The 72,089-nt window shown below is 29.6% G+C and overlaps 1 protein-coding gene across 1 annotated transcript; it reads left to right on the top strand.

Annotated features, from left to right (window-relative positions):
* The first annotated feature begins 60,779 nt into the window (after positions 1-60,779).
* Positions 60,780-71,080, top strand: LOC107443349 (forkhead box protein B1-like). The gene has a single exon (XM_087168461.1). The coding sequence runs from the start codon at positions 61,215-61,217 to the stop codon at positions 62,229-62,231; it is 1,017 nt and encodes a 338-aa protein (XP_087024587.1). The 5' UTR covers positions 60,780-61,214; the 3' UTR covers positions 62,232-71,080.
* Positions 71,081-72,089: the final 1,009 nt, after the last annotated feature.

Below are 72,089 nucleotides of genomic sequence, written 5' to 3'. Positions count from 1 at the left end.
TGGAATGAAGTTCTCAAAGAACAAATGATGGCTGAATTGATGATGTCTAAGATGACTCCCAGGGATGATACTCTTGATGATGAGCTTGTTGCAGAAAATAAGGAGATAAAGAACGCTCATAAGAGTGAGCTGGATGATATTGATACAATGGAACAGTTGCTACACTGGCTGATACGCTGGTAAAGATTCGAAAAAGACTTTCAGAGACGATAGACTTTCAAAGAGCAGCTGATGAGCGGTATACTATAGAAAAGCTAGTATTAATTTGAAAAAAGACTTTCAAAGAGCAGTTGATGAAATGTATGCAATACAAACACTAGTAAAAATTCGAAAAAGACATCAAAAACATAGTCAATGAGGTGGATATAATTGACACGCAAGTAAAAATTAAAAAAAAAACCTCTCAAAGGACAGTTAATGAGTCACTCAATGGCGCAAAATGATGTAAAATATTGATAAATGCGTAAAAAAAAAGTCTAAAAATGATTGAGATAACATTTAAATTGAAATTGTTGCATTTGTAATAGAAATAGCTCATATAACTGTTTAAATAAATTATTTATTAAGCGCTATTTCTCATATCCTTTTTTTTCTAATTTCATTTTCAATAAGTACAATATATATATATATATATATATATATATATATATATATATATATATATATATATATATATATATATATATATATATATATATATATATATATATATATATATATATATATATATATATATATATATATATATATATATATATATATATATATATATATATATATATACAGAAATCGCAATGAAAAGTTGTTCACACGATATAGCATCCTTTTCAATTCAAAGGTTCATGTTTCTAAAATTGGTGAATATGTCATTTACTTCTTTTATTTTGATTTGGACAATTGAAAGCTTAGATTGCTGTCAAATTCAAAACAAGTTTGATTTTAGTTATCAATATTTTTTTTAAGCAGAGAATTTATTTCTTACTTTTATTTCGCTTAATACCTTTATTTTATTCACCTCATTTAAACGAATAACTTGAAACGTTTTGTATGAATTAATTTTTTGTAAGTTTATTATTCTTACTGATTCTGATTGATTATTATTCTAACTGACCAGTTGATTATTCTAACTAACTGAACTTGGTGATAAATTGAATATTGTTGGAACCAGCTTTATTTTGTTTCTATGCCACAAGGATAAATTGCTGAATTTCACGCTGTGTCTATGCAAATTATAAAATATTAAGTAGCTTGCAAATCATATTTCAATACACAACTCATCATTTCTAACTCAACGGGTGTGGGTTAATTCTTAGCGATCTTTGACAACAGCGAGTAAAGAAACTTTCGACAATATTCTTATTTAATTTCAACCCAATTATAAAGTGAAAAAGAAAACTATATTTGTTTTCGTTCTCCTTTTCCTTGAAACTTTTTCAAAAGAATAATTGCCTTGATGCAGTTGACAGTTAATATGATGGATCTTCCTAACCGCGGAAAAGAAAAAAGAGTTGTTGGCGTTAAAACCCTCATCATCCGGCCATGTTTGTTCGCCAATTGTGATATAAATAACAAAAGAATAACCACTTTAAAAAGAATCTCGTACTTCTTAACAGTCTGGTATTAAAGTCTATCAACAGGGCTTTTCCATAATCTTCTTTGTAGAGAATCTCTTCATTTCAGAAGTGTGAATGGCATAAAATGGTTAATTGGTAACAGGTAGTGGGTTTATAATAGGCACTTAAGTGATCGCATCAGATTTGGATGATCGATTCCATAGAGGAAGTAGCGTTTTTCTTTTGTGTGTTGCCTTACCATATCAAATCTTTGCTTTAGACGCGAAAGACAATAAGAAAAATATTTGCATGCTTTTGTATTGAGCCTATAATAACACTTTTCTAGAATTTTTAGATTTAGAACCCCTTGGGATTTTGTATCAGTTTATTTTAAAAGACGTTCTTTTTTGTTGTTGTAGCATCAGCTTTGAATGTATTGGGTTACCCATTAAAATCCAGCCGTTATTTATATGTTACCGTCCGGAATCAAGAGAATATTGACTTTCTCCAGTGAATGTAAACAATCACATAGTCGCTTTGGTGAATGTCCGAAATATTTGTTATTTCTGATTTGATATTAATTTATTCGTTGATATAATTATATTTATTCGATATTTGAATATCTGGTCAGTATAGATTGGGAGAAACATCAGAGTTCGGTTAAATACATATTGGGCAGTGGCACTTGACCTTAAAAAACATAGATGTAGGGCATACCGGGCAGGGGCACTTAACTAGATCTAGTATACATTTCGGACATTAACCAAAGCGACCATGTGATTGTCAACATTCACCGGTGGAAGTCAACAACCACCGATTTCGGTCATTCACAGTAACATATATATTCAATTTGTAAAAAAATGGTTCATATCTTCAGTTTCTAAAAAGAGGAAAAATACATATTTGCTTTCTAAAACGTAGTCAATGTAGATTCATTTTCTAAAAAGTAGAATTCGGTCTCTGAAAAATGATTCAATATAGATTTATATCAGTTTAATAGTAAAATTTAGTTCCTAATGACAAAATAAATATACACTCAGACTCTAAAAACAGATTCGTAAATTCTAAAAAGTGATTCAATTTCTGAAAAGTGTGTTGCAATGCAAACATTGCATTGTTGCAAACGTTAGTGTTCGGAGTACCGGTTAAATGCATACTGTGCCTGTGTGTAAAGTTAAGTGCCAGTGGCACTTAACTTTAAAAAAACATCAGTGTATACCGGGGGCTTGTGGATTGGGTTCAAGATTACAAGGCTACAGAGTTGAAAATTAGTAGTCGTAAACCCAAAATTGGATCTGCTGTTCAACGACGGTTATAAAATATGCAATAATATTAATAAACTCAGGCCAAAATGAATTTGGTCAAGATTTAGCTATCATAATTGAGCGAACTAAATCGACAAGAGTTCTGCGCGTTCTTTCTGCCGTTCCATTCTGTTGCGGCGTATAAGGGGTACAGCAGCGAAAGTTTGTTGCCATTTTTTTTCTTCAAAGTGTTCTTAAAATCTTTGTTTACATATTCCAGTCCACCATCGCTTAAAACTGCTTTGATGGTATTCTCTGTTTGGATTGAAATTCTTAAGCAACAGTTTCTTGCTTAAATAAACTTTTTTCTACTTGAAGAAATCATCTATAATAGAGAGAACCCCCTATGAATATTTTTTTCCATGGACCCACAAAGATCGTTATGAATAATCTCAGCAACATCTTTCACACGCTGTTGATGATACTGGAGTGGCAACCTGTACTTTTTTTTCTCTTTATATACAAGGAAGGCTCCACACACACAAAAAACAAAACAAATATTATTGATTTTTACATCAATGCCACGAGATTGTAGTGCATTTTTAACATGCAGCATATTTAATTGTCCAACCCTCTGATGCTGAAGAAATAGAATAGAAATAGTTCAAATATTCTTTCCTACCTGGATCTTATCTATTTACCAGACTTCGCTACTGATCTGCTTCGCTTGTGTTCAAAAGAAAACGAATTCTAACAATATAACAAATTTAATGAGAGGACGGACATTACAGAAAAACGATCTTCTTTCATCGAAGCTATGGAAATCAAACTAAAACAAAATAAAAACATTAATATTCATAATATGCATTCAGTCTGAGCGCCATCTGTTGGCATTAAAGTTAATCTGTTTCAGATGCCACAGTTAAAGAGAACTTCAAATAAGCTTCAGAACGAAATACGCCATTGTATACTCAATAGAAAGCAAAATATTGCATAATTTAAATAAATTTCCACTGCGAATTCTAACAGCATTTTTGGATATTAAAAATTCGTACTTATCATTCGTTACCTGCATCCATGATCTTGGTTTATTTATTTATTTATAACTGTCGATGAACAGTCGACCCAATTTCTGGGTTTACTACCACTACTAATTTTCAACTCCGTAGCCTTGCAATCTTGAACCTAATCCAGAAGGCAAGGGAACTCCTGGATCGAGTATCGGGAGAAATTTGCCTGCGTGGAGGACTTTTTGATAGAACAATTGCGTTACTTGGCGAGGAAAACAACGAAAACTCCCATGGTTAGCCTGGTGGCATGGGGACTCTAACCCATAATCCGTCTACCACTGAGGATGTTTCACGCCAGCTCTGTGGTGGTTGCAAGCCGGATGGGGAATTCGTATCGACCAGCCATCGCTGTGATTCAAATCCGGTTCACCTCATTGGAAAGCGAACGCTCTATCACCGGAGCCATCGCGGCTCTGGCAACTATTTTGATAAGAGGAAAAGAAAAGAGAAACGTATGTAGAATCAAAAAATAAATTTGGTTCACGATAATTTTCTTTCGTTTGGCTTTTATTTTGAGAAGGCCCTTGCTTAAAAAAACGACACTCGTATTTCTATTGTTTGCCCTTTTTTCAATCTTTTGTAGTTAGACTTGGTGACAAAATTCTCATAACGTAAGTAAAGTCGTTCTGGAAGACATAACCTGATAAGTCTTTGTTCATCAAGGAAAATGCAGACTTAATTCTAGATTTTAATAAATCAGCAAAGTTTAAAATGTTTTCAAACGGAAGAAACGGTTTAAAACGAAAAAAAAAAGATTAATTGCAATGAGAAAAAAAAAGTTTTCATGCAATGAAACAAAAATATTCATTTCTTAAAACTCCTCATTCTCTAGGTTGAAAGACGGTCATAAAAAAGTTAATGCTTTTATGAGATATAAACATTTTGCCAATATTTTCTCACATTTTTGTCATTACCGCCTTGGCGAAACATCTTAATCTGTCAGAAATAACCATCATCAAAACCATTATTCAATTTTTGGGTCTTGGAGACATTAATTTAGCTTCAAAAGGGATATAACTCGTTCGTAAATATAGAAGGTTGCGACGTAACTCAAAACCATTAAGTGTAGAAGATTTTAATAGTCTGTGGAATACTTTTTATGACTCAAATAAAGCCAAATAGATCGTTTTGTCATACAATCAAGCGTAGAATCAAGAAATGTTAATTGCTCTGGCAGCAACTTAAGGCTTCTTAATGCTTAGGTAGAAGCCTAAATTTTTATTTTCTGTAAGTTGCATGAAAAATAAGAATTTGACATTTTCCTTACTAAGCTGTAGAACTGTTTGTAACTACGTCTTAAGTATTTTGTTGTAAATTATTTAATAAAAACTTTATTAAATATGTAAAATAAAAAAGATTTTAAACAAAAAGTTTTCCAAACAAACGAAGGCAGGAAGACTTAATTTCTTTTTTTATATTTTGTTTCCAAAATTTTGATTTTTTTCTCTTTTTTTTCGTAAACATAGTTGATGTTACGCTGGTTGCAAATATGCCACAATTTTTTATTAATCAGATAATGATTAACTTCAAAAATAGAATAGATGAGTTTTCATCTTTTGGAAACTATATAACCGATTTTGATCATTTCAGGATTCGGTCACTTAAATTTTCATCAGTTTAACTAAGTTAAAAACTCCTGATAAATTTTTCTAGCAATCCGTTGCAAATTTTCCCTTCTAGTAAGAAAAATTTTCAAGCAATAGGTATTAAATATTTTTTTTTTACATACAATTAGCTTAGGATTACCACGTTTTCTAAATCCAAATTTTTTTTCTGTTAATTTTTTAAGACTATTTTTCGAAGGTTACGTCGTCACAAGAAATAATACTTTTTTGCAAATAATTTGTTATTTTCATAACTGCTACAAGTTTGTAACTGTTACTCATGGCTGTTAGGTCAAGTTTTTCTTATTTAAGGCCAACGTTGTCTAGGCTTATTCTGAAAATGGCACAAAATATCAATATGGAGAAAAGTCACAGTTTTGTGAAAATGAAAAGCATTTATGGTCGAATTTTTTAACATTTAACCCAATGCTTCATTATCTGGGCTTACAAAAATTTGAAAATTATGAGAATAAAGAGGTAATTTCGATAATTTTCATCTAGGTAAATATTTTGCCAAACTGGCAATTTTTAAAAAAGTTCAATAACTTCTAAAATATTTAAGTTATTTAGCCATTCTAAGACCAAGATAATTCTTCATGGCAAGATGATATATATAGTTTAAAATCATCGCTTTACTTCGAGTGTAAGTCACTTAAACTGTGGTTTTTTTTATATTTTGCTTGGCGACACATCTTCGAAAAATCATGTTAATTCTCGCTTACAGTTTCAGAGATAATGGGAAAAAATTTACTTTCCATGATTTAGTTTTTTAAAATTTTTTCATGATTTAACTTTTTCGGACTAATTTTACAAATTTCGTATGTTCTGTCTCTCCTATATTAGCAAACAAAAACCCGAATAGTTACAAGAAAAAGTAAACAAATATTTAAAGAAATCAGAGAAAATACGTTTAGGGAACTGATTTTGCAGCATAAGACATCCTTTTATTAAACAGTGTATTTAATTAACAGTGTATTATCCTTAAAACATTAACATCGTATCTGAAATAAAAAAAATCTGATTATTAGATGAAAAGTTATAAAGAATAGATTTATTTTTTTAATACTTCGTTTTGTTTATTTTGAGAATATTTACTTTAATTATCAATTTTAAAATTTATTGCAATGAAACTGGCTGATACGTTATCAGTGACAAATTATTCTACACCAATAGTCTAGAAATAAAACCTTATAAAAACTGCTTGTGGTGGTCAGGAAACAATTGAAACTTGTATTATAGTTAGCTCATTAGAAATTTGAGCTAGCTCTTAAGCTAGTTGGAAAATGGTCGAAACTTTGATTGACACTAAAACCTATTTGGAAATAACACTACCATAAATTCTGATTGTAGTGGTTAGAGAACGATTGGAACTTGCATTGTCGTCAAGCACGAAGCTCCGGAAGAAATTTGAAAGCTCTAGCAAGTCAAAAAGTGATCTTTCACCTATTGTATGGAATTAGCTATAGGCGTGAACATCTGTATTTATAAATAACAGAATTTATAAATTCTGTGTTTATAAATGCAAATAAACTCCTTGAGAAATGATTATATGAATGAGTGCATGATTAGCTCACCAAATAGCTCTCTCTTCTTGACCCCACGCAAACCTTTACCGCAGTTTACTGTTACCGCTATTTATAACGCTTCATTTTATTTCTGAAGTGAACAGTAGATGGCGGAACAAATCAGCGATGAAAAATAACTTCTCATTGACCTTTAAAAAATAACGAAGTTGTTGGTTATTATATACTTTATGAAGGGTTAATAAAAGTATAGATGCACGTCTTGCCCGATTAGCGAACTTTTACAAATTTTATGTACCCAAAACCATTGCTACTTGAAAATCATTTCAAGTTTATCGTCAAAAATTCGATCTATTTTATTTTTGATGCCGAAGAAAGAAAAATCTGGTAAAGCTTGTATTCTTCCTATTTTAAACTTGAAAAGAAAAACGAAAAGAAGAAAAAAAAAAGTTATATTATTCCCGAATCGTCTCCACGATTTTGAATAGAGTTTCCGTTTCGTTCTGACACAAATGCATCAAATTACCGAAATAAAAATTTGCATGAAGGCGGCAGCAATCTTCCTTCTATTTCTCCCCCCATCGAATGTATCGTATGTTATATAAATTGCCCTTTTATGTTCTTCCCTAGAGAAGAAAATCCATATATACAATACCCCCCTCCGATATATTTAGTGTCGTTATAGAGGGATGCATACGTCAATTTTTCACTTGAGTGAAAATATTACATCAACTTTATACTGCGAGGCTGTTGTGCATCTCATAATGTCAACCATTCTTTTCGGTGTCGCTAGAGAGGAGGGGCGAGAGAAGTTGAAATTTGTCAAAAGCCCTCCCGATTTGACAGGGCTTATCCATCATAGGTCGTAACGACAACATTTATATACATGAACATACTCATGGATGATATAAGAAGACAAAACGATTAGGAGAAGAAGGGGAAAAAATTTTTTTCTTCTCAAAGTAAGCTAAAATTTTTTGAGATTTTTTTTCTATTTCTTAGAATAATCTACTATTTTAAGTTTTGGAGTGAGATAAAATTGTTCTAAAATTCTTTAATTTCATAAAAACTTTTTTTTTTTACAAATTCTCCCGTTCCATTCCGCGTTCATTCACAAGTACCAATAAGAAAATGGAATTCTTTAGTTTCCTAAATATACTTATTCCTTTTCAAATTCCTCTGCTCCATTCTAAATTCATTTTTCAATTCCAGTAAATAAATAAATAATCTTCAATTTCATTAATATTTATTTCTTTTTGGAATAAAAATAAAATTTTCTTTAGTTTCATAAATATACTTATTTCTTCTCAAATTCTCCTGTTCCATTCCAGGTTCATTCTTCAATTCCGGTAAAAAAATAATAATAAATAAATAAATAATTTTCAATTTCATATATACTTATTTCGTTTTGGATTATGATACTTCCTAAAAACGAAGAATTCTTCAAATTCTTTTCCATTTCAGATTTATTCTTCAGTTCAAGTTCAAAATTCTTCAATTTCGTAAATACTTATTTTGGTTTGGGATATTCGTCATAAAAATGAAGAATTTTCGAATTCTTTTATATTCCAGATTCATTCTTCAGTTCAGTTCAAAATTCTTCAGTTTCATAAATACTCGTTTCTTTTGGAATATCGGTCATAAAAATGAAGAATTCTTCAAATTCAACATTACATATCACAAATTCATATTACAGATTCATTCTTCAGTTCAAGTTCAGAATTCTTCAATTTCATAAGCATTTCTTCCTTTCTTGAATATTCTAAAAAACCAAAATATTTTTTTCTTTATTTTTTTAGAAATTAATACTAATTAGTATAAATCAAAAGGAAATTTTTTTTTACTTACTGTGTTTTTAGTAATTCGCTTTCGAGGTCATCTTTGCTTGTGGACGATCTAACAATTATTTTGATCATAGGATCGGCCACTTTCCGACTCGCTAGAACGCTCAAATCTCCAATGGAACCCCCATGCTAGATATCAAAGAAAATGTCAATCAATTCCTACCTTCGGTAAGCAAAATTTATTGCTATTTTATCACTAAATAGAATTTATTATCTAGATTGCTCACTACTAACAATGTATCCAATGACAATGCAATGGTTTATCGATCTCAACAATTTATCGCCAATCAAATTTTCGCCATTATAACAAAATTATCGCCATTTTATCCCCGCAGAGAATTTATCACTAGTCAAATTTTCAACTTAAAATTTTTCAATTGCAACTGTGTCTGATGGCAATACAAATTCAATCGCTTCCTGACAAACAGAATTTTGAGCTATGCTTTGTCAAAGGTCGCCAAACAGAGGTCTAGACCCCTACGACTAGCTAGGTTGCTTGAATTTCAACTGTGCCTGCTGCTAATTAAAAGTAACACTTGTCTAATAAATGATGAAATTCAATCAAAATTTATCACCAATAAACTCATAACATAAACTAACAATCAGAAACCTAAAAAGAGGAAAAGAATAAGACGAAATAAAGTTTTTCATGCGAACTAAAAATGAGAATTCAGATTTTGTTTTTTGTCAGACCTAAAGCGAAAAACCGAACACATAACTGTCGTAATAAACTTCTACCACCACTGAAAATTCCCATTCAAGACTTTAAAATAAAATATATATACTCTCTATGTTTTTCATTATTAAAAAGAAGAAAAAAATACTCTTTATGTTTTTCATTATTAAAAAAAGAGAAAAAAAATACTCTCTATGTTTTTCATTATTAAAAAAGAATAAAAAAAAATACTCTCTATGTTTTTCATTATTAAAAAAAAAGAAAAAAAATACTCTCTATGTTTTTCATTATTAAAAAAAGAAAAAAAATATTTTCCATTCTGGACAGTTAAAATTTTTTAAAAATAACGCTGTTCTTATAAATTTTTTCTTCTTAGTTTCGTGTTTGTTAGTTTGTTCATGCTGGACATTGGTCAAAATTTAAATTATCGATAAGTTTTGCTTGCACCATAAACGCATCAGACACATAGCTCTAGCTAAGAAGAATCAGCTTCCTTGCTATTTAATTATATATCCGTCGTTGAACACGTGACCCAATTTTGGGTTTACGACTACTAATTTTCAACTCCGTAGCCTAGTGATTTTGAACCCAATCGAAAAGACAAAGGAACTCCTGGATCAGGTATTGGGAGAAATTGTGTCTTCGTTTAGGACTTTTTGATGGAACTAACCCGTATTTGCACCACATGGCGAGGAAAACCACGAAAACCTCCCACGGCTAGCTCGACTGCAAGGGGACTCTAACCCACAATCCGTCTACCACTGAGGATATTTTACGTCAGCAATGCTGTCGCTGTGAGCCGGGTGCCGAATTCGTATCGACCAGTCATCGCTGGGATTCGAACCCGGTTGACCTCATTGGAAGGCAAACGCTCTATCACCTGAGCCACTTCGGCTCTTTCCTTGCTATTTTCTAAATTACGTCTAGGTTTTTTTTATTCTTTAGAACATTTTGCGGTATTTTCTGCCTGCACAATATAGCGACCTCGCATTATAACGACCGATTTAGCCTAGTCAAGAAAGGTCGTTATATCTAGCATCGACTGTACTAAAAACATAGTGAAAACAATTTTCCTTTAATTGATAATTTCCCGTTCTTTCTTTTTCTTCTCCAGGGAAAAGAGACACAGATTATCAACCACACCCTCAACTGCATTGACACGTCTCTCCCGAAAACCTTCTATATCCACACTGTTTCCAGTTACCCGCGTGATTGAGACATCAACTTATTTCCAACAAAAGAAGACAATGGACACGTGATAGGATGACAGGACGTGTTGGAACATGACAGAAAAGGGGGAGATAATTATAATTCCACAGCTTAATTGAAATAACTTAGGAGTCACCGGGGAATTATTTCTGAATGTAAAACGTTCTCTGAAGTCGTGTTATTTTATTTTAGTTATTTAAGTTCATTAAGTTATTTTAGTTTTCTTTTTTCTTGGCACAAGCTGTACACTATTCGAATATTTAAAGTTCCAATTTTATTCCAGTTTTTAAGAATACTGAAATAACGAGAAGAATGCTGGAATTATTACTTAATTTCAATTTGAATGTCTAAAGTCTGCATCCTCTCCTTATATAAGCGTTAGCCGCCATCTTGAGTTTAGGAAGAGAGAGATGATGAAAGGGGGGAATTAAAGAGATGCTATCTAGACGGGTGAGGTATCGTTTCCATGTTGTAATGTATTGTTTTGTATGCCGTATCAAATGAGAAAAATGTTATTCCATGCCAATAAAATTGTGTGTATGTTTTTTTTTTAATGTTACGAGTGTTTTAGATGTAAATATATCTATAAGAATTATACTAGTTGTATACCAAACTCTTAGAAATTCTAAGCTATTAATATTATCGATTTTTTTCCCTCTATTCAAAGTCTAAAAAATACACAGGAATTCACTATTACTCCATTTGTAGAGATAGAAATTTCAAATAAATAAATATGTTTTAGTTTTGAAATGGTAGGTTTTAAACATTATGTATACTTAAATCCTTTACAATTGTAATTCATTATCACTTAGTTTCGGCGTCTTTTCTTTTCATTATGAGAGTAACTTTAAAGGTTATCATGGATTGGAGTTCCCTTGCCCTCAGGGAGGTTTTCGTGATTTTCCTCTCCATGTAACGCAAATGCTGGTTAGTTCTACCAAAAGGTTCTCCACGGTGGCAAATTTCTCTCAAAGCTTAATTCAAGAGTTATCTTGTCTTCTGGATCAGTTTGAAAATTACAAGGCTGTGAAGTTGAGCGTTGATACTCATAAACCCTAAATTGGATCTGCTGTTCAACCCTGGTTATAAAACAAAAATACTTCTGATTAAAAACAAGCAATTTATAAATCTGTAAGTTCTGACGCATTTGCTGCACCTGTTACCGTGAATGTCAAGAGAATGTAGCGGTGAATGTCAACAATCACATAGTCGCTATGGTGAAAGTTCGAAATATTTGTTCCATCCGATTTGATATTAATTTATTCGTTGATATTATTATATTTATTCGATATTTTAATATCTGCTGAGGATAGATTGGGAGAAACATCAGTGTTCGGTTAAACACATACTCTTCAGTTGCACTTGACCTTAAAAAACCTTGATGTAGGGCAAATCGGGTAGTGGCACTGAAGCTTGAAAAAACATCAGTGTAGAGTATACCGGGCAGTGGAACTTAACTAAGCCTACTTCGGACATTTACCAAAGTGACTATATAGATGATTGTCAACATTCACCGGTGGAAGTCAACAACCACCGATTTCGGTCATTCACAGTAACAGAGGTACGTTACTAATCTTTTTATTTTCAGTTTTCTTCTAAAGCAATTAGTTTAATGATAGTTACTTAACTGAATTTAACAACTACGTGTTCACTAGAGATGAGGTTTAATTACTTTACGAATCTCTTCTGCCACGAATAACTATCACTTCACCTGTTCGATTTACGATATTTGTATAACTGCTTAAAGACATTCTATTACGACATTCACTGACTTTAATTGCATAAAATGGAAGATAAAATTAAGGAAGAAAAATTAAAGTCACGTTTAGCAATCGCGCTACATTCAATTTGTGTAAAAAAAAATCATAACTGTTTTCTTTTATCTATAAATTATATGTTGCTATTCTAGTTTTAATGTCAATAATATGTTATTGCATTAAACATGACGTATTCTTTAAATTATCCTCCTTAACAGGGGTCTAAAAAATTACAATCAACAGATACAAATCATAAAATTAAAATCAACCTGTATGAATCATATAGTTATAGTCTACTGATATTTTCTTTTATAACAGTCGCTGAACAGCCGACCCAATTTCGAGTTTACGACTACGAATGTTCAACTCCTTAGCCTTCTAAATTCAAACTTAATCCAGAAGACAAGGGAACTCTTGGATAAGTATTGGGAGAAATAAGCCTTCGTAAAGGACTTTTCTTGATGGAACTAACCCCGCAGTTGCGTGACATGGAGAGGAAAACCACGAAAACCCCCACGGTTAGCCTGATGTAAAGGGGATTCCAACCCATGATGAGTCTACTTCTTAGGACATTTTACGTTAGCACTGTTGTCGGTGCGAGCCGGATGCGGAATTCGTATAGACCAACTATCGGTGGGATTCGAACCTGGTTCACCTCATTGGAGGGCGAACGTTCAATCTCTGAGCCACCACGACTCAGTTTACAGATATTTTACATTGTTTTTCACCGTCTTTTAACAGCCGAACCAATTCCTTGGGAGTCTACAGATATTTTATTTTATTTTATTTTATAACCGTCGTTGAACAGCTGACCCAATTTTGGGTTTACGACCATCAATGCTCAACTCCGTATCCTTGTAATTTTGAACCAATCCAGAAGACAAGGAAACTCTCATATCAGTACCACCAGAAGTATTGATTTGTTATGGGAACATGGAGGACTTTGCGACTCGATAGATTTAACGTGCATCAGCCACTATTTACAACACGGAGAGTCATCAGCCGGCGGGGATCGAACCCACGACCTCTTGGACATGGGCCCAGTGACCTACCAACCAGGCTATCCCGACCTAGTCTACAGATATTAAGCAAAATTATAATTAACCTTTAAGATTCTTGTAACTATAATCAAAAGCAATAGAGCAGCGATGGCTCAGGGTATAGAGCGTTCGCCTTCCAATGAGGTGAATTGGAGTCGAATCCCAGCGATGGGTGGTAGATACGAATTCTGCATCATACTTGCACCTACCATAGTGTTGACGAAAAATATCGTCAGTGGTAGACGAATCATGGATTGGAGTCCCCATGCTATCAGGCTAACCGTGGGAGGTTTTCGTGATTTCTCTCTTTATGTAACGCCAATGCCGGTCAGTTCCATCAAAAAGTCCTCCAAGAAGACAAATTTCTCCCAATACTTAATCCAGGAGTTACTTTGTCTTCTGGATTGGGTTCAAAATTACGAGGCAACGGAATTGAATATTAGTAATCGTAAACCTAAAAAAATAGAGTCGGCTGTTCAACGACGGTTATAAAATCAACAGCAATAAATAAGCACAACTGTTCAGTTATAAACAACCAGCATAACTATAATTATCAACAATAATTTACGTAGTTATGATTGATTAAATTGTATATCTGCCTCACTAGAGGTTAATCTATGGATTCAAATCATTAATCGGTATTAGCGTTCAAATGATAGGAAATAATGAAGACCGACTCAGGGAAAAAAAAGAGAGAAAAAAAAAACCTGTCCACCAAACGTGTCGTCTGAAGCTTTGATTGAGATGCGTTGGTTCCCTTCTGCAAACCGTGAGATCAGCGATGCAGGGAATTGATATTTTTGGAAGAGAGCCGTTAGAATGCGTGGTTTACCCCGTGATGGATTAAATTGTCTCCCCCCACCTTCCTCTCCATATTTCCATAACACTCCGTCCAAAGAATGCCCGTGGACGCACGACCCTGTAGAAATGGATGGGTGACATTTTCTCTCTAATGGGGACATTTAATTGACTTAGCTGCTAGGAAAAGCCGTAAGCTTGACCTTAAATAGCGACCTTTTTAACAATCTCCTTTACATTCTGATGAAGTGCTTTCCATATAAATGTAAACAACAACAATCTCGTGTTCTTGACCTGCTCTACTTCTGATTGGAAAGTATACAGTTGCTTACTACTGCTTATTCAGCGAGGTGATGTTTTCAAACAGATAATTTTGTTTTAATAAAATAAATAAATAATAATAATAAAAAATCAACAAAAAAGTTGTGATCGCCTTATTACGATAACTGGTTACCCATTGGTCAAATGCTTTTTCTGTCTGGATTGACTTCTTAAAACGCCACAACATTTCAAATCATGGGTTGCAAAAACTGTCTCCAATTGATGTTTGTCGTCGGATTGATTTTCATATCCTGTACGTGTTTCAAGACGTCACAAAATACTTTTCCTTCTGCAACATTCATATTTAGATTGAAATCACCGTCAAGCCAGTCATTATACGTTAATAATAAAAATAATGTAGAAATGCTTTAAATTATTATTATGTAAATACATTAAGAATGACTGTTGGTGAAAATAAAAAGAAAAACTGCAGCGGTCGCCATAGCAATGCATGCAATGACGACGCATGAGCACTGTTTACTATTATTCTTGAACACAGTTGAAAAGTGCGCTGGCGCCATCAAATTCAAATCAAGACCCATTTTGCCAATGGCAATTCTGGGCTCGAATCAGCTGTATTTCATAAGTCATGAATGATATTCAGAAGTTCTGGTGAGTTTGAAGTGAAAATTTGTTATAGTTATTTAGAGATGTATTGTTAAAGAAGGGGACATGGTTGCTAGACTTAGAAAGAGCTCGCTTTTTTGGCAGTTCGGATTTGGCCTCTTTTTTACTTGTTTATTATTGATTGTTCTTGATGCAAGCCGTGCACCATCATACGTTAGTGTCAGCATATTGTTCGAGCAATCGAGATTAAGTTCATTTTACAAATTATCATTCAGGTTTCGAAGTCTCTATAGCGTTAACAAAGTAAGAAGTGTTTTATAACGATTCTTTTTTCAAACGACAATTCTTACATCTTGAAATGGCAGGTCTTCAAATGACGATTCTTCTTTTAAATACTAATAATAAATCAAGTAACAAATATTTGTATACAAAAAATACTACTCAAGAGAGTCTCAAAACACAATGATCACGTTATGAGCCAAATGGCTTCAAAACACACCAAAAACAGTTACCCGGAAGTATAGGCAGTCAAGAGCTTGCAGCTCCCCTAGTGCAGAAAACACCACCCATATTCCTTTAAACAGGCAGAAAGATTTGAATAAAGCGCCATAACCCTAGTCAAAATTCTTGATGGTCCCAGCAAAACTTTTTGATGGTTTGTGTTGGTTTCAGTGCTATTCATGATGGTCACCATCATCCAACATTTTCCATTATGCATTCATGGTTTTTGATATGCCAATAAACTTCCACCATTCAACGAAAACTTCCACGATTCCATGAAAAATGCTACTTTCATGCTATGATGGTTAACCACCATCAGGAGGAGATGATGGTCCATGATAGTTCCAACTATACATTTCCATGATGGTTTAATAATAATTATTGTTGGCTCAGCAGGAATATACCAACAATTTTTCTTTTTCATGTTGGTCCATCAAAAATCAGTCCGAATTACTACGCTAGGGATGGTGGTACTCCAACATGATCGTTCCAGTATTTGATTTCTAAGAAACTATGATGGAAATTTCGGATGGTTCAACATCTATAAACCATCAAAACAAATTGCTATTCTTATGTTGGACCATCATAAATCAGTTCGAATTCCCACATTGGGGTGATGGTTACTTATATTGATTACCATTAAAAAATTTAATGTTTCATGATGGAATTATTGATGGTTACCATCAAGATTATGTTGGTCCACCAATGGAAAACCATCAAAAATTTTGATTTGGGAAGAGCTGTGGTCATCGCGTGGCCCGATCTGCTTTTTCCCCCCACCACCCCTTGAAAGTGTTATATTTATATATATATATATATATATATATATATATATATATATATATATATATATATATATATATATATATATATATATATATATATATATATATATATATATATATATATATATATATATATATATACAAGTAATAAAATAAATTAATATAAAGAGAAGACTATAAATGTGAAAAAAAACAATAGTCTTCTTCAAGACACATCTATTGGTATAATTTAATGCGATATTTCTGAATAAAGAATAATTATCCTAAGATAAAAATTATTCTTTGTGTGTGTCGATATCGCAAAAAAAAAATTTTTGTTGAAAAAGAGCATGAAATAAAAGAAAGCAGTAACCAAACTTACTGGCGTGTAGCAAAATGCGGCTTAGGTTTAAAAGTAAAATAATTGAACAGTTAACATAAATCGCGAAGAGGTAAAAGCTTTAAAGTTATGCTTCTAGCTTGAATCGAATAAAATAAAATTAAAAAATATATTTGGTCGAGAAAAAAAAATTTTTTTAAGCAAAAAACATATTAGCGCTGCCATCTATGAGAAAAACTAGTAAACATTTTTTATTCGGAAATTAATTTAATAAAACCCAAAATACGAAGAAAATGCAATTAAATTTATTACAATAAAAAAAATCAGTAGACATTGTAATTTAATTAACACACTAAAAAAAGGAATAAATCATTCGTTTCCATCCCATCATTTATAGGGCAACTTATTTAAAAGTCAGAGCCTGCACGTATGGATAGAAAGCCTTTTATAGATTTTATCCTTCATTCATACATCCTTACATAGTTTTAAAATCTACATTATATATATATATATATATATATATATATATATATATATATATATATATATATATATATATATATATATATATATATATATGGTTAAAAACAAAAGTTACCTGATATCAGAATTCGAACTACTTTGTGGTGGTTCGACATTAGAGAATCACCTTGTTTTGGTCGTTATTTCAGAGTTGAGTATCAAGAGTTTCCATCGTAAAATCTAAGGGACTTATGGATGAAAACTCATCATCATTTTTACATCATTATTATTGAACAAATCATCATTTTTATTGTCTGATATATGCATTTTTGTGGATATTGTGTTCTACATTATATTTTCGCACAAGTTTCGAAGAATATGTAAAAATTAATTCTTAATTTCGAAAAGATAGCCAACAATACCATAAATGCAGTGGTCGGAAGTAGTGTACTACAAGTAATGAAACTATTGTAGTTGCTACTTTTTTTTGTAGTTCGTAGCGCAGTGTGATGCTTTTTTAAAAAGTAGCGTAGTGAGTAGTACGATACAAAAAAAAGTAGCTTGTAAAGATTCGTGGCAACTACTTTTAACGGTACTTTAGAAAAGAAACAGGGCTCCAACGCAGCTAATTTTTCGAATGGATTCAAATCCTCGCGGGTCCGTCAGTGGATGCAATGAAAATGACCCTGTGGCTGAATCTGAGCTGTAACAGAGATTACGTATTCAAAATCACGTATAACTAATATTTAAACTAGGCATTGCGAAAAATAGATAATTAATCACTATGGTCACACTTTCACATGAGAATAAATACTACTCGTGAAACATTGATGTTATTTAAAAGGAAGGTAACGTATTTTCGATGCGCTTAATTTTAGAGGAAATAAAAGGGCATTAAATACGTAAAAAGTTGCAATTATTTGATAATTTCGCATTTCTTAAGGTGAATATTCGCTGTTGAAAAAGACTCAATGAACAAATTCAAAAAAAGTGTTTTGGAAAAACAAACTCGCTCTTCTAAACGTGAATAAATAATTCTTAATTATTCCTTTATATTTAATGTTAACCAATTTCTTACTCAAAATCATTTTGAACATAGATGAAAATTAAATTCTCCACCAAAGTTCGTTTTTTAAATGCAGAAGTAGTTACTACAATTTCAAAAGTAGTTTGTAATTTCTACATTTAAGGAAAACAGCAGTTGTAGTCGTAGTTGTAGCTGTAGTTGTTTTTCAGACCACTACATAAATGTAACATAGGTCGAAAAAACATAATTCCTACAAAAATTTTTTTTTTTAAATTCAAAAAGTAGTTTGAATTTTAAAAACAATTCAAGCCCATCACTGGTTTGTTCTAGTTAATACGAAAAAGAAGCTAATTATGCATAACGAATCTGTCGGGGGGAAATTAAAAAAAAAAGAAAAAAAGGAAGGTGGATTTCGAACAGAAACATCCGGCGAATGTCGTGATAAAATCATTTTGGTCCCTTCTATAAACACGGAATTTGCTTATTACCGTTTCAATTGCTACACAATCTGAATACAAAACGATCATTTTTTAAAAAAGAATGGAAATACTTCCTTGATTGAAGTTTCGTGATTTCGAGACCAAGAAAAAGAATAAATAAACATACACATTTATTCAAAATGTCCACTTTTAAGGAAATTATTTTCGGTCGAATGTATTAACTAATATTTATAAATTGTAAGACACTTTATGCTAATGCAAAGTATTTATTAATGAACGAATCTATGAGCTGTAAGCCACTGATGCCATGTCAATAAAGAATGATATACTACTGTATGGCGTTAACAAGGAAAAAAAAAAGAAACTAACATTTATAAAGAGTAAGCCACTAACATCACATCGATGGAGATTTTATAATTGTATAAATTTTTAAAATAACATTTATAAAATGGCTGACCGGATTGTGTAGGAACTGGCCTTGCGTCAGAAAGGTTCTGGGTTCGAATCCCGGACAAGGCACGGATGTTCTTTCATTCTCTCTACTATCTCCCCCTACTGTGGGAGCAACGTTAGCTCACCTAATATGGTGCCCCTGAAAGAGTGGCTAACAAATTTCCTTAATACGCCCGAGTTGAAGAAATGTCAATCCAGCTGGGCACTGGAAAGAATAATTATAAAATGAAAGCCAATAATGTCATTGCCAATAAAAAATTTACTTGCATATGAATTTATTTCCGAACATTTATGAAGCATAAGCCAATAATATCATTCCAATAAAGAATTCATTTTTGTATGAATTTAAAAAACAGAATATAAACTTAGATTATAATATAAACAACAGAAGAATTTATTAGAATTTTATTAGCATGAAGAAATTTATTAGCCAACATTTAAAGTGCAAGCCAATGATGTCATGTCAATGAAGAATTGACTACTATGCGAATTTGTTAACTTACATTTGTGAAGTGTATGGCACGAGAATAAAGAACTATCATATTTCTAAAAGTTAATTAGTATGATACATTTAACTGTTTCTAGATTTTTCATAACTATCATTGTTTTGCGCAATTTACTAAAAAAAAAAATTATATATATATATATATATATATATATATATATATATATATATATATATATATATATATATATATATATATATATATATATATATATATATATATATATATATATATATATATATATATATATATATATATATACAAAAAGTAAATACTTTTGTATTAATAAAAGAATTAAATCTCTTTCGTTTTCATAAAATGTCTTTGTTAAAGAATAAGCGTAGAGAGATTCTATTTTGGGAATTCAAGGCTGAAAACATACCATTGAAATATAAATAGATTTATATTTCAAAGGAAGAGTTATTTTTAGAATCGTTCCCTTTTTCAATTCCATATAAGGAAGCAGAAATGATTTTCCTTAATGCGTAAGGTTACAAGGAATGTACGAAATGTGCCTTTTTACTTCAAATCTATGTTGGTATAAAACGTAAGAACACATTGTTTTGCGTGTCCTTTTCATCATGATGTGATCCAAATAAGCTGTTCCGGAATTGTCCGGAGTCTTGTCCACTCCCCCTCCTTTGCAGGAGTGGGGACGTGAATTGTTAGCAATACCAGCCTACATTTAAATAAACCTGTTTAGAACGTCTGATGGCTTAAGACTGCAATTATTTCAAGCGAAAGACAACACTGATAACAGGGTTGTAGCCCTGTTATTACAAGTCGGCAGCATAGTTGCTTGCTGAGGAAACCTTTGGAGGAAATTTAAGATTTTCTATCTCTGGAACTAAGCGTAACGGAGGCTTCGTGGAAATTTTCCATCACCCCCGGAGGAGAAAAAAATCGGCAGTGAAAAAAACGTTGAAGGAAGGATGGCGATTTTCCACCTGTACTACTTGTACCTCGTCGAGCCTGAAATGCTGATGTAAAGGGAAGGAAAGACGTTGGCTGGAGATTGTCCCCTGAAACCATATATATATATATATATATATATATATATATATATATATATATATATATATATATATATATATATATATATAGCATCATACAAATTGGTTTTCATCTGTTTAAACTGCAATAAAATTAAATTTAAGAAAGAAAAATCTAAAAAGTGTCAAATGTGTAGTTTTAAGTTACAGACTTATTGGAGTCGCATTATTTTTTTGTTCGACACTCAACAAAATCTCTTAAGCCTTATTTCTTCATTATTGTTTTATTGTTACTGACATATTGGGATCGCATAATTTTTTTGTTCGATACTAAGCAAAATCTAGTAAGCCTTATTTCTCCTAATCAAGCAAAGAAACAAATAACCCTTTATCATCAAAAGTTTTTTAAGGTATCCGTCTAGTTTCAACAACTTGTTTTTTAAAAACTAGTTTGTTTTATTATGTGTAAAAACTTATAAAACTAGAAAAAAATATATTATTATTATTTTTTTTTTATGAATGGTTATTCTTAGGTAAAAAATAAAGCATTTTTTTGCATATACGCTAAACACTTAAGAAAAAATCCTTTGCTGATTTTATTTAAAAGGCTATGTTCTGAACTACCATCTTAAAAGTAGAAAAAGCAAATTTTTAAAAATTTCCGCGCGACTCTTTGCGAAAAAAACACGGATAAAAAATTAAATTCTGCATTTTTCTCTAAGTCTGTAGTTCAAAACATGTGAACTATAATTATAAAAAGTCATGAAAAATTGCAAACAGTTATTTTAAAAGCAACAGGAGATATCGTGTTCAAGATGGTGTAAAAATCTGATATTGAGATAAACTTATTTATTATTTATCTTTCCACTGTTATCTCCTTAAACATAAATTGTTATAACTTAGTAAATAATAGGATTACAAACAAAATTAAAGCATTTTTAAAAAGCTAAGATTACAGGGATTCTAAACTTATAACAAATTCAATTTCCAAAATTAAATTTTTGCAAGTCCCGACTTTTGCAGCATTAAAATTTAAGTATGAAAAGCAGTTTCTGTTAATGCTGAATATTAAAATAAGCATACTATGAGTTTAAAGTTTTCCCTTTTCCCAGAACTCTCCTTTCACAATCTGTCCCAATAGTCTCGAATATTATAAAAATACCTATATATTGCATGGGAAAAAATAATCAAAATAATATGGGACGGTATGATGGTTATTTAAAGTAATTGGTTTTGTTTTCTCAACAATTTATTTTTGAGAATATAGGTTTATAATTATATATAAGTATGATAAATTTACTCCTCGTGATTAGTGTAACTGTATGGAATTTAGAAAATTTCCGGTGTATCTCTTATCTTATGTTATGCTTATGAGGCGATGAGTGAACAGGCTAGGAAGTTGATTTAAGTTTAAATTTACGCGTAATTTTACCATTCATAAGAGCTTCCGGAAATTTATAAATTTTAAATGTATGTGAGCCTGAAACAAATTTTAGAAAATCAATATCACAACATTAATAAATTGTTACGTTGGTCATGTTTCAAGTGCTATCCCTTATTTGGCTATATTCGTGTGAAATATCACCGTTAGTTATTTTTTTGGGTTGCATTTTGCAGGTCATAACATACCTGTGCAGTCTTCCAAATTCCCATGTGGTTTGTTTCATTGAAATTTAAATTGAACAGAGGCGTTATATTGTAAACACTACAAGTCTAATAATATTGGTTGGCGCCCTTTTTCAAGCTTAGGCTTGAAAATCGGAAATTGGAAATTGTTTCAATGAAGTTCTACGACGAATTTTAACCCCTAGCTCCATCTGTGCTTAGCTTTACACGGTTAACTATACATAGGGAAAAGTGAGATCGGATTGCGAAATGAACTTAAAGAAAATGCGAAAGGAAATTGGAAAGAAGGAAAGATGAAAGTTGGTGAGCGCGGCGAGCAGGGTATATACCCCCCCCCCCTATTTCATTTAAGTATGGGTAAAGGGGTAAAAATATCGTAATATTTATTTAGTTGGTTACTCCATTCCTGCTAGTTTAATCCTCCCGATATATTCTTTCAATATAATTTCCGCAAAAAATTGATTTTAAAATCATGCATACATTGCGGTTAACGATCAAAATGACATAAGAAAAAAGGGAAAAGGAGTGAAATGTGTTCAACAACAATGAAGTAAAAATAGATGTTGACAAATATAAAACTCTAGCATGAAACACTCCGTTTAATTTCAAATCTCTTTTGCATGAATTTAAATCTTGGATGAAACAAAGTAGTGTATTTATTTTAATAAATGGGTGAAATCCTTAATGGAGAAAAATATGCATGCAGGAGAATACATTTATATATATATATATATATACGTATATATATATTAAAAAATAAATTAAAAAAAGAACGACTTTTATAAGAATATAATTTTTTCGCCATTTTCTTAAAATTTTAATGATTTTTTTAAATTTTTAAAAATTATTTTTAAAAAATAATTAAATTTATGAGAATATAATCTTTTTGCCATTTTCTTGAAATTGCAATTATATTTTTAAATTTTAAAAATTATTTAAAAAAAATTGAAATTATAAAAATATTGTCTTTCTGCCATTTTTTAAAAATTTAAAATTTTTTTTATTATTCTTTCATAATAGTTATATATATATATATATATATATTTGTATTTAGAAATTTTTAATGCAATCTTAATGTCAATGTAGCGAAATGCAATAAAATGTTGCTTATTTTCCGTAGCTTTGAAACAAAATTTCTTTACAATCGAGTACTGGCTTATTAAATGTTTCCACATTAAACCTCTCTCATACTAAATATTCTCCTGTAATGCACACAACAGAAGGTTCTTGGTAATTGCACACCCCCATAAAAGTGCCTCATCACCATTTTACGCATTCGATACACGACTTTACAATGAATGTTCTCTTAGCAAATCGCAGGGTGGTCCTTGCGCTACAAAAAAAAACCGGTTGCATCTGCCCAAATGCGTATCTCTGGATTACGAGAAGGGAGGTTTCTTGGCTAATTTCCCTTCCAATTACAAGACTCTCTCATGTTGGTCTGCTTTTTAAGTATAGGTTGTCGCCAAAGCGTTCTCGTATTACAATCACCCAAAACAAGGCGGCGTGATGCCGTTAAACTGGTTAAACAGTTCTTCAGGGTGTTTTCGCGATCTTCTCTAATTGGAAGAACTTCTTATTAATTTCTGAACTAAAAAGGCTTTGACTTCTGAAAATCAACGGCTGTTTCACGCCAAATCATAAAAAAATAATATTCCATCCAGAAGTGAACACAATGCGAACACTTTTCGTTCCAATTACATCCGTGGGCGCTGTAGGAAAAAAAGAGTAACAACAAAAAAACAGAAGATAATTTGTGGTGGGAAAAATGTAAAGTATGATTGGTTGGGATGTTGGAATTGCTTTAATAAATCTTCGAGGTCTATTCTATTAATTTTGATTGAGGGTTGTAATGCTATGTTTGCAATTAATGATAGGGTAAAATACCGATATACAATGAAATATTAATCAAAATTTGCTTAAATTTTACTCAAATGTGTGAGAATGCATGATCATCTAAAAAAATCAATTTTACCATGACACATAAAGAGTTAAGTAGAAATTAACTGGGTTTTGCGTAATAGTCACAATTACGAACGTCATTAAAATTAAACGAGAATTAACTAACCCTACGGAGCGATTGAAAAATGTTTGTTTTCTTGCTTGAAGCTATACATTAGGAATCAAGTAAAAAACGATATCGTTAAAAGTTGAGAAAAATAATCAAGGTAATTTGAATCAAAGCTTTTCACTTTGATTACTCAAACCAAACATTTCCCTTTGGGGACACGAATCAAACAAACCAGTTCATTTGAATGATTTGATAAAATCAAACAATTTGAATCGAACAAAAATGTAATAGTCTGAAGAATTATAAAGAAGTTGTGTATAATTTTGCTTCATAGGGTCATTAACTTGAATATTGGGAATGAGAAGTCCATATTCATTCTCAAAAGTAAATTAAAAAATTTAAATAGAAATGAAATAATAGCAACAAGTTTTTGTTATTATTTATTTTTCAGTTGTTTTTTTAATTTATTCAATTTTTCAAATTATTTATTTATTGTAATGCTTTCCCTATGAGAATTAAATAAAGTAAAAGGATTTGTTCGGAAGGTTTTTTTTGGTGGAAGATTTACGAATGGCATACTTTTAGAATCTTTTTTAGTGTAACTTTGATTTTAACTAAAAGCAACATTAAGCTGAAGGTAACAGAATTGATTGTGATTTCGACTCTTTAGTAGTATCTTCATAAATTCTATCATCTATTATACACTTTTGCCATCTTCCTAATAACTTCATAAACTCTTATGGTTTTTTTCATAACTTTTTACCTTCTTCGCCCCTCTTCATAAATTAATATTCTATATATTCCATGAATTCTTTCATTTAAATTCTTACCCTTTCGTGAAAAAAAAAATCTGCCATTCCTATCATAAATTTTTATTCCCTTTCACTATACCTCCATAAAATCTTGTCACATCTTTCGCAAATTTCCACTGTACATCTTCATAATCTTATCGTAAATGTTTCATATATTCTTATAGTCTCTTATAGTAAATTCTTATCTAAGAGAATCTTCATAAATTCTTTTGTATGTATTATAATTTTTTACTCCCTTTCTACCATTCGGAAATGTTTACTCTTCAAATATATCAAATTCAGTCCCCATATAAAAGTATTTTCATAAATTCCATGGTATTTTTCTCAGATTCTTGCCCTTTCTTTCTATCTTCCTAAAGTCACTTTCGTAAGTTTTAACTACCTTAAAACTCTACTCTGTAATCGTAATTTATCAAATTCTATCACATTTTTTTAAAATTCTCACTCGATTTATGGAATCATTTGAAAATTCTCCACAAACTCCAGTATAGCTTTTATAAACTCTCACTAGATTTATGGTATCATTCAAAAATTTTCTTCGCAAACTCTATATCTTTTATAAACTTTCACTCTGGTATCATTCAAAAATTCTCCTCAAACTCTATTATATATTTTTAAATTCTCACTCTACTTATGGTATAATTCAAAAATTCTCCACAAACTCTATTACTTTTTTTAAAACTCTCACTCTGGTATCATTCAAAAATTCTCCTCAAACTCTATGATATATTTTTTAAATTCTCACTCTACTTATGGTATAATTCAAAAATTCTCCACAAATTCTATTATATCTTTTTTTTAAACTCTCACTCTGGTATCATTCAAAAATTCTCCTCAAACTCAATGATATATTTTTTAAACTCTCACTCTACTTATGGTATAATTCAAAAATTCTCCACAAACTCTATTACTTTTTTTAAAACTCCCCTTCTGGTATCATTCAAAAATTCTCCTCAAACTCTATGATATATTTTTTAAATTCTCACTCTACTTATGGTATAATTCAAAAATTCTCCACAAATTCTATTATATCTTTTTTTTAAACTCTCACTCTGGTATCATTCAAAAATTCTCCTCAAACTCAATGATATATTTTTTAAACTCTCACTCTACTTATGGTATAATTCAAAAATTCTCCACAAACTCTATTATATCTTTTTTTAAACTATCACTCTGGTATCATTCAAAAATTCTCCACAAACTCGATTATATCTTTTTTAAACTTTTACTCTATTTATGGTATCATTCGAAAGTTGATCATATCTTTCTTAAACTCTAATCACTCAGTTTTTTGGTATCATTCGAAAATTCTTAACCCAAGACTTTTATCGCTCTGCAGATTTTGATCTGCAAATAAACGAGTGATTTTTGGTCATCAACGACTGAATAAAAACAATGAGAGTTTTGCGTGTGAAAAGGCGGTCGTCCAAAACACACGCTGCTCAATCGGTGGAGGTTGAATTTTATTTGATTGGGGAGTTGTTGCGGTCTCTGTGTTTTAAATGTCTCTGCAACAAAAGTTTCGCATGACATCGTGTAGTAGCCGCTCACCGTGGAACGCAATTTGTCAACCCCCCACTTTCATTTTTTTCCCCATAATTGCGTGAACTGGACAAAAACGCAATCTTTATTTGAGTAGCTGACACAATAAAATATCCGCTCGAGAGTTTTCTAGATGGTCACTCTTAATTGATTTTTTATTTTTAAAAACTTAAAAGAAGAACTACTATAAGAAAATGGTGTTTGGCTTGCTTAGAAGAACAAATTTAGAGCTATTACTCATATAAAGAATCTGACATTATTAACTTCATTAAGTGACAAAGAATAAAATGGAAGAGTTTTTAAGGCCAGATCAGTTGGCAAACGAAAAAAAGGGTCGGCCGAATTTGAGATGGATGGATAGCCTAGAAAAAGACCTTTCGGTCTTAAAAACAGAAAATTGGAAAACGCTAGCAGAAAAAAGGTTGGCCTGGAAAAAAACTTCTTAAGAAGGTTAAGGCCCACCCTGGGCTGTCGAGCCATTGATGATGACTAGAAGGAGGCTTCTCTCCCTACCCCCGTAATTGTTTCGCATTCACCATTGTTTGTTTGTATCAACCCCTTATTTTCGGCGAAAACAATAACAATATATATATATATATATATATATATATATATATATATATATATATATATATATATATATATATATATATATATATATATATATATATATATATATATATATATATATATATATATATATATATATATATATATATATAGTTTTCACCAAATTTCACCAGATTTCCCCAAAAAAGCATTTAAAGTTCCAATAACTTTCAAAGGACCTTGGTGGCTCAGAGGATAGAGCATTTGCGTTCTAATGAGATGAACCGGGCTCGAATCCAAGCGATGGCTGATTGATACGAACTCCGCACAGGACTCCCAACGAAGGAAGGAAGGGTAGCCCAAAATTATCAGAAATATGCTGTATGAACAGAATTGGAACAGAACTCAAGTTTGGGCGGTATCATTTTTGAGTGCGATATCTTATTTCTTTTATGTTTTAGATGATGGCTCAGGGGATAGCGCGTTCGCCTTCAAATGAGGAGAATGGGGTTAGAATCCCAGCGATCACCGGTTGATATGAATTCCGCATCCGGTTTGCACCAACCTCAGTGCTGACGTAAAATATCCTCAGTTGTAGATGACGGATCATCGGTTAGAGTCCCCTTACCGTCAAGCTAACCATGGAGGATTTTCGAATTTTTCTCTCCATGTAGTGCAAATGCGGGTTAGTTTCATCAAAAAGTCCTCCACGAAGGCAAATTTCTCCCAATATTCGATTCAGCAGTTCCCTTGTCTTCTGTATTGGGTTCAAAATTACACGGCTCAGGAGTTGAACATTAGTAGTCGTGAACCCAAAAAAATCGAATCGGCAGTGCAACGATGGTTGTAAAAACAACAGCAATAAACAAGCACATCACATGAATCACATGAATTGAAACTTTAATCAGAATCACGTGATTCGAATCAACTGATTCGAAACAGTTGCAAGTTGGTGATTCGAATCAGTTCCCAACTTTAGTAAGTATACTAACCTAATGTTCACCTACTTTCAATATATGAAGTCAGATTACGACTGTCGCTCTTAAAATAAAAATTTACATCCATTACCTTAAATGAAAAATACAGAAAGATATGAATCTAAATCAATAAACCCATTTTAAGTATTTTTTTCTCCTTATTTGGCAAATTTTCACCCCCCCCCTCCAACATGCTGCGGACCTGGTAAAAGCAAAATGTACAATAAAAGTACGATCAACGATCGTCAGATTGGCATAACTATGCAATAAGTTACAAATAGTGTACAATAAGTAACTCATTTTACTTCAAGTACAACTAGGTTACCATAATTATGAAATTGACGTAAATAAAACGCAACAAAAATTTTCTCATTAGCATGGAAAATACTTCGGAAAGGTGATTCTATATTTCAAAATTATAGGTTTTATACTTTTTCTGAATTTAAAATTAATTTTAACCACTCAAAATATTTTTAAATGCAAAAGTGTTAAATATCCATACATGTTGGGAAATAATTTGCATAAAAAGAACTAGGCTTAAATATAAATGCAAAAATTAATTTATGATAAAAATTGAATTTAATTAATTTAAAATTAAACTTTAAAAGTAATGAGTGATACGTTTATCACTCAATTTATGTTATTGCCCTCCAAGTTAACAGTTTAATTTCCGAAGGAAAATTAGTTTTTGCTAAGAAGTTATTTCAAGTAAGTTAGACTTAAAAAGAAGTTTTGTTTTTATATTTAAAGAGCTAAATCAGTTAATAATTTACACAACTTCAACGTGTTTCTAAATTTCTTAAAAAAAAAGTTAAGTAAAAGACGTAGAATTATATTTCAATAAATTAGATGTGTAATCAGCTGGTGCAGAAGTCATTCGTTACATGCATTCGTGATCTTCTTCTTGAAATGCGAGTGCCCAATTATTCATTAATTTTGACAATTTTCATCTAAGTGGAAAAGTTTGGCCAAATTGGCGGTTTTAAAAATTTTTTTCGTCTACTTATAAATATTATTAGTTATCTGTTCGTTCTAAAGCACTTATAATTCTTTACGGCAAAATGGTGTATATATAGTTCTTGGCCAAATTATTAGACGCGCTGTAAAATTCTATGTAAAATCTTAATTATCAGGCTATACTATACAGCCTTATTATTTTTAGGTGACTGAAACCGGTTTGCACTTGTTTACGTTCGTGTATCAATTGGTTAAATTAGACGATATGTAATATAAATTTGACGATTGGATAAATTAGACTATATATTACATAAATGTAGAATATTTATTACATCAGGTATTATATTAGTATATTATAATAATTTGACTAAATTATTATACGTACTATAGTTTTTTAATAATTACATGCTTTGCACGTGCTATACTTTTATATTTAAACATGCATGTTATGGATTTTGATTCAGGATATTTTTTATATACTTCCTGTTTGTATTTATTTTTAACGTATTGCATTACAATGTTAACCAATTAATACACGAACGTAAACAAATGCAAACCGGTTTCAGTCGCGTAATAAAAATAAGACTGTGTAGTATCACCTGATAATTAAGATTTTACATAGAATCATATAGTGCGTCTAATAATTTGGCCATGGACTGCAATTGAAAATTATTGCTTTTCCTCAAATGTAAGGCACTTAAATTGTGGCTCATTTATTAATTTTTTTTCGACGCAAGAAAAAATGTTTTGTAAATAATTTCTCAGCATTATTTATTAATGATTCTGGAAAACTTGAAAAATGACACCTTTCTGAGAATGTATTAAAACGTTAGAAAGACACAATTAGCCACCTAAGAACAACAACATTTATTTTAAACCTCTCCAACTTTATATATTTAATATGGAAAAGATATCACTTCCTTAGTCAAATAGAATGGCGACGCTCACAGAATATTAGGTGGGAGTGCTTCTTTTCGGACAACACGCGATTACTTTTTTTAACGTCGTCACGTTAGAAGAGAATTAGATTTCTTTTTGTTGCCATTCCCGACAAGAAAAAAAAATGTCTATCTGATTTCCCTTATTTATACACGAATGCCAATTCGTATTTATATACTCAAAATTGCTAGTTTCAGAGAAAATTTGTGTAACTCGGTGTAGTTGTATGTGCCTCACACTTCGTTCGTAATATGCCGATTGCGTGAAATGGTTATTCTCTTTGTTAATACGCTTTACCTTTTCATCGAAAATAACTAGAATCATGTCAGAAGTTTGTTTCGTTTAAATAAAGTTGTAGTTTGGGTTTTTATTCGACATTTTGATGTAGCACTTTAAAAACACGCTTCTTGAATCGATGCTTTGACGTAAAATTAAAAAAAAAAATAATGAAAATTTGGATACTGGGTGTTTGATTTAGGACAGAAAGTCAACTTTTTTTCTTCCAAATTTTTTTTTTCTCTATTAAAATTCCCATGTATATTTTTAAATCTGCTTGAATATTAAAAAAAATAATAATAATTAGAAAAAACTATTGATTTCAATTCCTATCTATGTATAAATAGTTTGTTAGTTTGCTTATATGATCCAAGTACGTATTCACTATTTTAAATCTCCAAATCGATTCTCACCAAATCTGTAGTACATATGCTCGAAAGTACAGCAGTCGTCAATGTTAACTACAGAAATAAATAAAATAAAATAAATAAAATAAATAAATTAATAAAATAAATGAGTAAAATAAATAAATGAAACAAATGAAACAAATAAAGTAAAATTAAAAAAGGACGTTGAGGTGGGAAGATGTCATGAGTTCGATCCCCGCCGGCCGATGACTTCCAGTACAAAATTGTGACTGCTACAGGCAAAATCTGTCCGGGCGTCAAAGTTCAAGTTCCCAAAACAAATCAATACCTCTGGGGGTATTGGATTGGAGATTGATCCTGCTCTGGCTCAGGTTAAAATTACGACCTGCAGATGGATGGATAGTGTGTGAATGCGTCCTCCTTGCAAAACCGGCTGTGACGTATGTGTGTGGCATCGACCACAGTGATCACGTAAAATATCCTCAGTGGTAGACGGATTATGGGTGAGAGTCCCCTTGCCGTCAGGTTAACCGTGGGAGGTTCACGTGGTTTTTCTCACCATGTAACGCAAATGAGGGTTAGTTCCATCAAAAAGTCCTCCGGGAAGGCAAATTTCTTCCAATACTTGATCCAGGAGTTCCCTTGTCTTCTGGATTGGGTTCAAAATTACAAAGATACAGAGTACAACACTGGTAGTCGTAAACTGTAAATTCGGTCGGCTGTTCAACGGCGGTTATAAAATAAAAAATATAAAATGTAAGCCTGACAATTGTTTCGTAAATTTTATTTCTTTAGTAATGAGTTCGTTCTAGAGTAAGTAGTAGTTAAAGTAATAGGCTCTCGCGTATGGGCTATAGCGAAATCAAAATAAATAAACAAATAAACAAAAAAATATAAATAAATAAAAATAATAATAATAATTAAAGATACGTCTTAAGTGCCAATTCAGAGGGAAAATTAATCACATGGTAAGAAGGAGGTATTGAAAATACCGTTTATCATTGCTCACGAAAAATAATGATTAAATAGTAATATCACAAGTATGAATCAAATGCTGTTAAACTATATTTAATATAATTTTTAACTCATGAAATATGATGTTAACAATAATTTGAATGACTATCTGCATTTTGGTTTATATCTGGAATTGCAAAAATGTTTAGTTTTCATAAAAATTTACCCCCCCCCCCAAAAAAAAAACTGTTTTTAGCTATTGGGCTATTGTGGAGAGACTTGATAACTTATAAAGCAATCCTTTATTACAACTCAGAAAGGTACATCTGAAACCCAAAATGAAATCAATTCAATGTAAGCTTTATTGGAGAATAAATATTGACATATTTTTTTAAACAAAATACTAGTTTGTGTAAAAGAGTATTTCACTATACTAAGAAAAACACTTTGAACTCAGATAAATCAACTCATTCGGAAATTAATATTCAATTTTATTTATTTGGAAGCACAGAATAAATTTTAAGAGGAATCAATTTTACTCTCCAATTTTTACAATGCGATGTATGTGCGACCACCGGCTAAGTTTATTTTCTCATCTTTCCTAACAAAAAAGTTCTTCAGCTATTATTTGAAATCCTCCCACGTTTCCCTTCAAGACAACTTATTGTCAAAGTCAATATTCACTGTTATGAATGACGTCAGATGATTCACGTCACTTCATTTCATTTTCTTCTTGCAAAAATTTGTGGCGATTTGGAAACTTGAAATACCTATCATTTCTGTCTACTCTAGATACGTATTTTAAATCAAAATTGTCGTTAAACATGTCATGTTTTTAAAAGTATTGTTACATCTATATTTGCCTAAGTTCGATATAATTACAATTTTATCCGTTTTTATGAATTGTCGTTATTACGGACTTTCAAAATACTTAACTAATTAAATATTTATTTTTACCCATTGGCAAAATGGGTCTTGGTTTGGATTTGATGGCGTCCACACACTTTTCAACTGTGCTCAAGAATAATAGTAAACAGTGCGCATGCGTCGTCATTGCATGCGTTGCTATGGCAACCGCTGCTGCTTTTCTTTTTATTTTCACTAGCAGGCATTTTTGCTGCATTTACATAATAATAATTTAAAGTATTTTTATGGATGGGTGATCTAATGTAAACAATAACAAGCGTCCTGAAACCGGAAGAAATTTAGAAAATTTCCGGTGTATCCCTCCGCATATGTTATGTCTACGAGGCGATGTGTGAACAAGCCTAATATTCCATGCAGTTTTGCTATTGTAATTTGGGTTCAAATCTAAACATGATTGTACCATTCATAAGAGCTTTCTGAAATGTCACTCACAATGAAATGATTCTCACAGGTCGTAAGGCCGAAAAAAATTTTGGAAAGTTAATATCTCATTGTGAATAATTCTTAAGGTTTGCCATGTTTTGTATTTTATCCCCTATTTGGCTACATTTGAATAAAATGTCGCCAAAAATATCTTTTTAAGTTAGCCTAATTAGAAAATATTCTAATGATTATAATATTAATATGATCATACTGAAGTTTAAAGGCTGAAAGAAAGAACTCGGTACATGTGAAATACTGCAAAAGATATGATGCAATAATATGATGGCGCGTTTCTTCAATCTGCGGCGTAAAAATATATCGGAAGCAGTAACCCGGAAGTCTGAAAAGAGCAATTTTACCACTAGCGCCACCACCCTTACCTTTACACGATCACCCATCCATATTCTTTTTATTATTAACGTATAATTACTGACTTGACGGTGATTTCAATATAAATATGAATGCTGAAGAAGGAAAAGTATTGAAGCACGTACATAGACAGGATTTGAAAATCAATCTGACGAAAAACATCAATGTTTTTGCAACTCATGATTTGAAATGTTGTGGTGTTTAACGGAGTCAATCCAGAAAGAAAAAGCATTTGACCAATGGCGATCACAACTTTTTTGTTGATTTTTTTTTTTGTTTTATAATTTTATTTATTTTTATTTTCGTTAAGAATGTTGCTATTAAAAGATTATAAAGTAAAACAAAGAATGTTAACTATTAGGTAATTAGGAAGAGAGCAAACATTATATGGGAAGTACAAGTGACAATTTCAAAATCAACCTTTCCCGAAATTTCCTGATTTAATTTTAATTCTGAAAATGTATGTGTACTAAAATTTAGCGAACTGGAATAGATTTAGATAACGAATTGTATTGAATTAGATTTGCATTCGTATCAATTATTTGGGCAGATTTAAAATAGATTCCTATCAAATGAGAAAAAGATTAGAAAAGATCTTTTATCAAATTTCACTGTATTGATTCGTATCAAAAGATCTGACTTTTATTAGTAGGGGAGAGTGGGGTCAATTGTAACAGGGTACGATTGTAACAGAGCAAAAATTTCGAGTGTCGGGTTCCAGATTTGGTTCCTAGGTGGCGCACAAGGTGTATTTAATAAATCTACATGTACACCCCTGATGGCAATCATTTTTATGTACTTTTGAAAGAGTTAGATCACAAAAGATATTTTCACGCCACGCAAGTACTTTTTTTGATATTAGAATATTATATTGTAACAAAGTAATTTTGTTTAAACAAATAAAAATTAGTAACCGAATATGTAAGTGGACACCTTAATTAACATTTCAATAAGAAAAAGATTAGTTTTGCTAATTAACTAGCATTGTTTTTAACAAATGAAGCTGAAGTGGCGTCTTGGGGACAATTGTAACAATAAGTAAAGGGACCATTGTAACAGCTGAAAATAAATAATCTTATGTTTACAAACCATTACTTAAGCCTCTAAGAACCACCAATAGTTTTCTATATCATTTATATTACGTTGCATGTGCATTATTTTATTTGTCACCTTTCACAGCATAAATTAAAATTTTTAACCCCTTAAAGTTAAAAGCTTAACCCTTTAGGTCTCCGCTCATTATTATTTTTACTCCTAAAATATCACTACTATTTTGATCAAAAAAGAAATATATCACAACTATGATACTATGTATAATTAACTATGTTTTAGTTGAATTTATGAACTGTTACAATTGACCCCGTAAATGGGGACAATTGTAACAAGTGCTCGACTGTCAAAAATTGTTAATAACTAATATAATAACATTTAAAATTAGGTATTTATTTTTTTTCTAGTAGAGGATAGTCTACTTTACTCGTCTGTCAATTAATACTAATAATATATTGGATTTTTTGTTAGTTAAAAATAGTTAAGTAAAAAATGTTACAATTGACCCCACTCTCCCCTATAATTGGCAAAAGAAGGTTAGAAATTAAATGTTTCGTAAAACTTTATTTCTTTTCAAAACACCAAAATAATATTTATCTAAATATTATTATGTGGTAAGTTCTATTTATATCACCATAATTTTTTTTAAAGAAAATTGATGTCTGATTTTTTGATATACAGTATATACAGAGAAAAGAAGGAAATAGTATAGAAATGGTATAATATACAGAAAGAAATAATATTTCTAATATACAGAGAAAAGAAGGAAAAAGAGAAAAAAAAGAAGACGAGAATGTCAGATTCTAAGTACTTGATGAGTTAAAAATTATAATAAAAAATACTATGGATCAAGTTGCTTTTGATCAAGGCAAATTAAAACATCAAAATTTGATACAAATCAATGCTATGAATTTTAATAAAAATATATTCTAATCAGGTACGAATCTTTTCTGCCTCAATAAGAATCTATTTTAAATCAATAAGACTCCGTTTTAATTTGATACGAAAAATAAATTGATACAGTTGGTTTGGTGTTAAAATACTTGACACGTTAAATACTATTTTTAGTAAAAATTTGCGAAACAAAAGTTCAGAGTTGTCGTTTCTACAGAAATAAAAACGTATTTAAATGGTAATAATACCATTAGCAAATAACTATACAATGAAAAAAAGTATAAAAAAGCATTTTCACTTAAAATATAAGGATTCTTAGATTCAAAACAAATTTGATTCAATATTTTCTCGTTACAAAGAAGAAATAAAATTATTATTTTTAAAATAAGAAACATTCTTCCCCTGTTGTTGTTAAGTCACTTGTTAATATTGACTAGCCTATTTTAAGGCAGATGAGAGCGCTTCTTCTTGTTTTCCAGTGGCGCCATCTATGATCAAGAATTTAACTTGTGCCTCACTCATAAGTAAGAGCCCGTTTTACAGGGCGATCAATTTCCGATCCACTACCCCCATAGGTGATGATTTGTTATGGGAAATCGAAGGACATTGTGACCCCGACAGATTTAGCGTACATCAGTCACTATTTTGTACATCTGAAGTCTTCGGAGTCTGGGATCGAACTCACAACCTCTTAAACGTGAACTCAACGCCCTACCAATCAGGCTCTCCCGGCCGCGTATTGACAAAACATACCGTAGATTGTAAACGTGGCGATTGCAGGTGGAATTGGCGATGGATTACGCGTAAATGTGGTGGGAGAACGAAATTACATTAACCTAAACAGTGTAATTCGATATTCTTTTTCTCCTCCTCGTCTAGCCATAATGAATAAAAATAACTAATTAATTCTTTTCAAAAGAGAATTAAAAAAGAAAATAACCTTTTTATTATCAGGATCACTTTACAAATACACTATATTCATATTTTATTAAACGCTATAATTTATATTTTAAAAACGATCTAGTTTTTTGATATAACAGATTCAATTTTTTTACAAGAATTGTGTTTGCGAAGAAATAAAAATAATTTACTACTACTGAACCAATCACAAAAAATAACATAACATTTTAATGCTATGTTTTATTGAAACGCTATTTTGAAGAATTAATTCTATTTAACTTTTATTGTAAGAAAACATAACCTGTTTTATTTTAGTGATATTTTCTATTAAATCAATATTCTCTATAAAAGAATAATGTAAGCTTTTTTATAAAGATTCTTTTTTTAGAAATTAGCAAAGACATTATTTACTAGAAAAAAAATTAAGTACTCAAAAATGTTATCACGCTTTAAAGTAATAGTTTTTTGTAAACGAAATAATCAATATTTTTAAAATAAAGTTTGAAAGAGTGTTTCATTACTAGAAGCATTCCTTATAAAAAAAAATATATTAAATTACTTTTTGTTGCATAATTTTATTAAATAACTTTTTTTTTGCAATGAGATGAGATCTTAAACTTGAAAAATTGATTCAATTCCTTAATATATATAAAAGTCGGTAAATACTTCATTCATTATGGAGGTCATAGATAACTTGATACCTTTTCAATATAAGAATAATAAATGCAATTATGTAATAGAAAATGCACAATTTTAAAAATATATTTTATTTACATATATTGTTTGCAGGTTATTCAGCAACTATCATACGTAACATAAATTTATTGATTCCTAAATACTGTTATATGAGTTTGGTAATTAAAAATATTATTAAAAAATAACATAATTAAAAAATAACATAATTAAAAAATAGCATAATTAAAAAAATAACATAATTAAAAAAATTTCAACCTTCAATTAAAAACTTTCTGTAGTCAAATATTAATAATAATTATAATTTCTAACAACTTTTTTGGGCACAAATTTTTAATTCTCGAACTTAATACTATCCTTCATATGAAAATATCAGAAAATTTATAAAAGAAAAACTATATTTTAAAATTGAGAGATTGGCGTCAACAGAGGTTAGATGTATGTGCTGAGTTTAAATAAATTATATGTTATAAAACTCACATTTAAGATATAGATCAATTTATTATCAGGTCATAAGATTGTTTTTTAATAAATAAATGTAGTGATTGTTTGATTTACAATTGTAAGGTCCTGGGTGTTTAATGTTAAGTTATACATCTCTTTAGAACTAATATTTGAAATATGCAAAGCAGGGCGGCATTCATTTCAACTTAAAAAACATCAACTTAACTTTCAATAACTATAGATAAATAAAAAGCAAAAGTTTGATAAGAACTTTAAAAGAAATACTTTTAGAAAAATTCTTTCTAAATAATATTTAAATAAAACACAATCACTTCGCCTGAGTGATTTTGTAAGGAATTCTAAACTTTATAATTTTACAAGTTAGGTGAAAAGTAAATATCTACAATGGTGGTAGGAATTAAGGAAATTCTAAATCTAAATTTTGAGTCCTAGAACGTAAACATCTGATCATTAGATCAAAAGTTAGTTTTAGATTTTTCGTTTATTGCTCACTGTACACTAAAACGTGATTTTTTTTTTCTTTTGAAATTTTGATTTCAATGCCCTTACTTCAACCTCCTTCGAGTTATGCTTACTTTATAAATTTAATCTCAACTTTATTTTTCTTTTCACTTTTAAACTGTCAAAGACTTTTTTTCCATTTGTAAATTATGAAAAAAGTTATTAATCTGATTGCGAAAACAGTTAATTTATTAAAATTGAACATTTTCAATTAATTCCTTTTAATAGTCATTTATATTATTAATAATAATTATTTGCACAAAATTATAATAAAGGAAAGTTTGATTAGAAATTTAAAAGTTCTTGCTGCAACAATTAGGGAATTTCTATTGACAAATTCAAGTAATTTTTTTTCCGGAGCAAAATGCACTTTTTTTATAAAATTATTTTCATAAAACTGTATATAATGAACATTTCAACTAAAATAATTAGTACAAAATAGCTGCTAAAAATTCTTTTAAACATTTATAAATATTATACATTTATAAATTTCAGCTTTTCGCGTTATTGCTAAATAATCTCTTTGTCGAAAAAATATTTAAAGAATTCCATAATAGCTGAAAATTAAATAAAATTTAAAAAAAATTGTAAATGGTTATCGAGCAGAAACATTAAGTTTAATTAATGAATATAGAATTAATAACAAAGTCCCTGCTGATCAATAAATTTTTTTTAATCTTTTAAGTAAACAAACTTTATTGTAATAATCATTTCATTATTAAGGATTAGAGGTTATTATGAAATTATTAATATTAATTAGTGGATGACTAGGTAAAGAAGTTCACTACTCGAAATACATTTAATGAAAGTTATAAAATACAGAAGGGGCTATGGTGGTAATAATATATAATTTTTTTATCTTAGTTTTATTACGACCTTCTAAAAAACGCTAATAAACACAATTATGTTAACAAATACAAACGATTATGTCGGAGCTATAACAAAGAAATACGCTTTATATTTCATTTAATGCAGAAGAATCTAATTAAGATCAGCTTATTTGAAACTCTGAAATGTCACACCCATATGTAACTTGGTGAATGATAGATACGTGATACCAAAAACAAAACAAAAACATAAGCACACAGCTGTTTGGCGATTTGCGAGACGCTCCTTTAACACCGATAGAAATTTTCGCCAACCCTTTTACAATCTACGGTATGTTTTGTCAATACGCCTCCCGGCCCCCATTTTCCCCCCCTCAAAACGAAAAATGCAATCAGGCTTAAAACTTTGGAGAATTTTTCAAACTCGCCCCAATGAAAATTATGAAAATTATTTTGTTGCTTGTGTGGTAAATTAATATTTTGTAACTAACTAAGACAAAAAACAAGCGATGAAAAATAAAAACAGAAATTATACACGCTATTTACATATATGTTAATAAGAAACTCAGCCAATCCATCAAAAAAAAAAAAAAAAAAAACCTTAATTTTATTTTAAGAAAAAAATAAGTTTTTCTTCTTTTAACTCATATTATTAAATAAAAATATTTCAAAAATATTTTAATATTTAAACTTTTTATTTAATAAAAATATATTATTGAATAAAATTATTTTTTTTAAAAATAAATTTTTGAAAATATTTATTTTAAAATATCTTTTAAATGCTACTCTACTTTTCACATGCGGAATATTAAAGTTGTTAAAAGAAAAAAGCACATTAGTGTCATATAATGAATCATAATTTTCAACGAGCATTTTTATAAAAAGCGTAAATATATATTAGTTTTTTTTCTTCTTTTCCATTCGAAAATAAAAAAAAAAGAATAAATAAAGTACAATGCGAATTCAAATCAAAGAAGCGAGAAGTGTAAATGACAAATCATGCAAAATGCTTTATCGTTCATAGATGAAGAAATGCGCCTGATTTTTTTCTTATCTCGTGATTTTATTCTTGAAAAATTTGCATAAAGGAAAATGTAACAGAAAATTCTAAAAGGGAGAAAATAAAATGGGGGAATTTTTTTTTATCGTTTGAAGGGAAATGCAAAAATCTTTTGTGTTTCGTTTTTTCGTCATCTTTTTCTTCTTATTTCTAGCTGGATTGTGTGCTGCCTGAACTGTATCCCTCATTTGATACGAAAAGGAAAAATAGTGAAAACGATATTCGAGATGATTTTTAAAGAAAAAATGGTTTATGTAGAATGACAATTACCGAGAATGTCTTACGCCTAAATCCGATGCATTCCATTTTAATCATTGTGATATCATCTTTGTGCTATCGTCTTTGTGATAGCTTCAAAGTGTTTGTACTCGTTGTAATATCGTCCGCTATCTTTTTAATGTAAATAAGAAAGAAAAGAAATGAAAAAAACGAGAAAAAAACGAAATGACTAATTAACGAGTCTAAAAAGAAAAAATGATCGAAGAGTTTACAAAGTTCCAACCAAGGATAAAGAAATGTTATTAAAATTATGTATAATTGTAATCAGTGGTCTGAAAAACTACACTATTTTTGTAGTTTACTACGACTAAACTACTTTGTTATAATTGTATATATATTTATTGTTACAAATGTATATAAATGTATACTTTGTTACAAATGTATAGATATTTATATGTATTAATGTATAGATATTTAACTACAATTGCAACTACTTTTTTTTAAAAATGTAGTGACTACAAATTACTTTGGATTTTGGTAATTACTTTATTAGTTTAAGCAGACGAACTTTGCGGGAGAACTTAACTTACACTTACGTTCAAAACGATTTTGAGTAAAAAATTGTGTTACATCAAATATAAGGGAATAATTAAGAAATATATATTCACGTTTACATCAGCAAGTTTATTATTCCAAAATACCTCTTTTCGAATTTGTTCATTTAACCTTCAACATTTTATGCCACTTTTGACAGCTGATATTTAATTTAAGAAAGGCGAAATTAATCAAATAGTACTTGCAATTTACAATTGTTTAATGCTTTTTTTTTTCCTCTAAGAAATTAAGTACATCAAAAATACGTTCCCTTCCCTTGAAATAACATCAATGTTTCACGAGTGTGCTTTCGCATATAAAAGTATGACAAAAGGGATTAATTATCTATTTTTCGTTATGGCTGGTTTAAATATTAGTCATACGTGCTTTTAAATACGTATTCTCTGTTAAAGCTCAGTCAGAGCCACAGGGTCATTTTCATTGCATTGACGGACCTTCGGAGGTTTGTACATATCAAATTCGAAAAATCAATTGTATTTAATATAAAGAATGAAATTTAATTTAAGAAAAATATTTAATATAAAGAATGAGAGCTGCGGTGGCTGAGTGGATAAAGCCAGGGCCCGACTAAGACTAATTGGGGCCCGGGGCAAAAACTTCTTATGGGGCCCCCCTCTACTTCACTACTTTAGTAATGAAGGACCGAACTTTATGGGGGTATTTAAATTTTTCACCTCATTATATATATATATATATATATATATATATATATATATATATATATATATATATATATATATATATATATATATATATATATATATATATATATATATATATATATATATATATATATATATATATATATATATATATATATATATATATAGTAATTGACTGAGCTATATATATAATTGGCTAGAACCTAAAACAGCTATAAAAAGTCTCTCCCATCCCTCCCTCCCCCCAACTCCAGTCGTTAGACGAAATATCGTTCTGTCCATTTTATTGATTTTCTGACAATTCTATGTTCATCTTGCGAAGGCAGTTTCCGAAATGCAGTTTTCTGATTGTTAACTTTGTCATCTAGCTGCGAAGAATTCATATTCATGCAATTTTCGCAATTACGATAGCTCAATTAAGCCAATCTATTTTTGTAAACGTATCGCATTTTGCAATAGGTAAAAATACACTCTTTCGATGGGCTAAATTTGTCCATCGTAGTTGCGAAAATTTATCTGAATTCCACCCTAGAAAGTCATGGATTTACGAAATATAGATTTTTTGTGTTTATACGATAGATTAATGAAGAAGTTAACATAAAACTGATGGATTTTATACAGTACTGATATTTTCTTTAAAAAACGCTCAATATAGAAGGAAATGTAAAATAAACTTTCCATTCGTTTTGGGGAGACCCTCTGATGTGGGGGCCCAGGGCAACTGCCCCGTATTCTCCTGCCTTAGTCAGGTACTGGATAAAGCGTTCGCCTTCCAATGTCATGATCCAGGTTCGTATCCCAGTGAGAACTGGTTGATGTGAATTCTGCTCGCCTCGACCACAGTGCTGACGTAAAATATCTTCAGTGGTAGATGAATCATGACGAAGAATTCCCTTGCTATGGGGATAACTGTCGGAAGTTCTCGTGGTTTTGTGCTCCGTGTAACGCAAATGCAGGTTAATCCCATCAAATGCCCTTTACGAAGACTAGTTAGTTCTAATGCTCGATCCAGGAGCTCCAATTGTCTTCTGGATTGGGTTTAAAATTACAAGGCTACGCAGTTGAACATTGATATTCGAAAAACTCAGAATTAGATCGGCTGTTCAACGTCGGTTATTAAATAGAATATAAAGAATGAAATTTTTTTATCGTTTTATCATTAATAAATAGTCTGAAAAGTTGTTTTAATGTCCGACAGTTGAATTTTAATGCTGAATCTAGTCTAGTTCCGAATTTGTTTTTAATAAATTCATAAGCTGAGAACGAATAATAAAAGTCGTATCATGGTTTCCGTTGTAATGAAACAAAAAAATTTATTAAACTTAGATAATGATTATTCCCCAAGAAAACATTTCTTTATCCCTTTCAACCTGAATGGGATTTATGCGTCCCAAAGATTAAACTTTAATCCCTAACCCCTTCAAGGTTCTTTAGGCATTAGAAAATAAAAATATGACTAAAGGACTTTGGCAACACTCTCATATTCAAAATGGCGGACTTCTGTTTGCCAGCACGTCAGTCAATCTCGTTTTAGTTTACATTTTTTCCGAATTTTTAGATAATTACGACTGTATTTTTGCCATATTTTGGGTAAAATAGTTATGTTTTTTAAGTCATAATTGTACCTATTTAGTATCAGATTTAGAAGGCAGGGAACTGCCCTTGCATCAGAAAGGTCCTGGGTTCGAATCCCGGTCAAGGCATGGATGTTTCTTTCTCTCTCTCTGTGTTCTATGTCCTTTCTCCTTTGTGTGTGAATGTGACCCGCCCTATAAACGGGTTCTGGTTGTGTGAATGGCGTGGCAGAAGTCGAATTCCTGGCCATAGATGGCGCCACTGAAAAACATGAACAATCGCACCCCCACTGCCTAAACAGGCATACGACAAGAAAAAAAAATTTCAAATTTAGAAATTTTGTTTTGTGGGATATATTGTCCCAATTGAACTTACCAGAGGGACAATATATCCCATTAGTGATAAAATTATCATAAGGCCAAATTTTAGTTTTTGTTTTGATTATTTTATAACGGCAACATCTGATTTCTATAACTTCTGGTAAAACAACTTCTGGTAAAAATAAATAATTCCATGCATTTACATTATTTTCATTATTTATTCCCGTGCAATATAAAGGAATTTTTACTATATTCAAGAGGATAGGGACATATTGTCCCAGGAGATTTCTGGGAAAACTTTAAACTCATAGTGTATCTATTTTAATATACCTATATTGAAATAGGTATACTATGAGTATACCTACTGGATAAAACGTTAAAATTTAAGAATGGAGTATTAAGTAAATTTAAGTATTACATTTCAATTAACAATTTACAATCAATTTAAGTAGTAAGTAAATTTAATTATTACATTAAAGTTTAAATATGAAACACTAGCACTCACATAAACTGCTTTTCATACTTAAATTTTAATGCTGCTGAGGTCGGGTAGAAAGGGTTAAATTGATGAATTTATTTATTTCATTTTGATTTCCAAAAATGTGATGGGAATTATAAATGTAATTTCTCATAAACGCTTATCCTTTTCCTAGCTTCTTCAGTATATTATTATTAGAAAAATTACATATATTTTTCTAAAATTTGGTTACTTCTTTTTTTCAATTCCTACTATAAGTTCACACCTTCCCTGCAATCTTTTTCGAATTTTCAATCTCTAATAAAATACTTTTTATTCATCCATTACAAGCTCAAATGCATTTTTTTTAAAACTTGTTGTGGATGACTTTTCATGTTAATTTTAGCTTTTTTTCTAATATTAATTTAATAATTAAATAGGAATGAGCGAAAAACGAAATGGAATTTTCTGATTGGTTAAGCGTTAGTCATTGTTTTAAATTTTACTTCAATTTATCACATATTTTGAAAATAACATCAGTGATAATTTCTAACTTATAGCTCTGTTTGAACAAAAAAACAAGTTTATTGCGCACATTTAAATATTTAATTATTTTATATTCACTGTGTTAGATAAATTCTATAAAGAACATGACGTGGTAGCACGTGGGATCCACGTCACCAAATTTATACTTTTATAATTGTCATGCGTATTTTTTTTCCTTCCAATTTCTAGTATTAGTTTACACTCTCCCTCTATATATTTATATATCTTGTTCAAATTTTAAATCGTTAATTAAATACTTTTTTTTCACCCATTCAAATTCAAATACATGTTTTTTAAACTTGTAGTGGATGACACTCGATGTGAATACAGTTTTTTCACATATTAATTCATTCATTAAATTTAATTAATTAATTATAGTTTTATATGGGAGAAAAAATTGTAATTATTTAATAAAAAGTAACTAAAATAAGAAACATTTTTGCTGACCTAAGCAGAAATTGACTTTAATTTTTTTTTTTATATATTACTAGTTCACTGAAATATTACCCAAGTAAGTTCATATAATAACCGAAATATTAAATAATAGATTATTGATTAGATAAAAGTATAATTAAAAAATAAAATTTAAAAATCATTTTCGGTTTAAAAAATACTCTTGGGATCAAGTTAACTCTTCTACGGAACATTAGGGTTCCATGAAACACTTTATGAGATTCTCTGTTCTAAAGAAATATAAAACTGGTGCGATATCAAATTTGAAAATTATTGAACCCTATTTTTTTAGAACATTGTAGGGGAAGCATACCAACCAAACATGAAAATAAATAATTAGTATTAATTGATCGTAAAAAACATCATTTAGATTTTAAAGTCTTAAGCTGATGATACTTTAACAATCAGTTCTGATTTCAGAAGCTATTATTAACGACGAATTTGAAACAATCCACAAACTTTTCAAAATTTTTCCCACCGACATTTAGTGACTTAATTTTCTGGATGACACGCGTGGACTGTTGCCACTGGAGAAAATAAAAACGTCAGCCGTCATCGTTTTCAGTGCAGAAACCGACTATTTAGATAAGTAACAGGCGGCGCTAATGGCCGTTCTTCCTCCCAAGGTTTTTGACTTTCGACAGCTCAACAATAAATATCAATCGGAAATGTTCACAAAAAGGGTCCATTAATTGCCCGATCTCAGACATTAAGGGATTCTCTTTAATCCCCTTCAGTGTTCTGCTTAGCTGCCGTTGCCAACACACCGATATTAATAATAAAATTTCGTTTATTTCGTCACATCTCCCGCAAACAATGACGGAATTGGTACTTCTGCCATAGATATGCAATTTTTTTCTGACATCCTCTCTTCAGCGAGGATGGTAGCCATTTTGTTCCACGCAGCGAAAATGTCCCTCATCCACATCTTCGATATTACAAAGTCGCAGAAAAATGTGCATTGAAAATCGGATATTTGAATCGAATATTGAATGTTTTTATCAATTTAGTCAAACTAATGACATTTCAGACATTTTAAAAGTTGTAGGGGGGAAGGGAGATAGTGTGGAATTGGGTGTTACAATGGACATTCTGAATAACTTTTTTATTTAATGATCAAATCTCCTCTCTGAGATATCGTAAATTGGTGTGTACAGTGCGTAAAAAAAAAGGATCATTTTGAATAACTTTTGATCTACTGATCGGATCTTCATGTTCTAGGATTCAATCTTAATGGTTCGAGGGGGTAACCTTAAATATGCTACTTAATCTGTGCAGACAAAATGTTAAGTTACTAAACCAGGCACAAAAACTTACCTCCCTGAATAAACATATTTCCCCCCCCCCCCGACTGATTCGAACTTCTTACACCCAAAATATAGGGAGTAGCCCTAATCCAGGAAATATTGTCCCCATAGTAGTTTGCTCAATAGATCTATCCAAAGTTTGGATCCCTTAATGTTAATTTTACTTTTTGCGTATTTCATCATAGTTCGAGAACTTTTTAAGCAAATTGAAAAATGTTTGCACATAATTATAAATTTCGTTGGTCCAAAGATAATTCCACGGAAAAAATAAATTTTAGTAAATTTTTATAATTTTTTATTATTTAATTTAAAAATAGCCAAAAAATTTTAATTGTAAGGTATACAATTTTTTTACAATATTTTAAAGTATGTAATTTTTAAAAAGTATGTAAGTCCTTGTACTATGTAAAAAGTATGTAGTCCACTGTATACTCCCTTGTTAAGTTGCATAATCACACTGTGTATAATTTAGTAGAAATTTGCGAAAAAGATTTCTAAAGTAACTTTCAAATTTTCTTTTTACCCATTCATTAACATATTTTATTTTTAGAATTTCAACAACAACTGATGAAATGTTTTTAACCTATTTTAATATTAACGTTTTATCTTTATAATTTTAATTAATCAGCATTTGGCATAAAAAAAAAACTTACAAACATCTGTCTTCATGGGTCTAGTAGGGACATGCGTTAAGTAACTCTTTTCATTTTATAACTGTCATTGAACAGCCGACACAATTTTTAGACTTACGACTACTAATGTTAATTTCCATAGCCTTGTCATTTTGAACCCAATCCAGAAGACAAGGGAACTCCTGGATCAAGTATTGGGAGAAATTTTGCCTTCGTGGAGGACTTTTTTTATGGAACTAACCCGTATTCGCGTTACCCGGAGAGGATATCCACGAAAACATCCCATGGTTAGCCTGAGCCCATGATCCGTCTGACTTCGTATCGACCAACCATCGCTTGGATTGGGATTCGAACCTGAGTCACCTTATTGAGAGTCGAGAGCATTATCCCTGAGTCGCATTTTCCTCTGAAATCATAAAAAAACGAAGTCGAAATTTTTGATGGCTTCCATTGTTTGGACAAACATAAGTTTGATTGTAACTATCAATAATTCCATCATGAACCATTATATTTTTGATGGTAACCAACATAAGTAACCATAACCCCAATGTAGGAATTCGGACCGATTTATGATGGTCCAACATAAGAACAGCAACTTGTCTTGATGGTTTGTTCATGTTAAACCATCAGAAATTTCCATCATAGTTTCTTAGAATTCAAATGTTGGAATGATCATGAACGACCATCATTCCGATGTAGGAATTCGGACTGATTTATGAATGACCAACATAAAAAATAGTTGTTTTGATGGTATATTCCAGAGAACCAATAAGAATTTCCATTAAACTATCACAGAAATGTACAGTTGGAGCCATCGTTGTCCATCATGGATTTTTGGTCCATGAGAGTTAAACTTCTCTTGATGGTTAACCATCATAGTATTAAAGTAACATTTTCCATTAGGGAATGATGGAAGTTTGCTGGCATATCAAAATCCATGAGTGCATAATGGAAAATGTTGGATGATGGTGACCATCAAATGATGTTGATCCATCATGAATCGCACTGAAACCCACATAAATCATCAAAATGGTTTGATGGGGCCATCAAGATTTTTGTCTTGAAGAATCTGTGGTCAGAAATGGATGCCTTTATTGAAAGTTTATCGTCTCAAAAGTGTCAGAAACTTATAATCTTGCAAACACCATTAAGACCAGTAAAACAGACATTATGTCATTTCAAATCACTTGTACACAGCCATTGAACAAAGACTTAAGATCAAATTCGGGGTATTTAGAGGGCACTGAAGCGAAGATTTCTCTCTTGAAAGAAAGAATGGGGGTGGGTGGGAAATGCTACTGAACGCCTACATGGTGGCATCCGACATTTTCACTTGGAGGACGTGATCGAATCAAAAGAATTCAATTCATTATATCCTTGATCCGATGGGAAAAGAATTTCCACCAGAAAAGTCGACGAAAGAAAGATTCGTAACTATGATAAAGTGTTTATCATTACTGTATTAAAATGTTTTTATGGCTTTAATTGATTTCTGTGAGCAGTAAAACAAAATTTCAAAATATGCGTACATGATAATGGTACAGTTTATTGATGCAAGTATGAGCGAATTACGATCTGTGTGCCAGTTTTGGCATGACAGAAGTTTTTATTCGCCTCTTAGGTTGGAAGATTTTTTTGTTATAGAAAAAGAAATAAATCTTTTACCTGAATTTTCCAATTAAAAAAAAAATTGAACCATTGGGACTCAGGGAATAGAGTGTTCGCCTTCCAATGAGGTGAATGGGGCTCGAATCAGGGTTCGTGATTTTTTTGATTTTTTTTAAAAAAGTCATAAAAATCAGATTTTTTAAAATTTAAATCGGATTTTTTTTATTTAAATCAGATTTTTTTTTAAAATTTTATTCAAATGCGCTGTAAGAACTTTATTTCATGACTAAAAAAACTTTATAAATGTTTAATCAAAATTAAACTAATATTAAAACTAAATATATTATAAGAATATTTTAGAAACTCTAACTACATAAAACAATTTTTCATTATGACACATAGCTTTGAATGGATAGTAACCATTTTGAAACAAATGCATGATTGAAATTTAGAGACTAGATGAAATATAAAATTTAAAGAATTCTTTAATTTTTAAAACAAAGTTTCAATTACAAAACCATAATTTTAATTTAAAATTGTAATTTCTTCCTTTTTTCTTTTGATTTTTAAAATTATAAAATAAATGTAACAGATTGTGTTCATAAATGTAGTCATTCATCAAAAAATAAATAAATATTTAATCTATATATTTTTATATTAAAATATTCATTTTTAATCTTATACTAAAATAGATAAGTTAAGCTAAAAATAAATTTTAAAAATCCTATGTACTCATTGAATTTTTTTCCCACAAAATTTCTTTATAGAAAATCTGATAATGTCAAAGATACTGTAAACATGTAATAAAAAAAAACTTAAATGTTTACTTTAATTTGTACTTTCAATCTCAAGAATCAAAAGATTTATAAAAATGTAATTTCAAATGCTTTGGAATTTAACACATACCAAGAAAGAAAGTAATTTCGTTAGCTAAAATTAATTAATGCAACAATTTATTTAAAATAAATTGTAAAACTTGGAAAAGAAATAATAAAGGTATCAATGATTTAAAACACTGTTTTTTAACTTTTTAAATTAATATATATATAAAAAAATCAGTTGATTTAAATCAATAATATTTAAAAAAGAATCATTTATTTAAATCAGGATTTAAATCGGGATTTAAATCAAGCTGATTTAAATCAACAAACCCTGGTTCGAATCCCAGCTATTTCAAGTCGATACGAATTCCTCACCTGACTGTCACCGACCACAGTGCTGACGTATAATACCCTCAGTGGTATACGGATCAGGGTTAGAGTCTCTTTGCATCGGGCTAACCGTGGGAGATTTTCTTTTCCAAGTAACGCAAATGCGGGTTGGTTCTCCCAATACTTGATCTAGAAGTTCCCTTGTCTTCTGTATTTGGCTAAAAATTACAAGGCTACGGAGTTGAACACTAGTAGTCGTAAACCCAAAATTGGGTCGGCTGTTCACCGACGGTTATAAAATAAAATTAAAGAAAATTAATTTATGGACGATGTTTTCTCAAGACGCTCCCACAAATCAAATCTCCCCCCTTCACAACGACATCAGATGATTGCTTTTTACTCATCGCGTATCGTAAAAACTCCGAATATATATTTGAAATAATCAAGTTAATTTTGAAACTTCTTTCTAACTATTACTAATTTTATTTAATTGTAAGAAGAGCAACTCACTATATTCTTTAAAGAAAAGTAAATCGTTATATTTTTACCTCTTCTCTCCTTTGTTGTTGCTTTTGTCGTCGGCCATTAAGGCAGAGGGGGTGAGATTGTTCTTGTTTTCCAGTGGCGCCATCTATGGCCAAAGAATTCGATTGCTGCCACACCCATACGTCACACCAGTTTAGAGTGCAGACCCATTTATACATCCATTCATTCATCTAGAGATCGTAGTTTTTACCTGAACCAGAAAATGACCCATCCTCAATTTAGTACCATGAGAGGTATGATTTGTTATGGGAACATGGAGGACTTTGTGACCCGACAGATTTAGTGTGCACCAGTCACCATTTACTACACGGGGAGTCTTCGGCCGTCTGGATTCGAACTCCCGTTCTCACGAACGTGAATCCAGCGCCCTGCCAACCAAGCTATCCCGGCCTAGACAAGTATTAAAATATGAATATTAAAAGTGAAAATTTTTAAACTCCTTAATCATAATCGAAGTTAATCTTCATGCATACTTGGAATTTCAAACTAATATTTCAGAGAGAAAACAACGTAAACGTTTCCAATTGAGGAAGGCGTTATTAAAAATATCAAAACCCTTTGCACTACTCGACGGCATTTGAAAGTGGTTGGATTCTCTGCCAACCAAGCTATCCCATCCTTATCTTCTTTGTTATTTGTCGATTTAATAGGGTTATGTTTGGTGGTTAAATCCAACAATTACTAAATTACTATTTATCCGATTGCAACAATAGTAACTCGTACATTGTCTGGGGGTAATAGACATTGAATGCATGAGGCTCGCGACTGCCCTAAGTGGCTCTGCACTTTTATGTGGGGTCGTGTGCAAGGAGAAAACATTATCGAGTGCTATTCAATATAATTTATAGCATTGAGGCCCTCGACTACTCTTTAGAGGGCCCCAAAGTGTCGATATTCGATGCGGAGATATTGAAATTCGAGTCCCTATTCTCAACACCCTACACGTTCCATCATAATGAAATGTTACAATAAATAAATCCACTTCAGAATAAAATAAAAAAAAGGCAAAAAGTGGCGGTCGAGCCCATTCACACTAATAACAGAGGAGTCAAAGTCAAATGTTGACAAAAGGACAATGTTCTATTCGCTGTCCAAGCCCTTCACTCCGATCAAAAGAACGTTTTCCCCTGGAATTGGATAGAAAGAGCTGGAAGCTGAATCTGAACCAAGTGGGTAGCGCCCCTACAAAAGGGCCACTTCTTGGCTCAAAGCACTTGCTGATTGAATAGAGTTTAAAAAGAGGATTGATTGCAAAAATCTGCAGAAAGAGGGGTATTGAATAATATGTGGAATGGGGCAAGAAAATAGGCGTTATTTCCGCCCCCATATTTCGTTCTATTTGAAAGACTGGCAGGCGTGAAGAAGTTTGTGTTATGGGCGTTTGTCGGCATAGCTTTGGCGATATTTTCCCTTCTTTTTAATATAACCAAACGGGGGAGATGTTATTATGATTATGTTTTTGTGTTCACAGCTAGGCTTTGTTGCGTTCTTTTTTCAGGGGGAGGGAGCCACCGTTTAGGGAGTCGAGAGCCCAGATTCGATGGGCTTCATTGGAAAAAAATAAAGGTTTTGAATGTTGCTTTCTAAGGAGTTATCATAGGCAGGAAATTCACGTAAAGCTTCATCTAAAATATAGAAATAGAATATTTGCAGTGAAATATTTCTAATATTTCAACTAAACAAAATTATCAATACATTTCCGGGGAACTACGGATATTTATCCAAGGGGGGTCATCAAATTATAAACATGACATTTAAAATGTGATTTTATTGTTTCGGTTTTATAATCAGGAACTTTTCTCAGTGTTTAAACACTGAGGCATTTTATGGAACATACGGAAGATTCTCGTCTATTGAATCAAAACTATAGTATGTCCGTTTTTGTATTTTCATTTTTTTTTTTTTTTTTTTTTTTTTTTTTGCTTTAGTCTACATAGCCCAAAAAATTAAAGTTAAGAAAACAAGGTTTTGTACGCCTCTTTCTAATGAGTTATCATTTGTGAAAAAATTCACTTAATGCGTTTTTTAAAATCCGTAAAATTTGAAATTAAAATTAAACCGGATACATATTCCATGTATCCGCATTGTGTGTGGAATATCTATATTGTGAGGGTTAAAATGTTATTGAGAACAATTGTGGAAATTTTACTTTTTCAAGAAGTAATCCTGGAAAAATCCGAGAGTGAAATTATGAGAAATTATAAATTTTACTTTCTTAATAGATTTAAAATAATCTTGGAAAAATCCGAGAGTTAAATTATGAAAAAAATATGCATTTTATTTTCTCACGAGATTTGAAATTATCCTGTAATAACACGAGAATAAAATTGTGAAAAATTATAAATTTTACTTTCTCAAGAGATTTGAAATAATCATGTAATAATCCAAAAATGAAATTGTGAAAAATTATAAATTCTACTTTTTCTTCTTCTTTTTTTTCCCTTCCTCAATTTTATTTACTATTAGTTTGATGTATATTTCCTATTTTTAATGAATACAGAAAAACATTTTTTGAAAACATTAAAATTTAAATAAAATACCACACTTCCTCAATATCACGCATCATCAGTATTTATTCATTTAGTTTAAAAAATGAGCATTTAAATTTGAATATTTGGAAGTGATAAATAATAAGTATAAGGAAAATATTACTGTTTATTAAAAAATAATTATGAAGGAAGTATTACTACAAAAATGCTTCATTATTAATACTCCAGAGCAAGGGAGTATTGCTCCATTATAATGCAGTATCTTTCAATTAATTTTATTCATTCTATTATTAGTATTAATATCGTATTCATTTTTCATACAGTAAATATTGATTAATTTATTTTTAAAAAACGAACATTTAATTTCGAAAGAAAGCAATTCATTTCCTACTTATTTCCATTTTTTCCCGAAGTAATTTCAATCCATTTATTCAAATAAATTGAAGGATCTAAAAACATTTTTCACAAAAAAAGAGAAAATAATGTACTGATGTCAACGGTTAAACATTTTGAAATATAAAATCAAAATGCATATTTTTGGTCGGAAATTAAGATTTTTTATATAGTAGAACATGCGTAAACTTAAGAAGCACAATATAATGACACATTTCGGTGAAACGTTATAAATAACATTTTCTTAAACTGCATATATATATATATATATATATATATATATATATATATATATATATATATATATATATATATATATATATATATATATATATATATATATATATATATATATATATATATATATATATATATATATATATATGTATGTATTAAAATAATTAAAAAAATATAATTGCATATATAAAATAATTATTAATCATGTTGTAAAAAAACGAATTTAAAGTTCATCTTCTAATTTATCTTCATTGCGCGAATCTTTCTTAATTCATATGACATGTTAATATTTTTTTCCATCAAATTTAATATTTATATCATATAATTAAAAAAAATGAAAATAAAGGGACTTCAAACTTTTACGCAAACATTGTTGATACTCTTTCTTCAACCTTCCCTAAAAATAAGCATATGACAAACCTCTTCTCCCTATAAGGTTCTTATGTAACATTTGAACGGTCCCCACACATGATTTGATGAAACTGAAATTTAATCAGAATACTGTTAACACAATGTAACGACGGGACAAAAATGTTTCCGAAAATCTCGTAGTACTTCATTTAATTATGTCGTTGAATTCATTTAATCAAAATTAAGAAGCAGAATAGCATTGACGCCGATTCGGTCGCAAAGTATGGCGTAGCTACCACTGCAATTATTAAATTTCACTTCACTAGTATATAAGTCACGTTATCTCGATTCTATTTTGAAATACCTTTTGATAGATGACGGTTAACAATGTTGGTATCCTAGCTCCACAAGAGGTTTCCGAAATATTACGAAACGCTAATTGAATATGCTTCAGAATATTAAAAAAAAAAAAAAAAAAAAAAAAAATTGGAATCGTAAGAAAGGATTTAAAATATTTCTGAAATATTTTTAAATGCTTCTGAACATTACAAAAGAGGTTTCCGAAATATTAAAAACGCTAGTTGAATAAGCTTCAGAATATTTAAAAAAAAAAAAAAAAAAAAATTGGAATTGTAAGAAAGAATTTAAAATATTTCTGAAATAATTTAAGATGTTTCTGAATATTACAGAAAGAGGTTTCCGAAATATTAAGAAACGCTAACTGAATATGCTTCAGAATATTTAAAAAAAAAAAAAAAAAAAAAAAAAAATGGGAATCGTAAGAAAGGATTTAAAATATTTCTGAAATATTTTTAAATGTTTCTGAACATTACAAAAGAGGTTTCCGAAATATTAAAAACGCTACTTGAATAAGCTTCAGAATATTTAAAAAAAAAAAAAAAAAAAAAAAAAAAAAAAAAAAAAAAAATTGGAATTGTAAGAAAGGATTTAAAATATTTCTGAAATAATTTAAGATGTTTCTGAATATTACAGAAAGAGGTTTCCGAAATATTAAGAAATGCTAATTGAAAATGCTTTAAAATATTTAAAATAAATAAATAAATAAATCTGGAACTGCAAAAAATGATTTAAAATATTTCTGAAGTATTGTGAAATGTTGCTGAATATTGCAGAAAGAGGTTTCTGAAATATTAAGAAATGCTAATTGAAAAGGCTTCAAAATATTTAAAATAAATAAATAAATAAATCCGGAACTGCAAGAAATGATTTAAAATATTTCTGAAGTATTGTAAAATATTTCTGAATATTACAGAAAGAGGTTTCCGAAATATTAAGAAACGCTAACTGAATATGCTTCAGAATATTTAAAAAAAAAAAAAAAAAAAAAAAAAAAATGGGAATCGTAAGAAAGGATTTAAAATATTTCTGAAATATTTTTAAATGCTTCTGAACATTACAAAAGAGGTTTCCGAAATATTAAAAACGCTAGTTGAATAAGCTTCAGAATATTTAAAAAAAAAAAAAAAAAAAAATTGGAATTGTAAGAAAGAATTTAAAATATTTCTGAAATAATTTAAGATGTTTCTGAATATTACAGAAAGAGGTTTCCGAAATATTAAGAAACGCTAACTGAATATGCTTCAGAATATTTAAAAAAAAAAAAAAAAAAAAAAAAAAAAATGGGAATCGTAAGAAAGGATTTAAAATATTTCTGAAATATTTTTAAATGTTTCTGAACATTACAAAAGAGGTTTCCGAAATATTAAAAACGCTACTTGAATAAGCTTCAGAATATTTAAAAAAAAAAAAAAAAAAAAAAAAAAAAAAAAAAAAAAAAAATTGGAATTGTAAGAAAGGATTTAAAATATTTCTGAAATAATTTAAGATGTTTCTGAATATTACAGAAAGAGGTTTCCGAAATATTAAGAAATGCTAATTGAAAATGCTTTAAAATATTTAAAATAAATAAATAAATAAATCTGGAACTGCAAAAAATGATTTAAAATATTTCTGAAGTATTGTGAAATGTTGCTGAATATTGCAGAAAGAGGTTTCTGAAATATTAAGAAATGCTAATTGAAAAGGCTTCAAAATATTTAAAATAAATAAATAAATAAATCCGGAACTGCAAGAAATGATTTAAAATATATCTGAAGTATTGTAAAATATTTCTGAATATTACAGAAAGAGGTTTCCGAAATATTAAGAAACGCTAACTGAATATGCTTCAGAATATTTAAAAAAAAAAAAAAAAAAAAAAAAAAAAATGGGAATCGTAAGAAAGGATTTAAAATATTTCTGAAATATTTTTAAATGTTTCTGAACATTACAAAAGAGGTTTCCGAAATATTAAAAACGCTACTTGAATAAGCTTCAGAATATTTAAAAAAAAAAAAAAAAAAAAAAAAAAAAAAAAAAAAAAAAAAAAAAATTGGAATTGTAAGAAAGGATTTAAAATATTTCTGAAATAATTTAAGATGTTTCTGAATATTACAGAAAGAGGTTTCCGAAATATTAAGAAATGCTAATTGAAAATGCTTTAAAATATTTAAAATAAATAAATAAATAAATCTGGAACTGCAAAAAATGATTTAAAATATTTCTGAAGTATTGTGAAATGTTGCTGAATATTGCAGAAAGAGGTTTCTGAAATATTAAGAAATGCTAATTGAAAAGGCTTCAAAATATTTAAAATAAATAAATAAATAAATCTGGAACTGCAAAAAATGATTTAAAATATTTCTGAAGTATTGTGAAATGTTGCTGAATATTGCAGAAAGAGGTTTCTGAAATATTAAGAAATGCTAATTGAAAAGGCTTCAAAATATTTAAAATAAATAAATAAATAAATCTGGAACTGCAAAAAATGATTTAAAATATTTCTGAAGTATTGTGAAATGTTGCTGAATATTGCAGAAAGAGGTTTCTGAAATATTAAGAAATGCTAATTGAAAAGGCTTCAAAATATTTAAAATAAATAAATAAATAAATCTGGAACTGCAAAAAATGATTTAAAATATTTCTGAAGTATTGTGAAATGTTGCTGAATATTGCAGAAAGAGGTTTCTGAAATATTAAGAAATGCTAATTGAAAAGGCTTCAAAATATTTAAAATAAATAAATAAATAAATCTGGAACTGCAAAAAATGATTTAAAATATTTCTGAAGTATTGTGAAATGTTGCTGAATATTGCAGAAAGAGGTTTCTGAAATATTAAGAAATGCTAATTGAAAAGGCTTCAAAATATTTAAAATAAATAAATAAATAAATCCGGAACTGCAAGAAATGATTTAAAATATTTCTGAAGTATTGTAAAATATTTCTGAATATTACAGAAAGAGGTTTCTGAAATATTAAGAAATGCTAACTGAAAATGCTTCAAAATATTAAAAATAAATAAATAAATCCGGAACTGCAAGAAATGATTTAAAATATATCTGAAGTATTGTAAAATTTTTTTGAATATTACAGAAAGGGGTTTCCGAAGTATTAATAAACGCTTATTAAAATTGCTTCAGAATTTTTTTTCCTTAAAAAAAGACAAAAAAAATTCGGAACTACAAGAAATGATTAAAATATTTCTGAAGTATTGTAAAATGTTTCTGAATGTTAAAGAGAGAGGTTACCGAAACATTCAGAAACATTTTTGAAAACTGGATGCACCGTAGCTGCCCCTTTCATTTAAAAAGGTTTCGGGATTTTTTTTACAGTGCATGAATAAAAACACTACGATCACCTCATAAATTTGATCTCTATTGATTCAGTTCTAAAAAGTAAATAAATAAATAAAATAAAACAATTTGTTTTTACAAACGTGACTCAAAATTTCATTTTTGACATTTCATTTCTCATTAGCTTTATTTGTAATTGTTTAACTTTTGAATTAACTACTTATTTATTTTTTTAGTTTAACTTGAATGCTGATTAAACTGTTATTAAGAACTGAAGTTCATTCCTCAATGGCAGTACTTGAAGCTCACCCAGATCTTAGACCGACAAATATCAGCTTGACTTGGAAGTAAAGCTGGTCTGTGCGCAATACTGCCCACAACGCCAAAATCATACCGATTTTTATCGAATTGTGGAGCCTTTACCTCTATGGCCCACAACGAAGTGTCGAGGAAACACTGTACTTTTTATTTAATATCTGATAAAAATTGTACCGTATTTATTTGTATTCAAAAAGAAATAAAATAATATCAGTTATTTGCCAAAATAAGCCAAGTGTTAATTCGAAGGTTAAAAAATATAACAAAATTTTAATTTAATTTTATTTTTAATTATAAAAAAAATTATTAGCAAATTGACTGTAGTTAATTAAATAAAACCTTCGTTAAAAAAATTGCTTCCTCTTGAAAATTTTATATAAAGCACTGTTTAATTACTCCTCAAAAAATTCGACTCAAAGGCATTTTTTAAGCTTATCCCCCTGTTCGCTGATGTTCACCAACCCCGATGATTGCTTCGAAATAATTGCTTTTTCTTGGCATAAATCAGTTGAAATTATTCAATTAAAAAGAAAACTTGTGCCCCCACTTAACATGTTAAAATATTTTCCTTATTAAAATCTGTAAGTGAACAAAAATCATTTTTCCAAGTAATAATTTTTTGAAATTAAATTTAAAATTAAAAGTATACTGTTATAACAAGTTTGGTGAGTTGACAACTGTAATTGAATATTTTTGCTTACCAAACGGACGGAATAAAATTTTTGCATTCATCACTTTGTGCATGAAGCTGAAAGTTAAGTTCTAAATCATTTAACGAATCTCTTTAACCGTAATTCATAATAGTATCTTATTATATAAAACGCTAATACGTACGTATGTATCAATAAAACCGATGATATTTCTTTTCTCGCGCTGGCAACAGTTTTCATTTTTAATTGATTGGATTCGGCGCGCAAGAGCACGTAGTGAGCAACCAGATAACAATAACCAGAGTGAGCATTATCAGGTTGTTCAATTCAGATTCATGCACTAAAAACATGACAATATTTAATTGAAACTCAATTAGGAATTAATTAATTAATTGAAGTGAGAATGCTTTAAAAGGCCGCTATTGAATTGATATTTTTCTACTGGGAGCTACCTAAACGTCTAAAAAACGTTTAAGTGTTTGTATTGAATGCATTGAATTTTTTAATATTTCGCGTTTATTTATGCATTGAATTTTCACGCTTTAAAATGCAGAATATTAGTGAAGCAATATTTGATAATTTATTTTGCTAATATGTTTCTTATTTAGCTAATGTTTTAATTTTTTCACCATGTACAATCTAAATAGCTAATATACTTTTTTAAAAGCCAATAAGAACATTGGTAGAATTCTTCTACATAAGTACAATACTATGTCTTTGATGATAAAATACTATGTCTTTGATGATAATATATTACGTCTTTGTGCTAGAACATTGTGTTCATTGGCGAGCGAGCGAAGCGAGCCATGGTTCACGGCGTGAACCACATAGGATTGCGTAGCAATTCTCGGGGGTTGGCGAGCGTTAGCGAGCAGGGGGCGGAGCCTCCTAGTATTAATGTAATTTACACCAAAAAATAATAATTGTAAAACGGTTAAGCAGATCAGACACCAATTTAAATAACTTTATCTTAAAATGTAACGTAGAATTACATTATTCTAATAATAATAATAAAAAAAACAATCCTCCTGAACTCTTAATTTAGAAATCAAAAACGAAATAATAACAGTACAGGTAATTTTAATCTTCGAATTAAGAAAACAAAAATATTTATAGGAAAGTAATAACTTTATGTCTTATATCATTTTTATGCCGATGACAACCAAACAAATATGAAAATTAATGTGGGAAAACTGGATCCTACCACGGGATTTTCCTGCCAATAAAAATGTATTGACAACAATGAAAAAATGAGACAATATCATTAGATTTTCATATATAGTAAGATACTAGATAATTATTGTAATACTTACAACTGTTTGTCCCTCTCAGCCGCATTGGTTTTTCTTATTTTGCTTTTTATCTTTTGCTATTTTTTATTGATCATCATAAAATAATGTATATTCTTTTAACTCATAATATACGAATAATGTTACCATGTAATAAGCAGTTAATGCACGCATTTAAATAAATAAATGGCGTGGTTAAATAATATTTTACTCTTTTCATGCATAATAAAAATATTTATATTATAGTTTGCAACAGTTTAAAAAACAAAAAATATTTTGAATATAAAATTGTTTTATTTCATATTTTTAAGATATTATGAATTTATAAAAATATGTGTATTATAAAGGTAAAAAAAAAAAAAATGTATTTCGAATTTTTTTAAAAAAGTATGACACCACTATTTAATTATACCAACAAAAACATCTCATTTAGTAACACAAAGTTCACTTGACTTTATAATTGAATATCAGCGTTTTATTTTGTTCTTTCTTTGCACAATAAAATTCAATGCAAAACGTTCGAAACAACAGCAAAATAGGAATAGCACTGCAGTAAGAATGAAACTCGAAGTGGTCTTATTTCAATGTTTTTTTTTTTTTTTTTCTTCTGGCAATAAGAAATTACATATAGAGAACGTACATATAGAGAACATATAGAATGAGCTGGATTTGTATACATATTTTGGAACTTAATAAAATAAAATAAAAAAAAAATTACGAACGTATACTTAATAAACAGAACATTTAACTTTATTCGCCTTAAGGAGCTAAATGAGCGGTGATTAAAAAAAGTAAAACTTGAGTATCAAGAAAGGAAAAAAAAAAAAAAAAAAAAAAAAAAAAAAAAAAGCTCAACCTAACATTTTTAAATTATTGCTATTTGAAACAATAGCAAAATGAATTAAATAAGAAAAATTTCAAACTACATTCTATTTACATAAAAAATATTGAACTGAATATTCATGATACAGTAAGAAAATTTTTTCATGTAATAAACAGAACACTTTGTTCCTTCGTATAATAAAAAATTATACGCAATTCAACCATAAAATTATAATAAAACCATTCTCTGTTTAATTACCTTATTAAAAAAAAGAGAAAAGATCAAACCGGACTAAAATATGTCAAATACATAAACATTAGCGAGGACATAAAAATTATTATCCAAGGGGGAAATAAATCAAAAATCTCTGTAAGATAATCCAGAAAGGAAATAAGATCTAGAATAAAAGAAAATCAGCTCAAGACATTGTTCTCAAATAGATTTGATTGCAGACATTTTACACCTGCATACCATAAAATTAATCCGCGTCATTTTCTTTGAGGTTCTCTAATACCCAAGATTTCCAACTTCTTTGTTTTTAGCCGACATTGACGTTTATGGGCGAGAAAACAAAGTGGGCGGAGTCTATTGAAGGGGGTTTAACTTTTCTTTCCTCTTATTGGTGAAAAACTTTTGGCTAGGCAAAGATTTCCACCCACTTCGGGAGGAGCTAAATGGGCGTCAACTACGAAGTTCAACAATCCCTTTCGAGAGGGCAACTTCCAAATCGAGGTAGAGTAGTTGCGCAGGCGCGCACGTACACAAGCTCGGTGAAAGAACGTGCAGCTTATATTTCATTGACTACTGCTCTCGTTTGCACTGCGCTCTTGAAAGCATTCCCTTTTCTAAAGGGGTTGAAGCTGGCTTTGACTGCACCTCATGGTCATTCTTCAAGAAAAGATGACGCTGACGCACAGTGTTCCGTCGTCATTCTTCTAGGAAAAAACTACCCGATGCGGCTAACGAATTGTATTCCACCATCCTTCTTCTAGATCCGATGTTGCTAATACGTTCTATTCCATCTTTCTATTCCTTTAGATAAAAGATGCCGCATCGCATTCCATCGTTATTCTTCTGAGTACCCGATGCTGTAGTATTGTATTCCAAAGTGTGTCTTGGTCTGAAAGCCATGCCGAGGCCCGGTCGCAGTACCTATGGCGACCAAAAGCCTCCTTATTCCTACATCTCACTGACTTTTATGGCCATTAATAGTTCCAGTGAGAAGATGTTGACTTTAAGTGAAATCTACAAGTTTATAATGGACCGTTTTCCATACTACCAAAAAAACACACAGAGATGGCAAAACAGTTTGCGCCATAACCTGTCTTTCAATGACTGTTTCATCAAAATCCCAAGGAGGCCCGACAGGCCAGGAAAGGGCAGCTACTGGGCCCTGCACCCCGCTTGCGGAGATATGTTCGAGAATGGGAGCTACCTCAGACGCCGGAAACGATTCAAGCTCAGCAAACAAGCAAAAGACGCAACAGCAGCCGCCCTGGCAGACATGAAACACTTTGAAAGCATGGGACAAGTCGCCGTGCAGGAACATGCAAAAATGCGACTCACAGCCCTGGCAGCAGCCCCAAGCCATCTGCAGCCTCTAAGTGAAACATTACTAACGACGCCTATGCCAACAACTTACAAGCAGCCTTTTACGATTGATAACATCATAGGCACGGACTTTAAGACCGGTGGATTTGTGGGGGGAAGCCCGGCCTTTCAGGGGCACCAGGGCTTAATCCCTCAATCCATACTCGCGCCCCGGTCCCTAGCGAACTTTTCACTAAACATGGCTGGTTGGCCCGCTACCTATACATCAGCTGCTTATAATCCGGTGATGAACAGTGCGGACTTGTATTTCACCGCGGCAAAACCTCAACCAGCGACCAGTGTGTTCAGCTTTCCCCTACATCCTCACCTTCATAGGAATTTCGGAACTTTTCCAGCTGCTCTACCCTCTTACATTCCCTATAAGAACCATTTGTACCCGGGTGCTACTGCCCTGCCTTCGCTGACCGAACATGCGATGCTGGGATCTGCGGTGATGCCTTCGCACGCGATCTCCCCGCCGGTGAGGGTGGACTCTGTATCCAGCGATATTTCGTCTCAATCACTCGATGTTGTATCGGACGATTCATCGAAGTAAACATCGTCTGCCGGTGATTTTCAACCCTTTCGAAGCTCGCAGTAAGCACACTTTCTCTAAAGAAACATTTTTATTTCTTCATTTTTATTCTCATAAAAATGGCGAGGTATTTTTGTTTTAATTACAAATTATTGAAAAAATTTCATATTTTAAAAAATGTATACTGCAAAATATGTTTTTTTCTAAAAAGGAAATCATTATCCTGCAATCTATTTATAAATTTGTTAACCATAACCTTTTATCTATGCATAAGTTAATAAGTAGACTAATCTACTCATTTAGTTTATTAGTAGCCCATATTATTAATTTAACGTTAATTAATAGATAATATTAATTGATAGATAAAGATTCTGTTGTTTATCTATGGGTAAATTAGTTGACCATATTGCTAATAAATAAATAAATAAGTTACTTAGTAGATCAAATAGCTGCTCTCAATCCAAGGGTTAATTAGTAGGCCATATTACTGCAATTAAATAGCATGTTCAACATGAATTAGAAAGTTTTAACCACCCTGTCAAGTCTCTGAATTTTAATTGAAATGTTTTTCAATCAGTTTATTATTGAAACATTGATCAGTTTTTTAAAATATTTAAAAAGTATCTTTTTTATATTTATTTATTTATTGTTTTAAACACATGTGTAATTGCTTACACTATTTATTCCTAAGTAATTTATAACTATGAGATATAACTTCTTGAAGATCTGAGATATAAAATTTTAAACATAAATTTTATTACTTCATTTTTGCATGCAATGAAGGTTTATCGAAATTTTCGACACATTTAATGAAGTTTGGCACAAATTTTTATTGTGATGTTGCAGTTAAAAAAGTTGTTGAAACGTTTTAGAAAATTGAATTTATTTTTCGCCTTTAATCAATCTTCTTTTTTTTCTTTCTAAATTTTCTCGCTTTTTTCTTTTTTTAACTCCTATAGTCATTCAGAACGACTTATTTACAAACTCTTTGCTTAAAGCATTACATGTCAACCATTTAATTGCAGTAAATGGACTCTAAATGATAACAGTATGCATGTTATAAATTGGGCACTAAATCATAATGATATACCTCTTAAATTGGTATCTGAATCATAATAATATGCATGTCATAAGTTGTGCTCGATATCACAACAGTATACATGTCATAAGTTGTGCTCTATATTATAAAAGTATACATGTCATAAGGTTTCACGGGGCAGTCAGTTCCTTATATGAATAGGTCAAAGGTAAATGCTTTTTTTTTTATTGTTTAAAATATATTTTCAGTACTTAAAGAGTAGGGTATGAAAGTAAATAGTTTCCTTGCATTTATTATGTTTAAAGAATAACTTTTGGTTTAATTTGCGAATTTTGCTTGAGTTTCCGGTCAGTCTGAGGTAGTTTCCATTCTCGTTCTTTCGCAAGTCGGTAGCAACACAACAACCAAAAGTTAGGCTTATAAACTAATTCAAAATGTCGGGGGGCGAAGTGTATACTTCAAAAGTTATCAAAAAATTAAAACAATTTTTTGAATACCTTTTAAATATGTAAATTTTTTGTTTATTTATTATGTGTTATTATGTTTATAAATATTTATTGATTTTCTCCCAAAAAATTACTTGTAAAAATATTGAGGAATGTTTAGAGACAAATATTTAAAAGGAGCATACTTTTCATCACAAGTTGTACTCAGGTGGACAAAACCACATATTTTTATTATGTTTTATTTTGTATTTTTTAAATCGTATATAATTAAACATAAATTAGGCATGGAGTTCAATTAATAAGTAATAACAATTAATTTTCAAATTCTAAAATTAAATTCTTAAAAAAGTGTAAATAAACTAAATATAAGTGACATATTTATAAGTGTTAAGAAGTACATTTTTAAACCAAATTTCACTAAATTAGGCACAGAAAATTAATAGTTTAAGTAACAAGAATGCATATTTTAAGAAAAATTAATTAATTTAATTAAAATTCAATAAAGTATTTGGATATATTTTGGGACTTAAGAAAGTTTGATTTCAACTAGTTTCTTAAATTATTATTGTGATACATTTGTTATTGTGCTTTAATGAATATTACTTCATGTTTCAGTATATATTCAATATTACTTTACATGGCAATGTTTTGAAAATTGCTCTTTTGGTTAATGATAGGGAAAAAACAGATATTTGAAATTTAAGAATAAAGTTACGAATAATTTATCTTATTTTGATTATATTTATAGCAACTCAAATGACTCATAATACATTTGTAATATAATTTTTTTTCTGGGTAATATTCCGGTAATGGTTAAAAAAAAAAGCTCATTTTATTTAGTGTTATAATTTAAGAGTAAAATGTTTCTTTTTCTTCCTTTTTTTCTTTTTTTCTTCTCTTTTGCGTGTTCGTATTAAAAGTGTTACAATCCATAAATATTATAATCGACAATTATTAATCTATAACTATTAATCTATAATTATTAATCTATAACTAATAATCTATAATTATTAATCTATAATTATTTCATAATATTTGCGATTCATCATGCAATGATGGTTACAATAATTCACTGTGGTAATTGTAATTATAAGTTACGGTGTTAAATATAATTTGAACATTCTATGTGAAATCGTAACATAAGTTATCGTTATTGTAACCATGAGTTATGGTTACAATTATGCATTTTCAATGAATATTCGAACTATATTCTAAAATTTTTTTTTAAGAAACACGTATGACAATTTTTAGAGCAATTTCTTTTATTCGAATAAATCAAATGCAATCAAAATTTAGGAAACAATGTGTGACAATTTTTAGAATATTTTTTTTTATTCGAATTAATCAAATGTAATCAAAATTTTGAAAGAGTTAAAATATTCGAGAAGGAATGCTTTTTATGCCTGAGAAAAATAGACATTTGAAAAAATTTATATTTGCATTTTTTTACATTCTTCTGAAAAACGTTTTACACAGAATTTTTCAATTCTGTGACAAAAAAAAAAAAAAAAAAAAAAAAAAATGATCTTGTCATATTTGAACTTTAATGTGTTTTTCTAACATGAAATCGATTTCAATCAGCTCAGTATTTTCAGTACAAACGTAAATCAATTAAAAATAGAATTATTAACAAATCTAATGTCTTCAAAAAATGTTGAATTCAAAGTTTAGATTATTGATAATTTATTGAGAATCCTTATTTGAAGTTAGTCCTTAGTTGATAGTTATAGTTATCTTTAGTTAATTACTTTACAAACTATAATAAGCATTGAACCTAAATCTAAAATTAGCAGTTATAATATAAATTGAACTTAATAAGTTAATTTAAGTTTTATGTTAGAAAAATAAAATGCGTATTTCAAACGATTATTTGATTTCTTAATCCAATATTTGTTAAAATAATATGTGTGGGAGGAAAAAATAAAAACATAATGTTGTTATTGAAAATTTCGGGAAAAGATTTTATTTTAGTCAAAATACGTTATTTAGCATAAAATTCCATTAGTTGTGCAATGTTTGTCAATTATCAATATATTATTTATCTACAATATATATATTTTAAGTCATAGATAATACTTATTCATGCATAATATTTATTTTCATACATAATTCATTTCATATCATATTCATTTATAATTACATTTTCTTTCCACGATTACTTGAGACGTCATTTCAATGCTTTTGAGCAATCAATTAAAAAATTATTTATTTTTAACTACGAAATAGTATTTAATAACGACAAACAACTTTTTTTTCCGTTGTTACAAAGCATGTTATAAACTAGACAATATATAACAAGAGAATTTTTATAACGTGAGAGAATGCCTTAAAATCTTTGGACATGAGAATAGGAAAGAAAATTTTGTTCGAAATTTTAATTTAGCTAATCTCGCTCTATATTCGACACCGAATCCTAAAGTTTCCAATTTGTCAATATTTGAAACCGAATAAATTTTTTTTCTTCTTAAGTTTTTATGTAAATGCACAAAACATATTTAAGTCCTGATTTAAAAATATATTGATACTTTTTAATAATTTTAAAAATGTTTTTTCGATGGTGTCAATTATTTCAAATTTTGCGGGAAAAAAATGCAAAACTTTTAAAATTGGTTACAAATAGGAATGATAAATTAAACCAATTCCTTAAATCCAATTAATCGAGCGATTTTAAAATTAATCCATGAATACGTTAAATGAATCCAATTCCGAAATTCTCAAATTCTATAATTTGATTTTTAAAATTAACGAAGTATAAATCCTTGTAAAAGTTTAAATCTTAAACTTTTAAATTTTCGTCACAATCAGTTTTATCACAGAATAGTTCTGTCACTGTCACACAGTTCTGAGACGCTGTCACACAGTTCTTATCCAATTGGGTAACTATTTAATTAATTTTAAAAAAATGATCATAAAATGCTTATGCAACCACTGCAAAAGGCACAAAACTGTTTGAAATCATTCCTTTATATCTGTTCAAATACATGTTGCGAAACATTGAAGTCAATTAACTAACTTTATTGCATAGTAGTTTTAAGATTATATTAGTAAAATATTTAGTCTTAATTGTGGAAGAAGAATATATTGGATTATTGTTTTATTTTACTTATTAAAGATATAAAAATTTAACTGAAGAAAAATAGTGGAATGTTAAGAAGGATTGGCAAAATAAGATATAAATCATTTATTTCTTTTACTTAAATAGTACTCTTGAAAACTCTTTTATGTCTGTTAAAATGCATGTGAATCATTAAAGCCAATAAATCACTTTATATAACTTAATCGCATAACGAAATAAATGTAGGAGTGTACTAGTAAGGATCTTTAACCTTAATTACATTTTGTTTGTTGCAGAAGAAAAATAACTTGGATTATTTTACTTATTTAGAAATAGCCCAATATTCAGAAATATAATTTCGCAAAATTTAATTATATTTATTTAGTCAATTACTTAAAAATTATTTTAACTACGATAGTTCTGATTTATGATTAATAATTTATACCAACATGTAAATATTCATTAATATAAAACTATTCAATCATAGAAAAAGCTGAAATTAAAATCATTTTCTATATGTGTCATTGCGATAAAAGTTTCCACTTGGAGTTTTTTATCTCCTAAATACGTGAAGCTGTCCAGTTTTCTCTCCAAATTCTAAAAAATACAGAGTTGTTTTCGAATCCCTTTTATTGAAAATGTTCTCGATTTCATAAGAAAATCACAAATTAAAGGCCAGCATTCGAATCAATTGTGCAATATAAAGTATGCTTTTATCTGTCATGCAGAGCATTAAAAATGTTAACTAAATAAAAAAAAACTAATCAAAGAGTTCTCATTGCAACTAAATTTACCGTTGTATATTGTTTTGATTAGATTAAACTCATTTAAAAATGTAATTTCTTAGCAGCACTTTAATTTTTTTTGTATGTATGATTAGTGTTAAATAAAATAAACAATTTCTCATAATTTCCAAATTTCAACATGTCTGTAGTTCTAAACATTAAAAAAAAGATATCAGAAAGGAAAAGTCTAGTTAAACTTGAGAGAATATTGATTAAAGTATTGATTTTGAGACTTCCTAAATTTCTACTTTTCTTAGTTCCTTAATATACACTCTTAATATATGTTCTTATCAGTCACTTATTTTAATCTTATCTTTCACTTTTCTTAGCAGTTTATGGTTTGCGACGGGGAGGGGGGGGGACATAATCATTGGCTCTTATGCTTAGGTACCATATTCTAATAATTAAATTTGGGATATATTCTTTAATTATTTTCGAGAGTTTCACCCAAATTAAGTGTACTTTACGAACTCAAATTTTATTCATTTCATTTTAATCACATCATTTCATTTAATCATTTCCGTTTTTGAAAGCATAAAGTAGTGATGAAAAAAAAAATAATATCTAAGAAATGCTATTGGAAATGATATCATATCCTATACTTACACTTAAAAATTATTTGCCACTAAATTCTACATCTTAAATATTTTTATCTCAAGATTTTTTGTTTTATCCCTCACTTAATTAAAATTATTTTTCATTTGCTTGCTTTCCTCTCAAAAATCCTTTTCATAAAATATTATTCGACTGTTGAAATCAAAACTTTCTGAAGAAATAAACAATAAAAGAATAAGAATGTTAACTTTTTTTGAAATGATAGGATTAAAATGGTGAAAAAAATAAATATTTTAAATAAATCAAAGACTAACAGAAAAAAAAATTATAGCTATGCCAAATCAACTTACAATATAATTTTCGTGTTTCCATTAATTAGAATTTATTTACAGATAATTTAAATAAACTTGCGGAAAATTTTCGATTAATTTATTAATTGAAAATCATATTTATTAATTGAAGTAATTTGTGCTATTCTGCAAAAAATTTAAAAACGATTTTCATAAAAAATTTAAAAAGCTAAAAAATGTTTTGAGAATAGAAAAGCTTTATTTATTGCATAATTTAGTGTATTGCTTTAGTGTAAATTGAATTTTTAGTCTACAAAACTTTAAAAATAATTTTAGCATATTTTCAAGTTTTGTTAAAAACTATCATTAAAAAACAACATTAATATATCCAAATGCGAAATTCTTAATTTAAGCATTTTAGTTCTGTTTAACGTAAAAGATAGTTATTATAAGAACAATATTTTGTGAGAAATACATATATAGCGCAAGTAAATTATGTATTTTTTTATTAAATAACAATTATTGGTAAAATAATGTGATTGTATTAGTAACTAAGATAAAATTTAATGATACTTTTTGAATTCTTCTCTCAAAATTAAATACTCAACCGAATGGTTGTTTGGTTTTTGTTGAAATTCTTTGTTTGCAATGGTTTTTGATTAGAAGAAAAAATAAAAGACTGAAAACAACTTATAAAATGCTCTGAAGATACCTAAAATTTAGGATAGTTTCGATGCTTAGAATATCTAATCGTAATTCTTCAGTCAAATTACGTAATTGATAACCAGATTTTCTTTTTTCAATTTTTGATTAGTTATACTTCTTTATTGAATTGAAAACTAAGTAAAAATTAAAATACTACATTATCCCTGTATAAAGTTAAACATAATATAAAAGCAATGTAATATGTTACATAAAAATATTGACGAAAGAAAAGAATTTTTGAATCAATCACTGAAATTCATGAATTTCAGATGAGGAATATTACACACACTTTGATAGAATGAAAATTTTTAAATCATACTTGAAGTTTCCAGAAATGTAATAGTTATTATAATAGTTTAATAATAGCTGCGATGCGTATATAAGCTCATCGCCACTATTTATTTACTATTGATATCAATGCAACTAGTGCAAAAGTGTTGATATCTTCACTGTAAGAATCATTAAACTAATTATTCAAATGTTTCGTCAGTTTAAATCAATGCAATCAATCAAAAGTACTGTAACTAAAGTGCAAAAAATTATACAATTTCTAAATTTTGAAGATAAGTTTCATTTCCATAACGAAATATAAAATATAGTATGGGATTAATGTATGAACTATTAAGCATTCATATATGAAAGAAAATAAAAATTTTAATGAATGAATTCTATTGAATTAATTTAAAACTCATTAACTTATGTTAACAACAAATTAATTGTAAAAATTTAACGTAAATTTAGTTATTATTCTCTAAATTAAATTTAATAACTACAAATTTAATTAACGTTATTTGTGTACATATTTAAATTAAATTTCTCAATTTCTTTTATTTTAATTTTATATTCAACTAACTTTTTATTAAATTCAAAGAAAGTAATGTTTTCAACGAATGAATTTGAAAAAATAAATAAATTAAAACTCATTAGTTAATAATGAGTAAATAAATTTGTTAATATATAAATTATCTAATAAACGAAAGAAATATAAATTGTGAATAAAAAGTTTATTTTTCAAGTTTAAATTTTGAACATTGGCTTATAATTCTGCTGATATCAATTTAACTGATGCAGCTTGTGTAGCACATATGCTACCGTGAATGCCCGAAATCAAGAGAATGTCGACTTTCACCGGTGAATGTCAACAATCACATAGTCGCTTTGGTGAATGTCCGAAATATTTGTTCCGATTTGATACTAATTTATTCTTTGATATTATTATATGTATTCGATATTTTAATATCTGCTGTGGATAGATTAAGAGAAACACCAGTGTTCGGAGTACCGGTTAAATGCATACCGGGCAGCGGCACTGAACCTTTAAAAAAAGAAACATTGATGTAGGACATACAGGGCACTTAACTAGACCTAGTATATATTTCGGACATTTACCAAAACGATTTGATTGACTTAAGCGAGTGATTGTCAACATTCACCGGTGGAAGTCAACAACCACCAATTTCGGTCATTCACAGTAACGCATACATTCAATCGTTTAGTTGCTGTTCAATTATTCAACGAGTGTAGCAAGATTAATTTTAATTTAAAATGTTTTTTTTTTTTCACTTGTGGATGAAAAGTATGCTTCTTTACACGCTTAAATTTCATAAAGGGTTGATTATCATGCCTAAAGTGCTATAAAGTTTCCTAACATTCAATAGTTGTGGAGGCGCTTATCACAACTATTGATATTATTGTATTGATATAAATGTAAGTAGCGCAGTTGTGTATAGAGAAGCACTGTTGATCAGTGCTTTGTGAGAACCGTGACTCAGCGGACGAGTTCTAATCAATGTTAAGTGTTAGATACCGTCGAAAGACACGTTTTTTTGGTTCCTCTCTCCCCCCATGTGTAAATGTGCTGAAATGTGTATGTGTGAATACTGTAACACTATGTACAAAGAATATTGCAAAGAAGAGAATATTGTAAATATATTGTTGCTGTAAAATGAAATTCTGTCATTCATGACAAATAAATGACATAAAAAACATCAAAAATTGTTTTCGGCTTTTTTTTTCTCACTTGGAATCTTTTCTTAAAAGTTTTGAACTTTTTACTATGAAAATGGTCTAATGAAATGGTCGTGTTTATGAAAATGGTCTAAAATTACGCGTTTCCGTTACAACTACGTAAAAGCAATAGTAAAATTTTGTGTAATAATTTTAATTATAATTTAAAATGCCTGTTTATGAAAATGGACTAAAAATATGCGTTTCCGTGATAACTACGTAAAAGCAATAGTAACATTTTGCGTAACAATTTTAATTATGACTTAAAATGCGCGTTTGAAAAAATAGTTGCAACTCAAAATGCCGCATAAGAAAGTAGATATGGTTTGTAAGAATGGAAATAACTAAAATTTGTGCTTAAAAAAGTAACAAAACTTGAAATGCATGTTTGAAAAAAAAAAGGGATATAATTAAAAGTGCGCTTTAAAGAAATGGACAGCTTGAAATACATGTTTGAAAAACTGGACATGGACTCAAAGTATGAATTAAAGAAAATGGGCATTGAGATGGACATTAAGCTACGCCACAAAACGTGATTTTTTTAATTTCTAAAATATGAACTAAAAATTTTAAAACCTGTTATGTTACTTTAAAGATAGAAGTGTACTAAAAAATTTTTAAAATTAGCTTTATTTATTTAGAACACCGAGAATAATGATTGCGTACAACGGATTTTATGATAACTTTGCCAGCAGTTGAAATCTAAAAAATACATTTAACTTTTAAACTCTGTTGAATAAAACTTAGATTAAAAGTATCTATAAAAATGATTTATGCAATATGAATTTATTTGGACCAACTCATTATTTTCCTTTAAAGTAGGTTAAAAACGGTGTCAAATACTATGCCTATCTTCTCAGAAACATAGTTTGACTATTAACACTATTTTTTACTATATGAAAACAAAAACAAAAAAATTTCCGACAATAACATCAAATTTTTTTAAAAAATTTGCTTGAATGTGCTAGTTTAATATATACGTACTTTGAAGCATCAT

The sequence above is a fragment of the Parasteatoda tepidariorum genome, chromosome 7 (genome assembly GCF_982258835.1).
Source record: "Parasteatoda tepidariorum strain Cologne lab strain chromosome 7, Ptep-v5.0, whole genome shotgun sequence".
NCBI lineage: Eukaryota > Metazoa > Arthropoda > Arachnida > Araneae > Theridiidae > Parasteatoda > Parasteatoda tepidariorum.
Note: the sequence above shows the minus strand (reverse complement) of the source record. Positions and strands in the feature narration are given on the sequence as shown.

What these genes read in the sequence shown, in the direction of transcription:
- LOC107443349 (XM_087168461.1), top strand. Translation starts at nt 61,215, where the DNA reads ATGCCGAGGCCCGGTCGCAGTACCTATGGCGACCAAAAGCCTCCTTAT.